Source organism: Nycticebus coucang, chromosome 16 (assembly GCF_027406575.1).
Source record: "Nycticebus coucang isolate mNycCou1 chromosome 16, mNycCou1.pri, whole genome shotgun sequence".
NCBI classification, from domain to species: Eukaryota; Metazoa; Chordata; class Mammalia; order Primates; family Lorisidae; genus Nycticebus; species Nycticebus coucang.
In genome coordinates, this window is record NC_069795.1 from 14,479,279 (window position 1) to 14,551,367 (window position 72,089).

Consider the following 72,089-nt stretch of genomic DNA (forward strand, 5'->3'; position numbering starts at 1 on the left):
ACACCTAGATAATAACACTTATAGTTTAAAACAGTGAAGAGTTTAGGATTAATTTAATATGAAAGTGAGGATAAAGATCTTAAATCCATCTCTGACAATATTCAGAAGACATCATCTTAAGTTTCAGTTTGTGATGTTATTTCAATGAAAATGTGTCAGGGACAATGACCACATCTTCAAGTCAGGAGTTGAAGAGAAAATGCCTTTGGGTTCTGTTAGAGAGGAAGCGAAACCTAACAACTTGGTATCAGTGTACAATCTTCACTTGATCACTGTATCAGAGCTAGCAGACACCTGGCTTTTCACTAACGTGGATTGGCAATGAACATTTACTTAATTTTGTAACTCCACAAAGCAATACTGCTTATGTTTTTTGCAGCAGATTTTCCTGTATTTCATTATGTTAATTTAAAATTAATACAAACATGTTAAGGATGAATAAATGAGCTAAAGTTATTATAAATGAGCTAAACCATTATTATTAAGATGGATATTTGTATTTAAATAAAATATGGTTACAGGACATCAGCAAGATGGTAGAATAAGAGTCTAATCCTCTAATTTCCAAGTCCCCACAGAAACATTAGATTTGACAATCATCCATAAACAGAAATTCATCTCTAGGAACCTAGGAGTTCAGTGGAGAGATTCCAGAAAAATCTAAGAATAGGTACATTGAACAGTTTCCCTCTATCCAGAGACATAGAGACCAATGAGGCAGAATAGAAGAGAGAACCCCCCAATAAGTCCATATACACAAAGTCAACTAATCTTCAACAAGAGTGCCAAGAGTATACAATGGGGAAAAGAATAGATAACAAATTGTCTTGGGACAACTGGATATCCACATGCAAATGATGAAATTAGATCCTTGTCTTGTATCATATACAAAAATCAGTTCAGAAAGGATTAAAGGCATAAACTGGACAACTTCCAAAGAACGTTAAGCTAAGTGAGATAAACTGGACACAGTAAGGCCAAGACTGTATGATCTCACTCATATGTGAAATCTAAAAGAGTCAAACTCATAAAAGCAGACAGTAAAAAAGTGGTTACAAAGGGTGAGGGCAGGAGATATTGGTTGAGGGGTACACAGTTTTAGTCATGTAAGATGAATAAGTTCTGGAGATCTAATGTTTAGTATCATGACTGTAAATAACAATATTATCCCATACACTTGCATTTTGCTGAGTTTGAGCTCCTAAGTCTTTTTAACCTCCCTTCCAAACCTCCCCAGTAAGTATATGAGGTAATGGATATGTTAATTAACTTTAACATGAAAATCCTAAAGACTTTCACATTATCTAGTTCCTCTCCACTCAGTTTCATTATTCTTATTACTATAAAATTGTTCTTTAACATATCTGCTTAGATCATCCCCCTGTTGCGAGTCTTCTGAAAGATCTCATTGCCTTATCATAGAAACAGGGTAACTATTGTGTATAAGGAAGTCCTGTTAATTCAGTAATTACAACAGAACTATAGAAAATGTCTCTGGCAAACCAGGAAGAATGGACACCATATGTGTAAATGTCAATGTTTTGTAAATATGACTTATCTTTCAAGCCTCATCTCGTGTAAAACTTTGCCATTCATCACGTCATGTCCACCCATGAATCATTCATTTAACAAAGAAGTGTTGGAAACCTACACTCTGCTATCAATAATTACCATTTTAGACAAAAATCACTGTAATTGTGGAATTTGCTCTTAGCATTGAGAGACTCAAATAAGTAAAAGGTATTATGTCAGATGGTGGAAAGGACTTTGAGAAAAAATAAAGGAAGTTAATGAGATAGAGAATACCAGGGAGAAGGCTGAAATTTTAAACATGATGGTCAGAGAAGTTCTCCTTTAGAAGACGTCCTTCAAGAAAATCTTGAAGGGGCGGCACCTGCGGCTCAAAGGAGTAGGATGCCGGCCCCATATACCGGAGGTGGTGGGTTCAAAACCGGCTCTGGCCCAAAACTGCAAAACAAAAAAAGAAAATCTTGAAGGAGTATAAAGGATGAATCTTGATTAGGGAAAAATTAGGGAAAAATATTAGAAGTGAAGGGAAAAGCAAGTGCGATGGCTGAGTTCTGCTTCGTGTACTGAGGAGGAAAGCTGCACTGCGTCTGGAGGGCAGAGAAGCTGGTCAGTGGGCATGTGGGAGATGAGGTCGCAGAACCTAAGTTAAGGTTTCTAGCTTTTATTCTAACATGGGATTTCATTGCAGGATTTAGAGCAGAGGAGTGACATAACCGAGTTATATTGTAACAGGATCTCTCTGACTAGCCTATTGATAATATTCTGCTAGAAAGTAGTAGAAGTGAGTGGAAGCAGGAAGACCAGTTAGAAGACCATTTGTGATTAGCTGCTGTGATGGCAACAGAAATGATGACATATTTCTAAGGTAGCATTTACTACTCTTGCTGAAGGATTGGATGTGATGTATAAATGTAAGTGAGTTATGAGGATGATTCCAAGGCTTAGGCTGAATGACAGGAAAGATAGGACAGTCCTTCACTGAAATAAAATAAACTGCAAGAGAAATCAGTCTGTGGGGACAAGATCAGGAGGTCAAATTCGGGCTTTTTATATTTGAGATGCTCATCAGGCATCCAAGTATAGACGTTGATAAGGCAGTTGGATATGAGTTTAGGGGGAAATCTGGATCAGAGTTCTGTACTTGGTAGCTGTCAGCAATATAGATGAGGATTTAAAATGGTGAAACTGGATAACATCACTAAGGAATGAAGGCCAGCAGAAGAGGGCAGAGGTCCAAAGACAGAATTCTGGGCACTCTGCATCAAAATACCTGTGACACCTTAGCTGTACCATGACTTCTCCTATTTTCTACCATTATGTAGTTTTTCTCTCTTCCTAGGTAGTTTTCTTGATTCTTCATCTTTTGAAGTCTTACTCACCCTCTTGGAACTTTCCAGAACCCTCTAGCTTGTCTTAGTACCCAATCTCTGCACTTTCCTTGTTATTGCACCTTGGAATTGACTCCTTATTTGTTAATTACACGTATGATTCTTGAGAACTGGGACCATGGTGCACTCCCAGGACTCAACACAGGGAAGACATTCAATTACAATTTATGGAACAAATGAATGTACGCATGAGCTCATGTAATGCATCTGCTTATCATACAGTCATAATGGAGAACCAGAACAGAGGTTTTGAATATATAATTCAGCATGTTGTTTCTATGCTATTAACTATTTGAAAGAATATCATCTCACGTGACCGTAGAATGAGCCCTATATTTAGAATGAGGAAATTTTAGTAGCAATTTGCCCCTCTATTTACCATTTCATCAACCATCTACAAGTGGTTTAATGTTTTTAGGCCTTGGTTTTCTTTTTCTATAAGACAGAATTCATAATTTTTTATTGCTGTACTAGATTATATACATGAAAACACTATAAATTGTAAAACACTATAAAATGTAAGATACTGTCATTGCCTGCCTGCAAAGACACACATTATGAACCCGCCTTTGCCCCAGGTGTTGGGGCTTAAGATAAGGTGTGTTTGGGAGAAGAGTGTGCTGTGTTCCAACATGCCACTTATGGCTGAGGCAGCATATGGCCATTGCGTTTCTATTATGGCAAATCTCCTTTCATTTCACGAACTGTAATGCTCTACCTGGATGCTATTACATTTTATAGGTTGTCAGTTATAGCTTCCAGAGCAAAGTATGGCAATGATGTCAGATGTAGATTAAAAGAAGGTAGTTTTGGCTCTGTATAAAAGAGGTCATGGTGTTCATGAGTCGGACTGAAACATGTTTTCCTCCCTTGTGGCTTACCAATACACATTGGGAGTGGGGGTGGTTTAGGCTGGCTTTGCCCTGGATCTCCTGTTAGCTCTTTCAGTATTTTACTTTATTCTTTCTGAAATAAAACAATGTATATTTAGTTAAAAATGCCTTATTCATATGAACAATAACTTATTTGTAAGTTACTTAGAGCACTTTGTGGAGCTGGGATGTAATTGGAGGACTGGCTTCTCTTTCATAGTTGACGTGCACTAAAACTTGACCTCAATTTTTCTCTTTATGTCTGGTCTGCCTACACTTAGAGTGGACACCTGCATTCAGTAATGAGAATGCCCATGACTTCCTGCTCTTTTTAAGGCTTGAATGCCTTGAATTCAGTTTAACTGGGATTCTTTTCATCTACTGCTCTTTGTTAATCTCATGGAGAAATACAATTTTATTTTTTTGTCCAAGTTTTTGCAGCTGTTATGCGAGGGAAGATCTTTCTTAATCTTCTATATGCTACCTGGATGTAGAAAGTCTTTGTCGATACTTTTTTCTTCACATTCTACCTGCAAATCAATTTAGGATTTTTTCAAATTTTCTGAACTTTCTAGTTTAATGGTTGTGACTATTTTCTATTTTGCTGTATTTTCTGGCATAATTGAATTTCCTGCTGGAGAGAATTCAGAATTTTAGAGACCGGGATATAAACAGCATCTGGTCCAATCAGTGATGCTTGTTTGTGGCTCTCTTAACAACATGGAGGTTGTTGGGTGTGATTCTTATTTGGGGGATGTGAGTGCCATGTATTCCATGACTATGGCTTGGCTTCAAATCCAGGTCAACCAGCTTTAATTGGCATGCTACCATTTCTAAAGGGTAGAAATCTGGATTAGGCATTTCAAATTGACCATTGCTTTTAGCAATAATTGCTTAAATACTTGTTCCACTGATAGCTTATTTCTGTTACATAATAGTAAGGAAAATTATGTGAATGTTAATAGAGCTAAATAAATCTTTCCAAAATATACCACATGATTTATTAAAAATAACCTTTTAATTCCCATATTTCTGATTCTAGAACCATTAGCGGTAGCATATTAAGCCGTTTTGTGAGTGAAACATTTTGGAAACTGAATTTACTTCCCACTTCCTACATTGGCTTTATTAATCTAGGGAAAATATCTTTCAGTATTCTACTTTATTCTTTCAAAAATACAATAATGTATAAAGAATTTAGTTAAAAGTAGCCTTATTCGTATAAAAGGTAACTTATTTATATCTGTTTCATCCTCTGAATTTTCTAAAGGCATCCTATTTGTATTCCATGATTGTTTAATTAAAACTAATATTTAAATCCGACTGTTAACATTTCAGTGCACTATTAGCATACATCTTGCCTCAGGTAATATATAGTAAAGCTAATGACTATTTCCTTCTGTAAGTTTCATAATCCCAAAGGTCCCTATTCATGTTCTCTGTCTTTAATGCTATTTGTAATAAAATAATACTTTCTTTGTTGTTCATTTTCTTCATATTTGCTTTACTTCTGAAATAAAACATAGGTAATAAGAGCATGTGGCTTTTCTCTCTCTTTCCCCTAATGTGTACTTGGTTTTAATATATGCAATAATAATGTTGCTTACATTTGATAATGTAATAATAATTGTTGTTCCCAATGTTTTCAGTGATTTACATATAGTAACTCATTTAGCCCTTAACACTTAGCTAATTTTAGTATCCTCAATAGCAAATGAGGAACCTGAGGGACAGAGAGGTACAAATTTCACAAATAATAAATGACAAAGCTGAGATTTGGTCCCAGGCAGGCCAGCCCTTGGGTCATTGACAACAGGACACTCATACAACTTATTACCCAAACGGGGATACCTTTTGGAATGAAGGATGGCAGCATGCTTCTACCTGTGACTACACTGTGATTATACTGCGTATAAGGGCAATAAGACTCATATTTATTTATTCATTCATTCAGATAAATATAGAGGGTACAAGTGTTTTTGGTTACTTGGATAAATTTGATAGTAGTGAAGTCCAGGTTTTTAGTGAACTTGTCACCTGAAGAAGGTGATTTTTGTTTGCTCACCCCTCTCTCAACCTCCCCCTTTCTTGGTATCCAGTGCTCATTATACCCCTTTGTATGACCGTGTATACCCATTGTTTAGTTTCTTCTGTAAGTGTAAACTTGAGGTATTTGTTTTCCATTTCTGAGATACTTCACTTAGTAGAAGGATCCCTAGATTCATGCAAGTTATTGCAAAAGATATTATTTCATTTTGTTTTAATGGTTGAGTAGTATTCTATCACTCGCATGCGCACACACACACACACACACACATTTTCTTTATCCACTCGTCATTTTATGGGCACATAGGGTGATTCCTTATTTTTGCAGTTGTGTATTGTGCTGCAGTAAACATTCAGGTGCAGAAGTCTTTTCAATATACTGACTGCTTTTATTTTGTTTAGATACTCAGTATTGGAGTTGCTAGATCGAATAGTGGTTCCACTTTTAGGTTTTTTGTACAATTCCCATATTATTTTCCATAGAGGTTGCACTAATTTTCCTTCCCAGAAACTGTATATAAGTGTTCTCTTTTCACTGTGTCCACACTAGCATCTATTGTTTTTTCAACTTCTTAAAAATGGCCATCCAGAAAAGAATAAGGAGTTATCAGTGGGAATTTAATTTGCATTTCTCAGATGATTAGTGATGTTGAGCATTTTAAAAATATTTTCTGGCCATTTGTCTATATCCTTTAAAAAAAATTGTTCATGTCTCAGGCCCACTTTTTAATAAGGTTGTTTGCAGATTCGTTTGAATTCCTTATAGATTCTGGATATTAGATCTTTGTCGGATGTATAGTTTGTATTTCTCCCATTATATAGATTGCCCATTTACTCTGTTCTTTATTTGCTTCACTATGCAGAAATGTTTTAGTCTAATTAAGTCTCATTTATTTATTTTTGATATTGCTGTATTTGCTTTTAGGGCCTTAGTCATAAATTCTTTGCCTCCGGCCAATGCCAGCTAAATTTTTTCTAGGCATTCTTCTAGAATTTTTATGGCTTCAGATATAACAGTTAGGTCCATCTTGAGATAATCTTTGCATATGGTGGGAGATAGGTATCTGATGTCCCTGTGCACATGGCTATCCAGTTTTCCCATTACCATTTATTGAACAGGGTATCCTACTCCAGCCTACAGTATTGTTCTCCTTGTTGAAGATCAGCTGGTTGTAGGTATATGGTTTTAATTTGGGCTCCTCTATTCTCTTCCCTTGATCTGTGTGTCTCTGTTTACACAAGTACCATGCTTTTTTGGTTGTTATAGCCATATACTATAATTTGAAGTTGGGTCATGTGATGACTTCAGATTTGTTTGTTTGTTTAGGAAGGATGCTTTGGCTATTTGGGCTCTTTTTGATTCCATAAAAAATTTAGGATTGTTTTTCTAATTCTGTGAAAAATGACACTGGCATTTTGACAGGAATTGCATTGAATCTGTAAATCACTTTTGGAACCCAAAGAAAATTAGTTGACTATTATTTTCACCACAACAGCACATTAAATCTGTAAATCCCTTTTAGAACCCAAAGAAAATACTAGTTGACTAGTTTTTCACCACAACAGCACATTAAAAAGATAATTCACCACAATAAAGTGGGTGGTTTCATCCCAGGTGTTTAAGAATAGTTCAATAAGCATGAGTCAATAAATGTGGTATACCACTTAAACACAATTAAAATACAAAACTACATTATCTCAATATATGCAGAAAAAGTACTAAATGAAATATAGCATCCATTCATGATAAAAAACCCTCAACCAACTAGGCATAGAGGGAACATAACTCAAAATAATAAAATCCATATGTAACAAACCCATAGCCAACATGATACTAAATGCGGTAGAGTTGCATTCACCTTAAGAAATCAAAGAAGACAAGGACGTACCCACTATCACCATGTGCATTTAACATTGCATCCCAAATCCTAGGCAAATTGGAAAAGAGGAGGTGAACCATCCTTGTTTGCCAATGATAGGATCTTTTATCTAGAAAACTCTAAATATTCCGAAAGACTCTAAGAATTGATGAATAAATTCAGCAAAGTCTCAGCACACTAAATGAATGTGCATAAATCAGCAACATTTCTATATACTAAGAACAGTCGAACTAAAAGTCAAATCAATAACACAATACCATTTACAATAGCTGCAAAAAACAAATAAATAAAATGTTAATACCTAGTAATAAACTTTTTAAAAGAATTGTTGGGGAATCACTGAGGGTACAAAGTACCAGGTTACACTGCTTGTATTTGTGAGATAAAGTTCCTCACCTAGAAATATACTTAACCAAGAAGGTGAAAGGTCTCTATAAGGAAAACTACAAAACACTAATGAAAGAAATCATAGAAGACCCAAACAAATGCAAAAACACCACATGCTCACGGATTGGAAGAATCAACATTGTCAAAATAATTCTTCCAAAGTGCATTATGTTTATGATGTATTATATTTCTTCATTTAGGTATGATGTTTGGCTTTAGAAAAAGAGCAAAAGAATGAAGGGTAGGTATTTTGAAAATACATTGCAAAGTGTGAAATATTTTCTCTTAGTTTTGAATCTTCAATGAAGTTTTAAAAAATATATATAAACAAAATCACATGAATGATGAGTAAATTATCAAAATATTACTAACAATTAACAAGGTAGGCCAGAAAAGTTACAAAGAGAAAAACTAATTTGCTTTTAAAACTTAAGTTTTGGGTCATGCATTGATAGCTTTTTTCATCAATTAATTCTATAGATTTGATGGGCTATACGGCCTAACTACCAACTGCGTGTTGTTTTGAACACAGGTAGACATAGACGTAATTCTGCCTCTGTGGCTTTATGTGTTAATGGGAATATAGCTTCCTAGCTCATATGATGTGTTGAATTGCAATGACGAAGAATTTGAGGTTATGGTCTTAGGTTAAACATCAGGATGGTAAAAGAGGCAAAAGGATTTAGTGTCTCTCACATGGACATGTGCTCACCTGAGTCTTTCACCTAAACAGTGGATGTCATGCACTGGCCATGCACAGTAAATTCTAAGGAGTATGTTTATTAAAAAAAAAAAAAAAAAGCAATAACAAAACACTTCTTACTTGAGACTGAAGATTTATTTGGGGAAAACTCAAGTTAGGAGATCAGTTGAAAACTTCTTTAACTGCTATGACAATCTTTCTTAAGAAGAAACCACAAAATAATGAGAGGTTGGTATAGAAACTGGTGCATGAGAGGGGGAGGCAGGCTGTGCATGACGCATGCCCCACCCCCTCCTGGCAGCTGAAGGCAGGCCTTGGAGCGCTGAATGGCAGTACACCTTGATTTACAGTGCATCTGAAACCTCACCAGCTGACACCGTGCATTCCAAGTATGACAAGGACGCTTAGGGAACTATGGATGTGTCCTTAGCTATGCTATTAGACAAGTGACAGGAGCCACCCAAGATGGGGAAGGAGTTAAGATTCTCACCACGGTGGTGACTGAGGGTCAAGCTGGGGCCATGGATGCATTTTTGGCTACTGTCTGTATGGATCATCTCCAAGACTGTCAGTCGTCTTGTTGCTGACTTGACTTTCAGTATTTTATGGCTTTTAGTAGTATCCTGTAAATAAATTTCAAGAAACCTGTGTTGATTTTCCTTCCATTTAGTCTCATTCCTTGTAGACAGTGGTTGACAACATGCCATTCCAGTTTATTCTTTGCCATTCCAGTTTCCAACAATTTGAGCCAGTCATTATTTAAGCATTTGCTTGTATGTTGTCAGTGGCTTTGCAATCTCTCTGCTTACATATTGTGGTTTATATAGCGTAGTTCCTAAATAATTGCATCTGAATTTACCTTTCAGGAGATTTTTTTTCTATTTGTATTCATCAGAAACTTTATGATCCACTTTACCATTTATAAACCACGCCACATTTAAGAGTTGTAATGGTCTAGTTGAGCACAGAAGCAAACAAGGCTTTATTACTGTGTTTATTAATGTTGATCACCTGATTCATCATGTTTACTGACAAATGTGTTAGGCGGTAGGTATGTATTTAGTGAGTTTCATATAAAACAAACTGTAGAGGCCTTCTTAATAATTTAGAAAGTCTATTTTTACCTTTTCTGTTGCTCACATACAGTGTTCACTTTTGAAATACAGCTATACTTCCAGGAGTTTACAATAGGAAACTATTGGGCATGTAGGGCCAGATTTTGGAAAATAATAAAAAATAAAATGTGAAATTCCGTATATGAATGAAGAAAATTGACTTACTAAAAGTAAAGTTCAAGGAGTTTTCTTAAGGTTTTCAAAAATATTAGCTTTAGGGTGGTACCCGTGGCTCAAAGGAGTAGGGCACCGGCCCCACGGGCTGAAAGTGGTGGGTTCAAGCCCAGCCCCGGCCAAAAACTGCCCCCCCCAAAAAAAATACATATATATATTAAAAATTTATATATTAGCTTTCAATAAGCAATAAATTTCACAGCAAAAGTTTGCCTGGTAACCAAAAGCTTGTACGTTAGATGACAAATATTGGGCTTTATTTATTTTCCATTTTTATCATTTGGTTCACTGTTTTATTATCTCTTTAGATACAGTCTCTATTGTAGGTTCAGGAGTAATTCTTATATGTGTAATATAAGTAAATTTGAAAAATAAAAAGGCACAAAGTCTAAATTTGTACTCAGCAAGATCCTGAAAGCCCTCTTTTAAGTGGAAGTTCTTTAAGGTGAGAGATTTCATCTTATTTCTTGTTAATCTCTATATCTTCAGCCCTAGGCCATTGACCAGCATGTATGAACTCAACATATTTTTGTGGAACAAATTAATGTATGTCTAGCTTTTTGTCATAATGAGGAAAATTTGTATTGCCTTTACTTTTCAGTATAAAATACTTCTGCAAAAAATATCCCATTCTATCTTGATAATCAGCTAATGAAGTGGGTGAGATTGGCCTTAATACCTCATTTTCAAAATGAGAAAACTGCATCTCAGTGAATTCATTTCATATAGGGAAGGCTGAAGTCTCAACACAAGTTTCCAATTTCTAAGTTCATGCTTATTTCACTAATTAATATCATATGATTAATTATCATATTTTTCTAGGACATTGTTTTAATATACTTTAAAAATATTAAAATGAGGGGGTCACAGTGTATGGCACACCTCTAGGCGGTGGGACACAATTATAAGAGGGATTTTATCTAACAAATGTGATCAGTATAATCTAATTTTTTGTATCCTCAATGAATCCAAAGCAATTAAAAAAAATTAAAATAAGTGGCACCTGTGGCTCAGTGAATAGGGCGCCAACCCCATATACCGAGGGTGGTAGGTTCAAACCTAGCCCCAGCCAAACTGCAACAAAAAATAGCCAGGCCTTGTGGTGGGCACCTGTAGTCCCAGCTACTCTGGAGGCTGAGACAAGAGAATTGCCTAAGCCCAAGAGCTCAAGGTTGCTGTGAGCTGTGACGCCATGGCACTCTGTCTCTAAAAAAAAATAATAATAATAAGATGGAAAATGGAAAAAAGTATCAAAATGATAATTTTTTATGTTTTAATTTTATAAAGAATTGCACATTTATCTTTAGTCCTCTGCACTAACCCCATAGTCATTGAATGAATATAAAAGAGTGAATAATTGAATGAATTAAAATCACAAAATATAAGACATATAATTCATATAAAATATATTTTCACATTTATAAGCTGAATATTTTGTGAATGCTAGTGCCAATATATCCTTTTTATAGTTACAAAAGCATATTCAAGTCAACAACTGGTGGTAGGAATACTGAATATCTACCCACAAAAGAATGAAGTTGGATCCCATATTCTTGTCATACACAAATATTAACTTTCAATAGTTATCCTAAATTTTAATATAGGAGCTAAACTGTGAAAGTCCTAGAAGAAAATATACTCATAAATCTTCCTGACCATTACACACAGACTTCTTATTTATAATAATAAAAGCATAAGTGATGAAAGAAAAAATAGATGATTTGGACATTATCAAATTCAATACCTTTTGTCTTCAGGGACGTTATTGGGACAACCCACAGAATGGCAGAAGCTATTTGTAAATTACACATCTTATAAAAGACTTTAGAATATACAAGGAATTCTTACAACTCAATAATACACGAAAAGTAATCCAATTCAAATATGTGTGTATCATCTGAATAGACATTTCTCCAAAGAAAATATACAATGGACATAGTAAACACATGAAAATAAGCTACACATCATCCTCAAAGAAATTCAAATCAAATTCCCAGTGAAATATTACTTCATGTCCCACTAGAATCAAAAACTCAGGTGATAACGAGTGTTGGTAAAGATGTAGAGAAACTGGTATCCTCATACACTGCTCTTGGGAATGTATAATGGTGCAGGTGCTTGAAAAAACAATCTGGAAATTTCTCAAAAGTTTAAGTACAAAGTTACTGTATGACCCAGAAATTCAACAACAATCTCTATATCCAAGAGAATGAAAACACGTGGGCCACTCAAAAAGTTGTGAATGAACACACATAGCACCTTCATTCCTATTAGCCAGAGGAGGCAGATGATGAAAGGACTAGACATTTAAAGAAGCCACAGGAGGACCCATGATGATTCTCTACACCATTTAAGACACTATGAATTAGCTCGTTTCTATTTTTATTTTACAGGAGTTAATTTTTCCTACATCCAGTGTTGGGGTGCTTCACATCGTTCTCGGTCCTTGGCTACTTTCCTTTTCTTTTGCTTATGTTCGCATGTTACTTGGCTCTCTGCAGTTTACCACAGAAGCTCCTATTTCTTGTGCCATTCCTGGGACACATACAGAGGAAATCAGGGAAGACTACTAAATAATATGGCTTTTCCAGAATTGCAAGGAGTGGAGACCTTGTTACAGGATTTACTTATCAACTTTGTTACTGGGTTCCAAAGGAGTTCAGTGGAAAGAACACTTGACTCAGCAGTGAAGGCCACTGGTTAAAACCCTGCACATTTGTAGGGTATTTTCCTTCTATTTATTCATCTTCTGCATGCCTATGTGCTTTAATGTCTCTGGCCCCATCAAGCTCCCTTTATCTGGTATGTACTGAATACCAGATGAAGTTTTCCCTCCTGAAAAAAGAAAAAAAAAAAAAAGATATAGAGATTTAATGCTTCTAGATTCCCTCCTCAGCATTAAGCGGGAGTTCTTAAATTGCCAATAAAATCAGGGAGTGCTTAATCAGATGTAATGGTCCAGTACTGGATTGATTGCATTAATCAATGGCCTGAGGGGCTCATCAGCAAAGGGGGGTGTTGTGGCTACTATATTACATCACATCTTCCAACTGATTATCTTTTTCATCATGGCAAACATTTGAAAACTAGAAAGTTTAGCAAATGTAGGAACTTATATTTAAGGACCAATGTTTAAATATTTGAAACAGGTGTTTATTTCAGAACTTTTTTTGATCAAAATGATCAATATGATCGTGAGGACAAAGTTTGAATATTTTCTTAGGTAAATAATGAAAAACTGAGACTTTTCTAGGAGCTGGATTATATGAGCTGCCAGACAGGTATAGTTTTGTATTTATTTCAATTAACCTTATATATAATAAAGAACTCATATTGTGATATTTATTGCCTGAAGTAATTAATAATTGAAATTTTTAAAACTAGGTGAAGGAGATAAAATCGTGTTAATGAGACCCAGGAGCAGTGGCTCATACCTATAATTCCAGCATTCTGGGAGGGCGAGGCAGGTGGATTGCTTGAGCTCATGAGTTTCAGACAAGCCTGAACAAGAGCAAGACCCCGTCTCTAAAAGTAGCCAGGCATTCTGGTGGGCACCTGTAGTCCCAGTTACTTGGCAGGCTGAGGCAAGAGGATCACTTGAGTCCAAGAGTTTGAGGTTGCTATGAGCTATGATTCCACAGCACTCTACCAAGGGTGACAAAGTGAGACTGTCTAAAAAAAAAACAAAAATAGATAAATAAAAAAAAGAAAATCTTGCTAGTGACATAGGGAAGGAAACAAAAATGTTATTCCTATTAAAAAGAATTCATCTGACAATGAATTCATTGTATCACTGTATCAATTCATTTACAGTAGAAATATTTCAGAGCAAGAGACGTGAAGAGGTAAAAGATAAGAAATAGTGTTATTTGCTTATTTCTCACTGAGTATAAGAGCGTAAAATTCAACAGTTAGGTCCTTAAATATGAAATGTCCAATTTCACATCAAAAATTTAGTTTATTATGTCTCAAAATTAATCAAAGTATGTACCTCAACTATTGACATGGTTTTTGCATCTCAGTGGTAGCTTATTTATCCCAGCAGCAAAGAAGCCTGGAGACTGAGTGGTGATGCAATCACAAAAGGCAGCTTCTATAGCTTGTCAAGAATTGATTATTTTTCCTTGCAGGAAGTGGTTTAAAGCCTGGAAGAAATGTAATCATTTGGTGCAAGGTCTGGTGAATGTGGTGGATGACAGAGAACTTCTAAGTATAGCCTCTGTAGTTTGAACAGCATTGTTTGTACAACATGTTGTCAAGCCTTGTCTTGCAAGAGGACTGGCCTGTCTGTTGACCATCTAGGTTGCTTCATCACAAACATTCTCATCATTTCATTCAATTGGTTGCAGTAGACATCTGCTGGAATTGATTGACCAGGTTTCATGATGCTATAGTGGATGATACCAGGGCTTGACCACCAGACTGACACCATTAGCATTTTTTTTTTTTTTTTGAGACAGAGCCTCAAGCTGTTGCCCTGGGTAGAATGCTGTGGTATCACAGCTCTCAGCAACCTCCAACTCCTGGGCTTAAGCAATTCTCTTGCCTCAGCCTCCCAAGTAGTTGGGACTACAGGCACCCACCACAACACCTGGCTATTTTTTGGTTGTAGTTGTCGTTGTTTGGCTGCCCTGGGCTGGATTTGAACCCACCAGCTCTGGTGTATGTGGCACCTTAGCCACTTGAGCTACAGGCGCTGAGCCAAGCATATTTTGATAAGTATTCAATTTTGGTCTGTGTTTTGGCCTCAAAGAGCTAAAAATAGGAACATTGTCTTTGTCCAACTGTTGTCACTAATGTTTGTAATTGTTGGAAAGAATTTATTTTTCATCACACATAGCAGTGCAGTGTAGAAATAGTTCACGGTTGTGTTGTGACAGCAAAGAAAGGAAGCTTTGAAATGATTTCTCCTCTGATCCTCATTTAATTCATGCAGAACCCATCTATCCAGCTTCTTTACCTTGCCAATTTGTTTCTAAAGGTCCAATATTAGACTTGCATATATTAAACCAGCCTTGCATCCCTGGGATAAAATCTACTTAATCATGATGTATGACTTTTTTGATGATTAGCTGTAATCTATTGGCTAGGATTTTGTTGAGAATTTTTGCATCTATATTCATTAGTGAAATTGGTCTGAAATTCTCCTTTTTAGTTGAGTCTTTTCCTAGTTTTGGTATCAGGGTGATGTTTGCTTCATAATATGTTGGGGAAGATTCCTTTCTCCTCAATTTTTTGGAATAATTTCTGCAGTATAGGAATAAGCTCTTCTTTGAAAGTTTTATAAAATTCTGATGTAAAGCCATCTGGACCAGGGAACTTTTTTGTTGGAAGATTTTTTATTGTTTCTTTGATCTCAGTGCTTGAAATTGGTCTGTTCAGGAGCTCTATTTCTTCCTGGCTGAGTCTAGGGAGAGGGTGTGATTCCAAATATTGATCCATTTCCTTCACATTGTCAAATTTCTGGGCATAAAGTTTCTGGTGGTATTCAGAGATAATCTTTTGCAACTCTGTGGCATTAGTTGTTACCTCCCCTTTGCCATTTCTGATTGAGGTTACTAGAGATTTTACTTTTTTATTTCAGTTAATAAAAAAGTGTAGCCAAAGGTTAGTTAGTGTAGCCAAAGGTTTATCTATTTTATTTATTTTTTCAAAAAACCAACTCCTTGTTTCATTGATTTTCTGAATGATTCCTTTGTTTTCTTTTCTTTTTTTTTATTGCATGTAGACATTTGTATTCTGCATTTAGTAGGTTTCGCCTGTACCCATTCTAAGATGCACCATAGGTGTGGCCCCACCCATTACCCTCCCTCCACCATAAACTCCCCCTTCTCTTCCCCTTCCTTGGCCCTTTCCCCATGGTCTTGTGCTATAGTTGGGTTATAGTCTTCATGTGAAAGCTATAATTTAGCTTCATAGTAGGGCTGAGTACATTGGCTACTTTTTCCTTCCATTCCTGAGATACTTTACTAAGAAGAATATGTTCCAGCTCCATCCATGTAAACATGAAAGAGGTAAAGTCTCCATCTTTCTTTAAGGCTGCATAATATTCCATGGTATACATGTACCACAATTTGCTAGTCCATTTGTGGGTGGATGGGCACTTGGGCTTCTTCCATGACTTAGCAATTATGAATTGGGCTGCAATAAACATTCTGGTACATGTGTCTTTTTGTTATATTGTGATTTTTGGTCTTCTGGGTATAAACCTAGTAAAGGAATTATAGGATTGGATGGCAGGTCTATTTTTAGGTCTCTAAGTATTCTCCAAACATCCTTCCAGAAGGAACGTATTAGTGTGCATGCCCACCAGCAGTGTGGGCTACTCTTACTGGGGTTAGGTGATATCTCAAAGTAGTTTTGATTTGCATTTCCCTGATGATTAAGGATGATGAGCTTTTATTCATGTGTCTGTAGATCGTGCGTCTGTCTTCTTTAGAGAAGTTTCTCTTCAAGTCCCTTGCCCACCCTGAGATGGGATCACGTGTTCTTTTCTTGCCAATACGTTTGAGTTCTCTGTGGATTCTGGTTATTAGACCTTTATCAGAGGTATAACCTGCAAATATTTTTTCCCATTCTGAGGGCTGTCTGCTTGCTTTCCTTACTATGTTCGTGGCTGTGCAGAAGCTTTTTAGTTTGATCAGGTCCCAGTAGTGTATTTTTGAAGCTGCTTCAATTGCCCGGGGAGGGGGTCCTCCTCATAAAATACTCTCCCAGACCAATTTATTCAAGGGTTTTCCCTGCACTCTCTTCTAGTATTTTTATAGTTTCATGTCTTAAGTTTAAATCTTTAATTCAGTGAGTCTATCTTAGTTAATGGTGAAAGGTGTGGGTCCGGTTTCAGTCTTCTACAGGTCGCCAGCCAGTTCACCCAGCACCATGTGTTAAAATGGGAATCTTTTCCCCACTGAATGTTTTTAATTGGCTTGTCAAAGATCAAATAAGGGTAAGAAGCTGGATTCATCTCTTGGTTCTCTATTTTGTTCCAGACATCTACTTCTCTGTTTTTGTGCCAGTACCATGCTGTTTTGATCACTATCGATTTATAGTACAGGCTCAGGTCTGGTAGCGTGATTCCTCCTGCTTTGTTTTTTTTTCTGAGTAATGTTTTGGCTATTCAAGGTTTTTTTTTGATTCCATATAAAACAAAGTATTATTTTTCCAAGATCTTTAAAATATGACAATGGAGCTTTAATAGGAATTGCATTAAAATTATATATTGCTTTGGGTAGTATAGACATTTTAACAATGTTAATTCTTCCCAGCCATGAGCATGGTATGTTTTTCCATTTGTTAACATCTTCAGCTATTTCTTTTCTTAAAGTTTCATAGTTCTCTTGTAGAGATCTTTCACGTCCTTTTTTATGTATACTCCCAAATATTTCATCTTCTTTGGCACTACTGTGAAAGGAATAGAGTCCTTGACTGTTTTTTTGGCTTGGTTATTGTTGGTATATATAAAGGCTACAGATTTATGGGTGTTTATTTTGTAGCCTGAGACATTGCTGTATTCATTGATCACTTCTAAAAGTTTTGTACTAGAATCCCTAGTGTTTTCCAGATATACGATCATATCATCTGTGAAGAGTGAAAGTTTGATCTCTTCTGACCCTATGTGGATATCCTTGATCGCCTTTTCTTCCCTAATTGCAATGGCTAAAACTTCCGTTACAATGTTAAAGAGCAATGGAGACAATGGGCAACCTTGCCTGGTTCCTGATCTAAGTGGAAATGATTTCAATTTAACTCCATTCAATATGATATTGGCTGTGGGTTTGCTGTAGATGGCCTCTAGTAGTTAAGAAATGTCCCTTCTATACCAATTTTCTTAAGTGTTCTAATCATGAAGGGATGCTGGATATTACCAAAAGCTTTTTCTGCATCAATTAAAAGAATTGTATGGTCTTTATTTTTTAGTTTGTTTATGTGCTGCATTACATTTATAGATTTACATATATTGAACCAGCCTTGAGACCCTGGGATAAATCCCACTTGGTCGTGGTGTATAAGTTTTTTGATGTGTTGTTGGATTCTGTTTGTTAGGATCTTATTGAGTATTTTAGCATCTATATTCATTAGTGATATTGATCTATAATTTTCTTTTCTTGTTGGGTCTTTCCCTGGTTTGGGGATCAAGGTGATGTTTGCTTCGTAGAATGTGTTGGGCAATATTCCTTCTTTTTCTATATTTTGGAAGAGGTTTAGTAATATAGGTACTAGTTCTTCGTTAAAGGTTTGGTAGAATTCTGACATAAAGCCATCTGGTCCTGGGCTTTTCTTTTTAGGGAGATTTTGTATAGTTGATGCTATTTCAAAACTTGATATAGGCCTGTTCAACATTTCAACTTCGTTCTGGCTAAGTCTTGGTAGGTGGTGTACTTCCAGGTATTGGTCAATTTCTTTAAGATTTTCATATTTCTGAGAGTAGAGTTTCTTGTAGTATTTGTTAAGGACTTTTGGAATTTCTGAGGGGTCTGTTGTTCTTTCATTGTTACCATTTCTGATTGATGAAATTAGAGATTTTACTCTTTTTTTCCTGGTTAGGTTGGCCAAAGGTTTATCTACTTTATTGATCTTTTAAAAAAAACAACTTTTAGATTTATCTATCTATTGTATAATTCTTTTGTTTTCAATTTCATTTAATTCTGCTCTGATTTTGGTTATTTCTTTTCTTCTGCTGGGTTTGGGGTTGGAGTGTTCTTCCTTCTCCAGTTGCTTGAGATGTCCCATTAAGTTGTTAACTTCCTCTCTTTCTGTTTTCTTGAGGAAGGCTTGCAGTGCTATAAATTTCCCTCTTAGGACTGCCTTTTCAGTATCCCAGAGGTTCTGATATTTCGTGTCTTGATTGTTGTTTTGTTCCAAAAATTTGGTGATTTCCTTCTTAATCTCATCTATAACCCATCTATCCTTCAGTATAAGGTTGTTTAGCTTCCATGTTTTTGTATGGGTATGCAGGTTCCTGTTGTTATTTGTTCAACTTTTATTCCATGATGGTCTGAGAAGATGCAAGGAATAATTTCTATTTTTTTAAATTTGCTGAGGTTAGATTTGTGGCCTAAGATGTGGTTGATTTTGGAGTATTTTCCGTGGGCTGATAAGAAGTTAACTGATGACTCCATACTGAATCTCAGAGTCAAAGCATTATATAATAGACATACTCATATTTGACAATGTGAATGTTACTTTCTTTGCATTATTGTTATTATTATTGCCTAATATTTTGATGCATCAATTCTCTGATTTCTTTTCTGAAAGTATTTATGTTCGTTCATTCTTTATGAGGTTATTGTTTCTAGTCCTTATCGTAAACATTGTTATTGTTATTAAATTTTAAGCTTCTTTAATTTTGTGAAGGCAAAAAATTGGAAACCTAACAAACCATGTATATGTAAAAATAAAAATAAAAATGAATAAAAAAGGTCCAATATTATTGAAATAGTAATGTCAAACCTTGCTGCTGATTCATGCATAGGTTGAGATGGATTCATGTCCATTAAAGCTTTCAGGTCATCGTATACACCTTGGCCTCAGGTTGCCCACAGGGCTCATTTTCAAGATTAAAATCTGCAGAATGGAACTTCTCAAATCATTGATGTACTGTGTGTTCACTTCACATCCTTCTAACACACTTTGTTGATATTTTGAGCTGTCTCTGCTGCATTTTGTCCATGACACACAGAATCATATTCAAGAATAACAATTTTTTTTAACTTATCCCTGAATTCACAAAAGTTACTCTAAAACAATTTGAAAGATAATCACAAGTTCAAACATGTGCTTAAAAGAATAAGGATCTACCTTCATACACAAAAACAAACAAATAAGAAACATCAAAGTGATATGTCAGAGATACCAACTGTGAAATCTAGTACTTAAGGAAATCAGACATTTCATGCTTAATAACTTATTCTTATATTCTTATAAATTTTCCTTTTGTAATCATTGATTGTATTTTCTGTAACATGGAAATAATTTAATTTGCTATTTATACATTTTTCTAAATTCTTGAAAATTTTTAGTCTGATGTTTGATTCCTCTTATTGTTAAAGTAATCTGACTATTCAAAAATAATAAAAAAACCCAAAAGAAATAAAAAAATTTAAAACAATTATCTAAACCTATCTGTGTCTCTTCTTTCTTGTATGCAGTAATTCTCTTGTTTTTTAACTTTTTATCTTCTTTCTAAAAGTATTTTTGGTGGATAGGCATTTGTTTAATAATAATATACTATTAATAATTGATATTAAGTTTTTAATAAGAAGGGCATCTTATAAATTGATTTACTTTTCTTTCAACATACAATTTTTAAGTAAAAAGGCAATCAACTTAATTCTCTTCAAGATGAAAATTTCAGAAGAACCACATTATATCCTATAAGTGTATCAAGTTGTAGCTTTGCAATTTCTTTGTAAGTTTTCTAAATTATGGGTCTTTCAAAAATAAAATTTGGGTTTGAATAAATTATTTTAATTTTCTGGTGAAAATATTAAAAATCTAAATCACGTAGTCTTTTGTCATTTTGGGGGCACCATATCTATCATCTGAACTATTCTATTTTGACCTAAAACCCCTTGGCCACTGTAATTAATCTAAATAGGAACCAATCATCTCCTGACCTGAGTGTTATTGTTGGAACTGTAGATAGTCATACAAACTCTGAGCCTATAATAACTTATATTCAATGAAAAATTGGACTAGTTCACCAAGAGCCATAAATAGTTTAGATAGAATAATCACAAATCCTTTAACTACCTGTTTTAGAGTCTGGTTCTGAGTCTTTTCAAGGATTTGTGTGTACATGTGCATGCAATGCTTTCTATGACTATAAGGGCACAATCATATCTTTGAGAAGGTTTCCTTCTTTCAAAATCACATACAGTATGTGACTATGGTTCTCATCTCTTGAAAAGGTCAGCTAAATTGTGTAATTGGTACAAAATATATCCTGACTGTCACATTTCACACATGGTTTGTCATTTGAGCCAAATCTTATAGTGTTGGGGGTTGCACACACAGTCTTAGTAGTTGTAAATAAGTATTGCTTGCTTTTCTACATCAGTATTGGCATGACTCAGGCCAACAGGCATGCCCTTCCTCAGGCTTCTGCTCTGCCCGAGTTAGGTGCATAGCCCAACACCAGTTTCCTTGGGATTCTTCTGTAATTTCAAAAAAAGTAACCATCAATTATCAATGGAGTTTATGTTCCCCCCAACATTTAACCAGTTACACACTTTTACTGATACAGAGCTTCTGAGAAAGAAATTGCCTGGTATAAAATTGATATGCTCACTCTTAATAGGAACATTTAGGCGGGCCTTCATTTAAACACGGTCATGATTACTCTGCTTGCTGTTACACTGGGGTGACAAAATACATGATATAGAGACTACAAACTGTGTTTATAATAAGGGATTGTTGTGGTTGCAACATTAGTCAAAGGTGTAAAGTTATTAACTAGATCATTGCTTTTATGAGCTTCTTGTGGGTGAGTTAACACCTAGCGGAGATGAATATCAGAGCTCTCATTACTCATTTTAATCACTGTTACTGCCAAATAATGTAAAGTGGGTCATTTTCTCACCATGTTTTTTGAGAATCTTTCCTTGATCCCACAGAACTTACCTGTAGAGAGTAGCATCATCTTAACTATAAAGAAAGGGAGATCAAAAGTATTAACATGACATCATTGCCAAGACACAAAGATCTGCAAATTTAACATCATCATCTGTTCCTCCATTTCTTTCACTACCAGAGCCAATCTCTTGTCAAATTCTGTTGTGTTCTTTATTTATTTTTTTTTTTTTTAATTTTTTTATGTTGTGTTCTTTATAACTACTTTCCCTTCTTTGGAGGTCCATTTCAATTGCTCTAGGCCAGAAATTCTTGGCCTTTTATCTGATGCAATAGCTTCATAAAGATTCTCTGTGAGTTCAGTCTTTCTTTCGTCAAATTTATCCTGGACATTACTGCAGGAATAAACTTTTTATATCCAACCTGATTCTATTCTATACTATTCTATTATTCTATTCTATTCTATTCTATTCTATTCTATTCTATTCTATTCTATTCTATTCTATTCTATTCTATTCCATTAAATTTAGGACATAATTAATGAAAGCCTACCAGTACTGGTTATTGCCTACAGATAGGTAATGTGACTGAACAAGAAAAAAAAATCATTGAATTCAAAGCAGACACAGACTTTATAAAAAAAAACAAACAAAAAGCAAAATGATTAAAACTGAAGCAAAGTTATGTCCAGCAAATTATTCTTTTGTTTTTAATTAAGATTTGTATTTGAATCTTTACTTTGCATATAAGATTTAAAATGAATATAAAAATAACAGGTAAAGTAATTGCTTTCTTAATTCATCTATTATTTACCTGTCAAACCATTGATAGAAAATCTCTTTTCTGTTGCCTTAAGAGGTCACATAATCATGGGGCTTGTATCCCACCACCTTCACCATATTCTACTGGTTAGAAGGATGTTACAAGTCCTGCTGTTTCTACTAAAGGTGAGGAGATTACACGAAAGCATGAACACCAGTGACTGGACTCCCAGGAGCCTTTTAAAAGTCCTGTTGATCATGGTATTCCATTTAATATATTATATCTGTTTAATAAGAGCTTGTTGCTTATTAAAAAAATTAATTAACCATCATAATTAAGTAAAATATTGACATTATAAAACTACTTGAGAGAGAAGAAATGTGATAAACAAATGTAGAACAATGCTTGGCTTCAGGAAGAATGATGGCTGGCTCATTTTTAAAGCATAAAAACTATTGAAATCTACCAAACATGATTTAATAATAAGAAATTTAAACTAATGGCTGAGAACGTGAGGCTTTGTGTTTAGCACAGGTATTATTGATATTTGGTATTTTCTTTACCACAAGGGAAAAAAATACTCCTGGAGTGATTCCCCCCTTTCTTTCTATATGTGTTCTACTGTAATTTAATGGACATAAGAAAACAGCAGTGGTAATGATATTCTGTACCTTGGAGAAGATACACAACAATTTTTGTGAGGCAATCACAGTGGTCTACTTGGGAAAAAAGCCATAATTAGATCCATAAAGGTAAAGTAACAGAAAAGGAAGATATTGGAAATTGAAGAAATGAAGTAAGTATTAAATTATCAGATATTAGCGTTTGAAAATGAAAGCACGGATAGTTTACTTACTAGAAAAAATGAAGTTTATTTTATAGTTTAAAAATTGGGGCAGAAATATTGTCGGTGGAGTTGTGTAGTGGAAGAATAACAGATGATCATATTTGATTTGCTTTGTCCAATTCAAGACACCATAATTAGAATGAATAAACAGAAGATTCAATGGATCAGACTTCTCAATGTAAGAAATTCTTCTAATAATTATTGCTCTCTGAAAAGTATGGATTGGAAGTATTTTGGACCACCCTGTCTTGAAGGTATTAATTTTTGTTTTGTTTTGTTTTGGTGCCATGACTTGGACTGAAGGTATTAATGAAAGCATGGTATGAGTTCCCAGTTCACGACATATTGTAAGTGCAATTCTGGTGCATGCAATTCCAAGAGAGGGGCAAAACTAACTGCCCCCTCAAGTTTTTTCTCATTGTAATCTCTGGGATTCTGTGAACAAAAAGTGCCTTTGAATACAGAGACTGGAGGAGAATGATGCTGCTGGATATATTAATAGGAAAGAGAATTTCTGTAATGGAGGCAGGAATCAAACAGTATTAGGTAGTTTTAGAAATCCGATCACACTGTAGAGAAAGATACTTCAGCATTGACTAAATTAGAGTTCCAAAATCAGAATCAGATAAAATGTGAGACTGAGTCTGTGTTTGTTCATGTACTAATGCTTTGAGAAAAGACAAAAATTCACTTTTTCTGGGCCACTCTCTATTTTAGATTCTGAGCTATCCACAGTCATTCATCAAAGATGCATAAAATATGACATGATGGGATTTACTGGGGATGGGGGATTTAATAGTATAAGGTAAAATTCTAGACTCCAAGGAGTTTAAACTCTTCTGTATGGGAGAGATGAGGAGATCACGTATTCCATTTTATGTTAAAAATAAAATCTCCTAAATAGCACTTACCATTGGCCAGATGCTATTTTGAGTGATTATAGACATTAACTCAAATTCTCTTCACAACCCTAAAAGGTAGGCACTATCATTATATTCATTTTAAGATGGAGAAACTGAGGCACAAAGATGCTAAGTAAATTTTCCAAGATGTTAGGGCTTGTAGTAGAATCAACATTTGAAGCCAGGACCCGTGTGTTTACATGCCATTCCAAGATGCCTCTCTTGCAGTGGTGTGGTACAGGCAGCTTGTCCTGGCTTGGGAGTGCTAATTGTGTATAGCTCTTCCCAATCTATAATTGGTATCATCATATTAGTAGCTTGAAATTGACTAAAATAGAAATATTTATTAATTTTTTCCCAGTGAGATAATGTACCAGTACCCTACTGGCAGCTTGTGATCAGATAACATACACAGGGTGTTTTGAAAAATATCAAGAGAAAGGTATCAAAATCAGAGTTGATGGGGATAATCAAGTTTATCCTTGAAGGATGAATGTAAGTAGACTTTCAGGTTATTGGAGAAATGACCTTATAGACCAGAGAAGGGAGAAGGAATCAATAAGACACCCCCTTATGGACAAAGGAGTCAGGTTAGAACAGGCAGTTCCAGGCTTCTCTTGCAAATAGTCACAGAGTCTGGGTGACTTGGAGACCTGGGTAGAAGAGGTAATATCAGCTCTTCTGCAACTATCAGCAAGACCTGCCATATCAGGGGACAACTGAGAACAGAAAAGACCATATTAGGTAAGAGTGTTGGATTAAAATTCACTAAAGTGCATATGAGCAGAACCCAGTAAAGACAATATTTCCACCAGGAAATGTGCCCTGTTGAATGCTGAGAAACTCTGGGGCATGTTGGGATTTCTTTAACACTTTGAATTATTTCTCAACAGAATGGATTTTGGGGGGAATTAGTTATCTTTTTGTTACAAGTCTTTGTTAAGTGGCTTGGAAGTCATCTTGTATGAAAGAAGTCAGGAGAGTGAGCTCTGGATCTCAACTTAGCAACGCGGGCATTTACTGGTGAGTTTCTCCAAGGGAAAAAGTATACTTAGTATAGTGTAATGCTACTCTCCAGATATGCTATATGTAATGATGATACTAGGTCAGAAGTATTTAAAAGCCAACACTTAACAAACTCCAAACTCTGCCATGATGCCAAGCCTACTGACATATTGTTGAGAATTTATTTTTGGTAATAAATTATTATACAAAATGCTCCAGGCAATATGTAGTAAAACTGAACAAGGGTTTGTTTATTATTTCAGCATTTGGTCATGTGTGTTTTATTTGTTATCAAAATATTAAGTAAGATATACTATTTATAATAAAATAATTAAACTTCAATATAGATCAATTTAAGAATATATTTAGGATGATATTTGAGAATATAGTGTAGTAAGGCAAGTAGAGTTGTAATTAAAAATATATATTTTTGATCTGTTGTATTTTGTGAGAAAAATCGTGAAGTAAATAATGAAAAATTAATAAGGAGACGAAGGTTTACATTGTGAAATTCTTCAGAGATGTTAAAAAATGCTAAAGTACGCAGTGGAGCCATCCTTGGTGACTTACTGAGGATGGCATTAGCAGTGTGGTGGAGATGGAAGGAGAATTGTAATCGGTTTGGAAATCAATGGATAAAAGAACAGCAACACTATGGACATAGCCTATTTACTGAATAAGTTTTGTTTTTATCATAGTCTGTTTGTCTTGTTACAAAGGAATATCTGAGACTGGGCAATTTATAAAGAAAAGAGGTTTAATTTGCTCACAATTCTCTAGGTTGTACAAAGAGCATGGGGCTAGTGTGTGCTTCTGGTGAGGACTTTAGGCTGCTTCCACTTATGACAGAGGGCCAAGTGGGGTTGGTGTGTGCAGAGATCACATGGCAAGAGTGGAGGCAGGAGTGGGGCTGTCCCAGGCTCTATTTAGCTACCAACTCTGGCGTCAACTCATTCATTACTAGGAAAACTGTACCAAGCCATTCACGAAGGATCCACCTCCATGACTCAAACACCTCAGACATTAGGTATCAAATTTCACTGTGAGATTTTCAAACAAACCAAACTATGGAAGTTATGAAGGGAAGCAGGGAGGCAGAGTAAGCTCTGGAAGGGGACAGAGGATCAAGGATCACTTCCTAAAGTATTCATGGGATGTTGAAAGTCTAAGAATGCATGTTATTGCTACTTGCATCCTCCCAATCCTTGGCATTCTGTCCAAAGCCAGCTACATAATTTGCAGGGTCCAGTGAAAACTGAAAATACAGAACTCCTTATTCAAAAAGCAGAAAGAAAGCTTCATCCTTCTTTCTGTGCTGGCTTGACCTGTCATGGTGCTCTGTGTTTTCTAGTCAACATCATATGTACTTAGTCATGGGAATGTCTGCTGAGTGAGACTAGTGCCTCTCAGTGGCTCAATCTCAGCTCTTCCACCCCTTTGCCCAGGCTCCTGCGGAGGGCAGAAGGTGGCAGTTCCAGGGGAGTGGGAAACCAAGGGTCCATTTCTGGGGAGGTGGCCAGATGAGACTGCATGTGAACTGAGCCCTGCCTTCCCCCAGCAGATGACCCATCATCCCAGCAGACTTTACTTACAAAAAGCATGGTGCTATACATTCAAAGATAAAGGTATTAAGGACATAAAGCTGGAAACTTCAGAGCATTAAACAACAACCCCAGTGTCCCTTTCTGAGCACTGACTTTGTGCAACCGCACTGGTTGCACACTAAACAATTGGCTCTGATTGTGCCTTATATAGAGGTGTATGACCTGCTCTTATTAGACACATTGGATTGATTTAGTGTTTAGTGACTGACTAGTGAAGAATCCAGTGAAATTTGTACAAGTAAATATGATTCTAAACTTGTCTGAGGAGAAGACAGGGAAAAATTTGCTATGTGGAAGAATTCATGAGATTTTAAAGGATGGCTATTTATTGTGGATTTTGTGGGGGAAGAGGAATGGGTACAGACAATAACGGAACTCTAAATCTAAGATGACTTTTGCTTTATGCCTTAATTTTATAAGATCATGAATAAATTTACTGTACTCTCACACATACTTAGACACAGAATTTAAACACATTTTTTTTTTAAAACATACTCATTCTCTATAGTTGTGTTTTATCTTTCATATGAAAGTGTGGGTGATTATATATTGGTTTCATAATAGTACTGAGTACATCAGGTAGTTTTTCTTCCATTCTTGACATATCTTTACTAAGAAGAATCCAGGATGAAGGAGGGAAGAGGAGGGGAAGGTGAGGGTGAGGTTGGGTGGAGGGAGGGTGATCAGTGGGCCCTCACCTATGGTGCATATTGCAAGGATACTTGTCAAATCTATTAAGAGTAGAGTACAAATGTCTTAAAATGATAAGTAAGTGAGGGGAAGGCTATGTTAACCAGTTTGATGTAAGCATTCCAAATTGTATATAAAATCAGCACATTGTACCCCATAAATGCATTAATGTACACTGTTATGATTTAATAAAAAATGAAGAGAAAAAAATAAAAATAAATAAAAATAAACATACTCATTTTCTCCTGGCCCTACTTTTACTTCATTCTTGCTTTAGGAATAAGAACAGTAAACAATTCTGACCTCAAGAGACAAAACCTACATGATTATGACTGGATGGGCAAGTGATAATGGTATTTTGCTCATTAAGGAAGACTCGGAACTCATAGAAGGCTGAGTTAAAAATTTGTGTTTCATTTGTACAAACCTACAAAGGTCCAAATGAAGTCTAAGGAATGACGTTAGGCAAAAAAAAAAAAAAAGTCATGGGTATTCACAATTTGTGAAATGCTAATATTGACATTTTGATGTTTTGGCAAAATCTGATCTATTGGACTGAGCCTTTCTTCTTGCGATCAGACACCAAGAATATACAATTAGGAGTGTGATGGCTAAGTTCTATTTCTGTCATTACACAGCTGTGATTCTGGTCAAGTCACTTTTTTATTTTAAATTTCAATACTGTTTTATGTGAAATGAGAATAATAATACTACCATTGTCCCTATTAGGTAAGACCAGTGTTATTATATATATACATACACATACATGTGCACACACACAACTTCATGACCACTGAATTTAATTAGAGTACAGAACCTATTTTGGTCTATCTAGGGTCATGAGTCACATGTGAGATATGTTCTTAGTAGAATAGGAGTGATGAGAAAGGAGGCAATTTTGTTCCAGCCTCATTATTAACTAGAGACAAACCCTGGGTTACAGGAAATTAAAATGAAACTTCCTAAGAAAATTGGAGTCTCTAGTAAAATGAGTTTCTTTGAAGCAAACTGGTATGTGACTGAACTGGCCAACTCAGGTGTCACACCCGTCGCTGATGATGTGGGAAGGTTTGGATTGTGGGGAACATTCAGGCTTTTCGAAGCACCTGCTTGGAACTTACTGATACTCACCTCCTAACACCATGAGTTGCTGTTTCTGGGGGAGCTTCCCACGGAGGTTATGGGGACAAATCTGACTCTGGTGTGGCAATGGGTCAAGCTAAGGCTGTGGCTGTGGTTCCAGTGCTGGCTATGGTTGCCATGGTTACCATCCATTTTGCTACAGGAGATGCTATTTCTCTTGCATTTAGAAAATCACTATCAGCTCATCATTTTCTGCTGAGGAAATACACATATTGCAAAAGAGTAGATATTGACAGCTGTAACTCTGTTTAAATTCCTTTTAACTATTTTTGCAATAAATGGACTTTGATGTTCATAGAAGAAAGATCATGTTTCAATTGTTTTCTGAAATTTAACTCTTATATCACACCGGTTTCTTTAATGCTGTGGCCTTGGCCACGTGAATTTGGGCTCTGCATTGGGGCAACTCAGCTTCCCAATAAAACACATTTTTGAATCTATCAAATCTATTTCATCTATTATTATTTTAAACAATCAGTTTTGTGATTTCCCTGTTTTATCATACTTTGTGTGTGTATGTGTGTGGTTCGCTCTGATTTCACCATTTCCCCCCCAAGTATTTTATCTTGAATCTTTTTCTTGGTGGTGGGGAGGGTACACGCTGGGTGCCCGTGGACCCTGGCAGGCCAAGAACCTTTGAAAGCTGGGCTGGGCCACTGCCTCTCCTCCTGCCACTGGTGCTACTGAGACCCTCAGTAGGGGACTGTCCAAGTAAAATAAATTTAATGGAAATGCACCTTCAAGATAGCTTGTGAAGAAAGATTGTAAGATAGTAGACCTGTGAGGAAAGACGTGGCATATGTAGTCAAAACACATTTAAAGGCTTATCATGGGGCAGGAGGATTGGATTTTCTCCCTGTGTCCCAGAGATTATAGTTGCAATCAATGCATGACAGCTGCAGGGAGCATGACTTCTAAACGTGAAACATCTTTCCGTAGCTGCAGTCCTGAGAGCTGAACTGGCCAGTCCACGGGAAGACAGGTGATGGAAGCTGCCCAGATCACAGGCTAGGTAGATAGATCACCACAGGGAGAGCTCTGGGATGGGTGGAGGCCTACTGTCCAGCCTGGCCCTGAAATCCTGTGACACATACATCAAGAACGACTCAGAAGTGTTGAGCCTGACCAGCAGAGAAAATGATGTTGGTACTGACAGAGGCAAGAAGTAAAGGAGGATTCTCTTCCTGTCTGATTTGGTGTCTCCTATATGTGTAGCAGGAGCAGACACAATGCAAGGTGTAAAATCTCAAATAAAATGAGGTCTTCTGGGTACTCAGGAGCGTGAAAGCAGTTGCTATTCAATCTGCGGCCAAGGCGAAGCTCGCGTCACAGATGTCGTGGATAGTTTCCTTCCTTCCTCCCTCCCTTCCTCCCTCTTTCTTCCTTCCCTTCCTTTCCTCCTTTTCTTGCTCTCTGTCTCTCTCGTTCTCTTCCTTTCTGTCCTGAGCTATCTACCTACCCGTCTACTTCGCTACAATCTATCCAAATGGACTTAGTCTTCAATGATTTAATAATCTTATTTATATTATATAATGAAATTAAAATTAGCATGAGGTAATTGTTTCTATAGGGATGTATATAGGAGTTATAAAACACAGAGGGATTATTTAGTGGGAAAATGTCGGGAAAGAGATACAAGAAGAAGGTGCACGTGGGATGAGTCCTGAAGCATGAGGAGGAACCTGGCCACTCAGGAGGACAGGGACTAGTAGCCATCTTTTTATGCATTCATGGCTACTGTTGGAGGGAATGAATTCACCGAACTGACCTGGAGAGAAAATTTCCAGTTTTTCTCTGTTCTAGTAAGAGTATCCAGAGAGCAGTGCACACCAGGATGAGCAGAATGGCCTGGCAAGAGGAGCACGCACTGGATGGTGCTCTGTGCTGTGTGACTTTGGGCCAGTGAATCAACCACTCTGGGCCTCAGCTGCTTTTCCCAAACATTAATTTGACAAGTACTTGCCTTATTTATTTCACCAGATTGTGAGAATGAATTGAGATGATGTGCATAAAGGTGCTTCATGAGCTATAATCTAGGTGGATTGGTTAGAGGAAATTTTTTTCATTGTTTAATAAGAGTTTAGACTGGAAAACTTTTAGAATTGGAAATTAGAAAAAAACATACTATGCTGTAAGGGGGAAATTTATGTCCATCTTCAATTATGGGAGTCTCTCAAACATATTGCATATGGGTATTGAGAATCCACTCTTTAACAATAAACCTCTAATCTTGACAAAAATCTCTTACTGTATGTTAGATGATTCTTAATGAAAATATGAAAATAGTCATTGTCCTAAAAACGTAATAATTTTCTACTATGGCTGATCTTTTGACTTTTTTGGAATTAAACAAATCACATGAGCTTTTTCAATGATCGGTACCTAAACATCTCCTCAAGTGATGTGTTTATAGAACACAACGTGAAGTCACCCTGTAATTGCTGAACTTAGAAATACGCATAATACAATTCCCAATGACATATGCTTGACATTGTATTTTTAGTAATCAATTACTATACACAATGGCTCAATAAGGGTGCACAAAGGCTAGTAAAAGGGTAATTTACTTTCTGAAGGGTTTTGCTTTTTCACCATAAAAAGTTTCTAATTAGACCACAGGTGTATGCCGTAGAACAACTCCCTTTGGACTGCAAAGTTATTAAGTTAAATTCTGACAAAAATCAGCACTTCACACAAATAAATATGAATATTTAAAAACTATTATTAGATGAGAATTTAAAACTAGGGTGTGAGAAACATGGAATCAAGGGAGTAATATGTATTCCATACAGTTCCTGCTCCAAAGGACCGCACAAAACATATTAAAGGATAATGTAAAAATGCTTAGATCACACTTTAGAAGGAAAAAACTGGTGTTTGGAGAATTTAAGCACATATTCAAATCTCTTACAGTTTATAAGCATATATCAACATAGGAACAAATGTTCAACTTATCTATTTTTTATTAGAAAAACATTAATTGAGTGTAAATTTTATGCCAGGTATATATTCAGAGGTTATTCAGTACAGAATAGAGATTATTTCTGGCTTTATGGACCAGTATGGGAATTAAAAGATATTATAGATAATGTAATCTAGACAGAAGACCTTTCTAGTCATCCAAGGGTATTATGTCCTGGAAGTAGGTGTTGGCAGTGGGACTGAAAAAGAAGGTGTCTATTCCAGGGAATTTGGGAAGTAAAATTTAGGGTTTTGAATTTCAAGGCTGATAGAAAAGGAAGAAAACTGAAGGAAAAGAAAAGAATTGTAATGGAGTTTTTTGGTATGCTTATTTTTAGTAATAAACATGGCAGAGTGATCAGATAAGACCAGTGACCAATATCAGAAAAAAATAGGACGCTTTCTCAACTGAAGGAAGAATGTCTGATAATAAAGATTATTGAAAAATGAAATTGGCAGCTTTGTGAAAATCCCTCTTGAAGGCTTTTAATAAAGTACTGGATCACCACTTGATCCTTCGTTGTCAAAATTCAAGTATCCAGTAGAAGAAATGATCTTCCTGAGTTTATATTCTCTTTCGACTTGTATGTCATGGCTGTTACAGAAACAAACAAACAAACAAAAAAAAAAACAATCATTCAAAAGTTTGTGGACTCTGAATCTGAAAATCATGAGTTGAATGAAACCTAGACAAGGAGGAAAAATAAAAACAAACAAATAAGAAACAAACTTTAAAAAAAGTCCTTTTTCAACTGCATGTTTGGTGATAGAAAGGTCAGATGTTGGGTATAAATTAAGAAAAAGGAGTTAGGTTGGATGGAAAACCTACAGACATAGATGCCTGGGTTGTGTGGATTAAATGCCTGCAGATATAGAAGCCTGTTTTCACAGCTATCATCAGTTACCAGATCTAAGCACTATTGACGTGTAGACCACGTGCCTTTTCGTGGTTGGGTCTGCCCTGTGCTTTGTAGGATTAGCAACATCCCTGGTTGCTACCACTATACACCTATAACATCCCATTTCCCTCAAGCTCTGACTACTGAAAAAGTGATTGGACCCTGGCAAGTACACATAGCTCCAAGATAGCAAAAACATCCATCACTGAGAACCACTGACATGAATGTGCCAACTGCTCCACTGTTTCTACCCTATTTGTAGTTTGAAAAGAAGATGAACCCTCAGGTACAGCTAGTAAGAAGGTGGGATAGGTCTGAAAGGATATCTCTGTCTCTTGGGGGAGCCACTTTACTTGTGCAGAAGCTTGATCTTGAGACAAGAACCACGCAAGGTCTATCTTTGCAAATTTCCAGTTCCCAGGGCCTCTTTCCTGCGATATGAACTCAAGTTAGTTTCTGTGAATTCACAGGGTTGTTCTAGGGCAGCCCAGCGCGTCAAGCAGCCAATAAAACCGTGTAACAGTATTACAATTTTAAAACTATATCTGGAAATCAGAAAAACCTAATGTAGAATAGTCACAGATTCTTTTTACGGGAGTGAGAATTAAACATATTTTAGTTAGAATAGAAGGAGAAAAACGAATTTGTGGTTCTGTTTGTTGTATTAGAACTCCGGGAGTAGAATTTAGGAATTCGGGGCTATTGGAACCCGAGAAGTGATGTTGATTAGGGAGACCAGGGCACGGGGCCCCTGACATGGTTTCTCTATCCCATTTATATCTAATTTCGCTTTAGCAATCACTCTTTTGTGTGTATATAACTATACTCTTAAATGAATGTTTATAGCGTTTAAGTTTCTCAATATGGTCATGTACTTGGAAGTGAAAAATAATCAATAGAGCAGATACTTGCTCATTTAATCGAATTTAACAGGACTTAATTGCACAAAGACTGTAACTGGCTGCTGTGTCCCCCAGGGAAGAACAGAGAAAGAGGGGAAAGCCAGGCAAGGGAAGCTGCTAGCCTCTGCACAGCACTTTGTTTCTGCTAAGTCTGGTGTCTTTCCTCACAGATCCACAACTTGGAGCACGTGCCTGTGTGCTCCTTTCTTACCCATCTCACCTCCCTGGATTATTGCAGAGAACACCAGTCAAGATAAAGTGTGAGAAATTATAATAAATGATGTTGAGCTCCTCTTTATCTGTATGAATGATGTATATATGTTTTTTAGTCCTTTATTGTTAGTAATTTGAAGTTACAGTTCATGGAAAAATATGTTTTCCCCATGAATTCTTTGCTTTTTCAAGTTACTTTTAATATAGTAAGAGGATATTCTGTGGCCTCTGAATAGAGAGCTAAGTTTCATTGCTTATATAATTTTGCAATTGAGGTACATAGTCATAGATGGTAAAATAAATAAGGTTGATAATTAAGTCTGGAAACTCATCTAAGAAAAAGGGCTACATACCTCACTGCAGTCACCTTGGAGGTACTCCCTTTGGGGAGCTATACACTGATGCCAGTGCCTCGGTCACCCTTCCATAGCCATAACCACAGCTTTGGCTATGGCTGTGAATATGGCTCTGGCTCTGGCTCCCATTATGGCTGTGGTCACTGATCTGCATATGGCTGTGGCTTTGGCTCTGGCTCTGGCTACTGTGGCTACCTGCCATTCTGCTACAGAAGATGCTATTTTGAAGCAATTTTGAAACTTTTTCTGCCTGTGATGCATCTTACAAGGGTACATGTGAAACTCAGTAAATGTAGAATATAAATGTCTTAATGCAATAAGTAAGAAAATGCCAGGAAGGCTATGCTAACCAGTGTGATGAAAATGTGTCAAACGGTCTATAAAACCAGTGTATGCTGAAAAAAAAAAAAAAAAGAAAAGAAACTTTTTCTGGAATGGCGATCAGAGCTGCTGTTGTATGAGGTTGAACAATTAAGTTTGCAAATTCATCCTAGAAAAAGTGCTTTGAAGGGTGGACTAGTTACAGTCATCAGTGCACAGCTTCCCAAGGGGAATAGCTCAAAGGTGACCACAGTGATATTCAGTAATGAGATATGGAACATTTTTTTCTAGGATGTGTTCGTGAGCTTAATTGTCTGACCTTGTATATGGTTATGTATATACATATATAAAACAGATATAACAAGTCCAAGGACTAAATATAAGTAACCTCTTGCACAATAAATGACCATGGCTCAGTTGGGAAAATATAGAGAAAATAGAGATGGAGCTATACATATACATGCTAGTTATTTTTGGAATATTGTAGAAATGTTTCCTGCAGGAAATTCCTATTTCCTGAATCCTGTCTATATTTTAAGCTTCAGTATAAAGAATACTCAGTGTGGCATCAATATAACTTACTGAAGTCACGTCTCTCAATGGTGGCTTCAACTGGGTCAGTTCTTTAACCCCCATGGACCCATAAGTTTCTGCTATATAAAATGTGGACCGAACATTAGCTCTTCCTAGAATGTCTAACGTGGAAGCTATAATCTCTTTCCTCAAGAATATCATAATTAATAAATAAGATAGAGTTCTAACAAAGCCTGGTCAGTCTATCATATGTTTTTGCCTGTACATAGGAGCAAACAGGAGACATCACATAATCCAGACAATGGCAGTGAAGAAAGCCATCCTAGGAAGTGATTCCAGATCTGAGTTTTGATATATAAGTAGTAGATTTTTTAGCGTAATGGCAGAAGAAATGACACTCATTTTCCACTTTTATATGCTGAACAGGTATGTGATAGCAAGGATTTTTGGGAAGAAAGAGAACAGACTGTATTTCAGAATAACAATGAACATTTTTGTAGAAGACTGACAACCTGTACTAATGGGTAATTTGGGGAACTTTGAATGAGTAGCGTGAAATACATATCTAAAAAGGAGCAGGCACCCATGTTTGTGCTACTTTGTGTCATGAAAGTATTAGGAGCTGAAGGTGGTCTTTTGCTGTCAGCATCCTAAGATCATCCATGAGCTTCTTAACTAAATGTACAAGGAGCAGCGGTGAAAGAAGAGAAGAAATGGTTTATTAAATTCTAGGAATGCACCCATATCTCATCATGCAAAACTGATAAAATCTTCATTGGAGAAAATACCTTAGTTTCTGGTCTAAGTGAGGTTTTTTTTTTTTTTGCTTATTCATCCAAATAAAGCTGGTTACAGTTTACAAGTGTCCTCAATGACAATTACATATGTAACTACAAAAAATGGGAGAAGGAAAAAGGGCAGCTCTGCTTTGCATGCTTTCAGCTTGCTCGGTTTATGGCAGGAAGGAGGAAATGTAAGGAGAAGCCCCAGACAGCGCACGCTCTGGTTTTGCATTAGCAGATGCGGATCTGTTTCCTGGGATTTAAGGGAGGTTGGAGCAGGTGAAAGTGCAGAGTAGGTGGGAGAAAGAAGCCTGGTGGGAAGTCTTGCCATGATTTCAGCAAGGAGACAGGAGGATTTCCCTCCTTATGGATAGAGGTAGACATTTAGGAAAGGGCGAGACAAAAAAGGACAAAATTTTCTTAGATTTCCTCAAAACCCTGTTATATAAGATATATACTTAGGAATAGGAGGTTTTGAAAATGGATACCAGTCTTATTTGTAGGCACATGACTTTGTTGAGACAATTATTTGACAAAGCAAATTGAAATGATGTCTTTTAAATAAAACTGGAGTCTTCAAAATAATTGGCTCATGTTTAAGTACACCATTATTGATGGTCAACAGTGACTGGCACATAATAGCTGTTCAAATATTTGCTAGCTGTGTCACAGAATGAATGGCATGTTCTGGCAATTACTGATGGTATATAAAGGTCCCAGGGAAGAAGGCGCCTACACTTCAGAAACATCGTCCTGCAACCCACCTGAACTCTCTCCTCCTGACAACATGTGTTGCAACTACTATGGCAACTCCTGTGGCTACGGCTGTGGATACGGCTCTGGCTACGGCTGTGGATACGGCTCTGGCTATGGCTGTGGATATGGCTCCGGCTGTGGCTGTGGATACAGCTCTGGCTATGGCTGTGGATACGGCTCCGGCTATGGCTGTGGCTATGGATGTGGCTATGGCTCTGGCTCTGGCTGTGGATATGGCTCCCGTTATGGCTGTGGCTATGGATCTGGCTATGGCTGTGGTTCTGGCTCTGGCTTTGGCTACTGTGGCTACCGGCCATTCTGCTACAGAAGATGCTATTCTTCTTGCTGCTGAACCATCCACTACCAGAGGACCGTTTGCTTCTGAAATGATACTTCTAAAGATAGTTCTGATTTAAGGATCCATGCCTCAAGATTTCTATATCCAAAAGGTTACATACTTGGTAAAATCTTGAACTTGTCTAATACCTTAGAGTGGAATCTCTGTAGCCCTGGGAGCCATGTATCATCTCATCATCTTTCCGAATGTTAGCTTTTACTCCCTTCATCTCTGATTCTCTGTATGACTGTGTTAAAGACTATACCATCTACATTTGGAGGAAGGTACTTATTTTCAATAAAAATGGATCTTTCCTTTTAACTAACCTTTGTGTACTTGCTTGTGAATTACTCCATTCTTGAAGTGTTTTGGACTCTTCAGGAACCTGGGCTAATAATATGTTCAGTGAGCCTTAGGTACTTCCTTGCTCTAATACAAATATTCCTTCTTATGCTTGCATCATAAATAATGTCTTCATTAATGCCTCTCAGACCCCCATGCTCCGCCCTCACAGAGTATTTCAGAACTGTGCTTTGGAAATGGCAGTGAGGGTCCCGAATGAAGCTGGAGGGGAAAAGAGAGGAGGAGTGACAGCTGCCTAGGAGATTGTGACAAAACACCCAGGGAAAGAAGAAATAGCCTGAGTGCTTAAAGAAGAAATGGAAAAGAAGAGATTGTCTTGGGGTTATTTAAAAATTAGGGTAAGACTTGGATGTTAGGCATGAGAAATAAATAATTAAGGAAAGGATGAGTTAAATGAAAAAGTACACTATCATGTCATGTGCATTTGATAGACATGCAAAGGTATTTATTTGTGTATATGGAGGTTGAGGAAAGTGATTTAATATTGAATTAAGTATCATTTTAGACACAGATGGCACAGTAGAAAAAAGTATAGACAAATTTCCTGCTCTGCATTGTTTGCATTCTACCAGATGAAGGTAAAAATATGAGTAAAAGTTAATTATAAATTCAGACGTAAATGCTACAGAAACAGCTGAAGGCAAGAAGGGTAAGGATTGCAGTATAGAGAGACAGCTCAGAGGGGTATTTTAAGTGGTGACATTTTAGCTGATAATAAAAAGTCACCAGTATCAAAAGAAGACGAGGAAGGATTGTGCCGAGTGCACACTAGGAAGAAAAGTTCATTAAGTTTTGGGTATGATCAGGTGGTGCCGCATTTTTCAATTGGAAATGAGCAAAGTCCCATATTTTAATGGAGTTTGCTTCGGATTGGGGCAGACATGAAAATGGGATTAAAAACCCTAGTCTAGATGGCTGGCTGACTTTCTAAAGTAGTTTACTACTTTTAGGGGGTCTGATGTTAGTGTCTTTTCCTCATCTGAGCATCCAGAACCCTATCATTTAAATCATGCAAAAGAAAAAGACTTTTAGATTCAGTAGCACCAATGTCTGAACCAGCAGTAATAGATGTGTCCCTGTCTTGTCCCCACCACGGGGGCCATTACACAAAATTTGACTCTCTGAGGCCCCTGGAGCTAGGAGATCCCACAAAATGTCCACCACCAAAGAAGATGGCTCTACAGCCAAAGTCAGCTATGTCCAGGATGGAATTTGTCTATCTGATGGAGAATCAGGTTCATGAGCAGGATGGTTTGTACTTCTGAAACACTTGTAAGTGAGATCCGAGGACAGGCTCTACAACTTTGAAGTTACTATGACAAACAGCAGAAAGGAATTTTAATAATTATAGCTCTTTGAAAATATTACTTTTGTTTCATTATTTTTTTTTGTCATTGAAGGCATTCTGAAACAAGGAAAGATATCATTGATTAAGCATGTATAAAATAATTTATACATCCCAGAAATATTCCTCACAAACATATCTTCTAAACATGAAATGCTGTGACTTCCTTATTCAAAGAAAATTTTGAGACTTTCAGCTGTGTGAAATGAAAAAAAAAATGGTGATAATGTTAATAGAGACACTGATGATAAAATTGGAAAAGGTTTGTGTGTGTGTGTATGTGTGTGTATATGTCCTTGTGTAGCATGAGTCCAGTGGAAGAAATGAATATTTGCCTGAATATATTAATCACATTCTGTAGGAAAGGGAAGACATTTAGTGGGTATTTTCTGCAGTCTGGAACTGATTTAAGCTTCAAATTTCCTTTATAAAGAAACATAAAATTCTTTCATTTGATGAGTTATTTCATCTTATAGAGGCTATAAATTGTAAAATCATTTATTTATTCTGTAGTCATTTAACAAACCTGAATATTCATGCTCCAGCTGTGTGTTTTGATTGGTCTGGGGAGACAGAGATAAAAAATGTGGTCCCTTCTTCTAAGAATTCAAAATCTTCAGTGGGACACAAAAATCATAAATCAGACATTCACATGAAAGCAGGTATGCTTGCAGGTATGATGGGGCTACCGAGAAGAACTCAAGGAAGAATCCTAAATCAGTCAGAATATGGAAAGGAAGGCTAGACAAGGCTCTGAAATTGCTTCCAAAAGAGAGTGATATATGAGCAGAGCCACAAAGGAAGATAGGATTGGTCAGTTACATAAGAGGGGAAAATAGAATTCCAGGAAGAGGAATTTAGGGAAAGGAGCAAATAAACAAATCTTACAGAGCTTTACATTTCAATTTTTTTCTTTAAAAGGAGTGAGTTGTGTAAGTATCAACCTTTCAATTCAATATTTAGAACTTCTTTGATCATTTCTTAGAAAGCCAGTCTAATAGTGACAAACTCCCTTAGTGTTTGCTTGTTGGGGAAAGACTTTATTTCTCCTTCATTTATGAAACTTAGTTTCGTAGGTACAAAATTATTGATTGACAGTTACTCTGTTTAAGAAGACAAAGAATAGTAGGACATCAATCTCCCTTCTGGTTGGTAAAGGTTTCTGCTGAGAAATCTGTTGTTAATCTGATAGGATTCCCCACCCCCCGACACCCCAAAAAAGGGGACAAAATTGGATGCATCTCATTACCTAAATTCAAGTTATACTACAAGTCTGTAGTAACCCAAACAGCATGGTGGGGCTCAAAACTGGACAAATAGATTAGTGGAACAGAGTAGAAAGCCCAGAAATAAAGAAATACCTACAACCAATTGATCTTCCACAAATCAGACAGAAGCATATATTGGGAAAAGGACATCTTATTCAATGAATGCTGGTGGGAAAATTGGTTAGCCACACGCAGAAGAATGACACTGGGTCTCTTTTTCTCATGATATACAAAACCCAACCCCAGATAGATTAAAAATTTAAATGTGAGACCTGAAAAAATAAAAATTCTAGACAAAATCCTAGGAAAAACTCTTCTGGATATTGGCTTTGGCAAAGAATTCATGACTGAGACTCCTAAAGTTAATTAAATAATGATAAAAATAAACGAAACTTATTTAAATTAAAAATCTTCTTTAGCAAAATATGCAAAATCTACAAGGAACTCACCAAGAAAAAAAAAAGCAACTGCATTAAAAAGCGAGAAATGACATGAACAGGCACTTTTTTTTCAAAAGAAGACATGCAAATGGCCAAGAAACAAGAAAAAATGCTCAATATTGCTCATGATCAGAGAAATGCAAATCAAAACTGCAATGAGATACTATCTTACTCCAATTAGAATAGATAAGGAAATACAAAGATTGCAGATACTTTAGTCTTTTTTGTATCAACAGAGCTTGATCCAAAGAAAATGCTAATTTTGTCTCCCTGAATAGTTTCTGTGTCCCAGAATAGTGCTTTAATGACATAGGTCTTCAAAAATTCTTGTAAAATCAAATAATACGGTTTAGTTACTCTCTAGAGAAACTATCAACAGATCCATGCAGATAAATATTGTCATGCTAAAACTACTTTGACAGGAAATCTGGTGACCTGTTAATGTGGAAAGGGGCCATGGAGTTTGGAGAAGTGGAGCCAATATTGAATACTGAGTTTTAGTGGAAAGAATTATAAGATTAGGACAATCATAATTAAAAGTCAAACCTACAATCTAAGGTTTTTATTTTGAAGTGCAAGTTTCTGATCTATAGTGCTTTCCCCCGTATTGACTAAAATTTAAGATGTCTAGAAAAGTTATCACCATTTCTACTCAAATGATATGTGCACTTCCACTTTCATTGTAGCACTATTCACAATAACCAAGACATGGAAAAAACCTAAGTGCATATTGATGAATGAATGAATAAAAGAAATTATGGTATATGTGTATATATACACAAGGTGTCCATAAAGTTCTTGTGCAATTTAAAATAGTCAACAATTTTATGGACACTCTTTGTATATGTGTATGTGTATGTATACATATACTGGAATATTATTAAGCCACTAAAGAAAGAAATCCTGCCATTTACAACTATGTGGATAAATCTGGAGAGCATTTTGCTAAGTGAAATAAGTCTCATTGAGGAGGGCACATACTATATGATCTTATATGTGGAACCTAGACAAGTCAAACTCATATGTAGAGAGAGGAAAATGGTGGTCATTTGGGGCTGCAGAGTAGGAGAAATGGGGAGATGGTCAAAAACTACAAACCTTCAGTTGTAAGGTGAGTAAGTTCTGGAGAAATAATATACTGTATGGTATCTATAGTTAACAATGCTTTATTGCATACTTGAAATTTGCTAATAGATTTTAATTGTTCTCACCACAAAACAAAAAACCAACAAAAGTGCTAATTAGGTAGAGTGATGATTATTTTAACTAACTTGATTGTGGGAATAATTTCACAATATATGTAGAATGTGTATATTGAATCATTGCATTTGTCTACCTTAAACATATACAATTTAACTTAATCAATAAAACAGCAAAAATAATAAAAACCACAACATCCTACTTTACATTATTTATGTTAAGACTCAAAAGAAGCCTACTTGTCCAATGTGTAGGCTACAGCTGTTTTCATATAATTCTCATGACTGGCTAGGACCAAATCCTGGACATAATTACCCGGAAAACTCGTCCTTAGAATGATAAGCTTGTTAACAAGCAAATTGCTGTGGTAATGAGCAACAGAGTCTGTGTTCTGTGCTCCGCCCATTTCTGGTGGTATATAAAGGTCTCAGGACAGGGGAAGACATTCAGATTTCAAATCCTCCACCTGAACTACCAAAAGCACAGCTCTAGACATCATGTGTTGCAACTACTATGGAAACTCATGTGGTAGCTGTGGCTACGGCTGCGGCTATGGTTCTGGCTATGGCTGCAGATATGGCTCCGGCTATGGCTGTGGCTATGGCTCAGGCTATGGCTGTAGATATGGCTGTGGATACGGCTCTGGCTATGGCTGTGGCTATGGTTCTGGCTATGGATGTGGATATGGCTCCGGGTATGGCTGTGGATATGGCTCTGGATACAGCTCTGGCTATGGCTGCTGTGGTTACCAGCCATTTTGCTATAGAAGATGTTATTCTTGCTGCTAGAACATAACTTCAGTGCATCTTTTCTTCTTAAAGGACCATTTCCAGGCTATTTCAGTTTCAATGTCTCACAATCCCATCAGATTCCCCTGAATAGAGTACTGTAAGACTGCAGAAACCAGCTGTCTCTCTGGCATCCTGCTTGGCATTGCAGGCAACTGAGTTACCCCATGAAGTTTCTGGAAGACAGAAGAGCTCATTTATCTCAGAATACAATTGTAAATCCAGTGCCTTGTTCTTTTCCATGTGTCTATATTGTGTCTGCTTCCAAATAAACATGGTTCATTGGTCCTAACAAGTTTTTGTAATTCTGTTTCCAGCATGCTATTTTGTCTTAATATTTCAATAACCTCCTCAGAGATTGGAGGGATTATACTTAGCTGCTCATATTCTATTGTATGTGTCTGGCTTCCATTCTGATTGGTCTCTGCCCATAACATATGATATGTTACATATCTTCAATATTATCTTGCAAAAAATTGCTTCTTACTGGCTGAGTCTTGTGTTTTAAATTCATTTTTACCTAAAGGTTTGCTCTTTTTTAATTTTTTAGAGACAGGGTCTCACTCTATCATCTAGGCTAGAGTGCAAGGGCACTATTATGGCTCACTGTAACCTTGAATTCCTGGGCTCAAGTGACTCTCCTGCTTCCACCTCTCAGGGAGTGGACTCTACAGGTACATGCCATATGCTTTGCTAATTTTTCAAATGTTTTGGAGATGAACTCTGGCTGTGTTGCCCGGACTGGTCTTGAACTCCTGGCTACAAGCAATCGTCCTGCCTCAGCCTTCAAGGTGCCATAGCCATCATCTCTCCTGGAGGAGGTGTAATCATTTACTGAGTTAAAGGAAAAAAATCATAGCTGTGGCTCTCTCTTCCTGTCTCTCTCGGTCTCTCCTCTCTCCCCATCTCCTTTTCCTCTCTCTCTCTCTTTTTACCCCCTCTCTCTCTCCTTTTCTTTCCTCCTTGGTGCTGCTCTGCAGCATCCCTCCCTCGCCAATAAAAACCTTTCATACAAGCAAAAAAAAAAAAAAAAAAAAAAATCATAGCTGTGGGTAGGCAAAATTCAAAGTTGACCCCAAATAAACCTCCCCTTACATGATTCCCTCTCTTTTATTGTGGAAAGAACCTGTAACTTGTCTTTCACTTTGGGAAAGATGATGGGATACAAAACTTCCCTGATTATGTTATGTTTAGGGTTGGCACAGAAAAACACAAGGTATAAACTTGAATTTCAGATAAATAACAGATAACTTTTTAGTATGCACATGTTTCATGCAACGTTAGGGGACATACTTACTAAATCTGGCAACTCTAATTAAGTGATATGGCAAAGAGATTTTTTTAGATGTCCTGGCTGACACCTTCACTGCAGTATTGTTAGACCTTGACCACAGATCCCAGCTGGCCTAAATTTATGGTTCTAATCCATGAATTGAGGCTGAGATAATGAGTGAGTGTTGTTTTAGTGACTATCTTGTACTAATTTGTTATGCAGTAATAGAAAAGCATTAAAATAGTCTTCCTCTTCTGTTTTCTACACTATCTGGTAAGACACGTGGTTGTCTTGGGCAACCAGGATAATATATCTGCACATAGCAGAGATTAGGAAGCCAGTCATAACAATGGGTTTCAAGGAAACACCATTCTGGAGACAGAATGAAAGAGCGAGAGCAACTATAAGCATACTTAATGGGAGTGGCTTGGGAACAAAATATTTAAATAGATTTTATCTAGGACCCTCAAGTGATATGGGAACAATGACAGATTGTAAGGCACCCGTGGGGTTTATAACAGAGTATTACATAGTGCAACAGATCATTATAAGGAACAATGAGGTTCCTGTTAACAGTAAGGGAGATTTTATGTAGCATAACAAAGAAGAAATACTTGAAGTTGGTAATATATAAGCTGCTTGACTTCAGTAAGTTTCTTAACCTCTTTTTGCACCTCAATTTATCATGTTACCTACCTATTTCATATTTTCACTGGGATCAAATAGATAAAAATGTCTGAAGGGATTTATAATTTATAAAACACTCAACAACTATTGAGTGAACTAAATGGACACCTACAAGTTGATAAAAATGTATTGAGGGATGGCCACAGGAGAGACGATAGTATCAGAACATTATATTCATGGGTATTTCGATTCATAGGAACTCTATAACATGAAATATTGAAGAGTTTCTGTATTTAGGGCAGCATTGGGCTCCTAATAAATCACTTATGAAATGTTAAGTAATTAACAAGCTAGCCAAATTAAGGCATGGCTGCTGTATCTACCAACCATTTTGCTACAGAAGATGCCTTCCTCTTGGTGCTAGAACATCATCCTAGAACAAGTTTCTAAAATCATATTTTAAGATTAATACTTCCTCCCAAAGGAAGCCTATATAAAGATTGTGTGTTATCTTGGTGTGCTTCAAAGAACTTGTTTGTTACTGAGAATATATAAGTGCTCCAGAAGATTTTATTCTTATTATATTCAAAATGAAAATTATTGGTTCTCTTTTTCTTCAGTTTTATATGAATCATAGGCATAAATACTCTGTAGTTAAAGAAAATGATACCTTTTCAATAAACAAATTTTGTTTTTTGCAATTGTTTGTGTTTTTTCCATCAGAATTTTCACTGACTTCAGTATCTGTGTCCTTGCTAGAAATCTGGGCAACTACCATGTTAGTGGAGCTAAGGTTGATTTACTCTTTCAACTGCTACTTACTATTCATTCTTTCATTAATACAAGGTGGTTTTGTTTACAGCGGGGTTGTAGTACATGTTGATGGTAGGTAGAGTGAAGCTTTCAACCTTGATTGCTTTTTCAAAATTATTGTGACTGTGGGTAAAAATTACAGTTAGATAGAATAAGTTTTGTGTTTTATTAGTCAGTAGGGTGACAATAGCAAATGACAATGTATTGCGATTTCAAGATGTCTACAAAAGAAAATTTTGAATGTTGTCACCACAAAGAAAATGTTTAAAGTAAGTAATTATTCAATACATATGTTGAAATATCACATTGTGCCCCATAAATATGTGTAATTAGTATGTGCAATGATGAATTAAAACAAAAAATATGTTGACTAATCCATCTAAATATTCAAATCAGCTTGTCAATATCTAAAAAAAAGAAAATTCCTGCTGAGATATTGATAGGGACTGAATTGAATCTATAGGTCAATTCTGAGGGGATTGATAATAATAACCTCATAATAATATTGAGTACAACCCATAAGTGTGGCTTATCTCTGCATGTATTTAAATCTTTGATTTTTTGTTGGGCTTTAATGCAACACTGGACAAGACTAACTGTATTTGTACCCACAGAAGACAGGTTCCAGTGGGGGAGACAGACAGAAGTTTAAACAACCAATTAGACACCCAAAAAACTAAATAAAAATAAATGAACAATGTTGTCAGTTGTTTTTTATAATCATTAATAAAATAAACAGTGGTATGCTGTAAGAAGTCAAAGGGTCATATTTCAAATGGGAAGATCAGGTGAGTGGCTTTCAAGAAGTGACATTTAAGCTGGGATTTGAAAATCTCAACTGAAGTAGGTGTCAGAACTGGGGAATGAATACAGGAGGGGGAACAAGTGAAAAGGGCTGGAGGTGGTGGGTGTTTACCAAGCTTGGGAACTGTAAAGAGATCCACCTGACTACACTCAGTGTATACGTAAGAGAACAGAAAGAAGCAGTGTAGAAGAGGGAGGTGGGAGATGGCCACGCAGGGCTTCATGCTGTAAGGAGTTCAGATGTGTTCGGATTTTATTTTATGGTATTGACTGGTTTATTCACCCATTTGTTTTTGTGTAATACTTGCAACTTTCAACTATCTTTTATGCTTATTTATTAAATGTTATGTAAACACACAAATTCAAATGTATGCTATTTATTACCATGTACAAATGTATAGTTGTACAAATGACAATATCGTTCATTTATGTCGACACTAACTCACACCTTCTCACAATTTCTATACCATTCCAAAGTGCATGAGTGGATCAGACTGCGGAGAGAAGACAGAAAGATGCCATGTTAGGATATGAGAATAGTTGAGACGATATGTGCTATGTTCTAGACTTGAAAATTTGCAAAGGAAGCTCGGAGAAGGAGGGGAAAGAAAGAGAAGGCTAGAAGAAAGAATCTTTAGAAGCTTGTACCTCATAGCAGTTTGCATTGAGGATTTTCTATACACATTCAAAGGTTGTTACGGGAAGGTAGGCTAACATTGGTCTCCTGGTTCCAGGAGCCAGAATTAGAACAACATGTTTGAATTATGAGAAAGTAGATTTTTTAATATGTGACCATTTCCAAAAATAAAAAAAAGGAATTTGGTGCAGAAGGGGATTACCAGCTTTAGTCTACCATACTATATTTATTCTTGGTTTTATGAGGAAATGAAATGATACAGGCACCAGATAAATCTCACTGCACCTTAACACCTCTTCCAAATTAGAATTTTAAAGAACGCTGATTTTACAATTGAAATGATGACTACCAGGGATAGATTCAGAGTCACTAAAGAAAGTGATAATGTTCTTAAAAGCAATCGGAAAGAAGGGAAAAGACACAACTTTTTTTTTTTTTTTTTCAGTTTTGGCCAGGGCTGGGTCTGAACCCGCCCCCTCTGGCACTTGGGGCCAGCGCCCTATTCCTTTGAGCCACAGGTGCTGCCCAAGACACAACTTTTTATAGGTATGGATGGTGGCCAGAGATGATGAGCATATTTTGAATATCTTCTCTTACAGGAGAGAAACAAGGCACAATAGTTGAGGAGAGGTCACAACAACCATATTAACAAAGTAAGGTAGGTCTCTGAGATTTGCTCGAGTATCCCAGAAGCTTAAATCTCAAAAGGAGGCAGGAGATAAAAATATTTCATATTAATAGTGAATACATGTGATGTGTGTTTTTCCAATCTTTGATACCTCATTTCAGATAATGCTCTCCAGTTTCATCCAAATTGTTGCAAAAGGGCTTACATTTCCCCTCTTCATGGTGGAGTTGTACTCTGTGCTGTATAATATTAAATTGGAACTAATCAGTGAGCACACCTGTGCACAGAGGGAAGTAAAAGTCAGGGCAAATTGAGCTGGGGGGATGGACAAAACCCTACCGAATGGGTACGATGAACACCATCCCGGTGATGGGCACACGTATAACCCTGGCTCAAGCATGATGACACTGATACTTGTCATCAAAAAGATTTGCAATCCTGTAATATTTTGAAATTTAAAAAACCTGAGGAAAAAACAAAATCTTAATAGTATTAAAAATATTTCATATTAACCAAAAGCTGCACTCAATACTTCATGGGAGATATGTTGGGTAGGAATCAGGAAAGAAATGTGCAACAAGGGTCTCAGGTTACATTAGGAACTCCGCATCAGTGATTGTGAGAGATTTAGGTTGTATAGAAACTATTAGCATAAAGAGATTTTCACAATATAATGAGATTGTTTAAGACAGCAAGTTGACAGTTTCCGTAAGCTGCAAACATTCAAAGAGAAGCTACTGATCCCTCTCTGGAGAAAATCATAGGCTGCACGTAGGATTCTAACTCCCCTGAGCATTGGCCTCCTCTTTAGTTAAAATGACATTCATAATTCACAATCTGGTAGTTTCACAGAATGATTTTAAGTCTCAAACACAGACATCTGAAGAGGAAACATTTCCAGGAGAAAAAGCATTTGTAAGTAGAGAAAACGGCCCATTGGTGTGTAGAATTGGATAAAATCACATTTTGACTGAGATTAAATTGATATGTAAGAAAGGGAGAGTACAGAGGGGAAAGGTGTATCTGTTAATATTACTCACATAGAACTTTTGAAGTATGATCTCATGAACCAGGAGGGCCCTTAAGTAGGGACACATTATTCACCTCCACAAACGTCTTCAACCGCGGTGTGGTCACTCTTCCAAACACAGACTGACTGACCTTTACCCAGCAATCCTGTGACAGCCTGGGAATGCAGAAATTTACCCTATTTAACACACCCTGTTTAAAACATAGGTATGTTTCAATTTGGGTATTGGTCATTTTAATAAATTTTCATGGTGACTGTGCTTCCAAATATGCTTTGAAGCCAAGCCCTGTGATGTGTTGCTTGATTCTGTATTTTTACAAAAGATTGCTATATGAAATGCTTCAGGCAAGGTGTACTGAGGTCAATTACACGGTAGTTCATTTTCCGAGGGTGTTTGTTCATTGTTGAAAATTTTCTTATGAAAAATATTAATTGATATATATGCATATATTTTCCCATGTACTTTAAAAATAGCAACATTAAAGTAAATCCTAAAATATTAGCATAATAAATAGATCAACCCAAGTACATAGAGAGATTTGAAGAACTGTTATTTGAGAACACTTGTATTTCAATAACGGAAAGTGGAGAAAGAAATAAATATATTGTGTCCAATGTATCAGGTATGTGGTACAAACTTTCTATTTACTATATATTTTCCATATGTCCCTTAAATATTTTTTAAATACATGTAATTATTTTTAATCTCATTTAATAATTGTAGAAACCAAGGTTCATATAGCCTGAGAACATTTTCAATGACCATAATATTATTAAGTGGCTCAGCCAGGATATTGATCAGTCTGTTGGCCAGAGAAAGTTAATTGTCCTACTGAGCCTCAGGAACTTGGAAAAGAAACCATACTGGTTATCACGTTATGGCCTGTCAGTCTCAAATGTATTCATTCAATGTATGTGCTTTGATAACAGATGGAATTCCTTTAAGCATTTCTTCTTTGACATGAGCACAACTTCAACTTTTCTCAGGAGAGGACGTTGCAGGGACATTGCAGGAGGAAGCAGCTTACCTGCATCCTATGGGTGGAGCACAGAAGGGAAGGAGAGGGTGTTGGCAGTGCAGGTCTGCTGAAACTCACCTCAGATTTGGGTCTGGAATATGCTGGATTCTCAGGGACATTGAGCTTCAGCAAGGTGATAATTTTTATTGGCCCCTTCTAGTAACTAGCACTTTAAAGATTTTTTGCCCATAATTCTCTGTAGGGCTCACAGATACCCAGGTTTCCTCCACAGGGTTCCCTCCAACCTCTTTCATAGTCTTCCTGTGACCCAGGGCATCCTGGGCCCTCTAATGTCCACACCACAAGGTGTGCACTGCTTGTTCACCAACTGGGCCCCAGAGGGTGCCTTTCGGTTGCTTAGTGACTGCAAAGCAAGTTTTATTTATTTATAAGCTTTAATGAAATAGAATTGATATAAACACACACACGCATTTAATGTATATAATTTCATGAGTTTGGACACATGCTTCCCTCCACGAAACCATATCCACAAACAGGTATGAACACATTCATCATCAGCAAAAGTTTCTTCTGCTCTTTTTTTGTTCATCCTCTAGAGGTAGGAACACATATCATGATACCTACCCTTTTTTTAAAAGTGTACAAGACAGTGTTTTCAATTTTTCTTTTTTTTTTTGTTTGGCCGGGGCTGGGTTTGAACCCGCCACCTCCGGCATATGGGACCGGCGCCCTACCCACTGAGCCACAGGCGCCACCCGTGTTTTCAATTTTTCAATCCATACATTCCTTGAGTGGAACATCACTCCTAAGTTTTTCTTTTCTTGAGTACTTTCCACAGCCTTAGGGTTCCATATAGTTTCTTCTTATCATATAGGTGGTCTTTTATTATAGTCTATAATTCGTGTATGAAACTTTCTCTTACTAACTGATTGTGTGATATTTTTGTTTCCTGATTGGATCTAGACTTGATGGAGAGAGCTTTAGTTCTAGGCGCCATCTGTGTCTATATGGTAGTGAAATCAATGGCAGCAGGCAAAATTGTCTAGTGTGTAAAATGAGAGGCAAAGAAGGACAGTGGAGTAGTCACAAGAACCCCAAAACTTAGGGCAAAATTAAGAAAGAGCTGTCGAGGGTGGGACAAAATTGTAAGAGGGACTTTACCTGACAAATGCGATCAATGTAACATGGTTCTTTGTACCCTCAATGATCCCCAACAATTAAAAAAAAAAAAAGAAAGAGTTGTCAATGAAGAGAGGTCATGGACCAGAAACCCATTTATCATGGATAATGAGAAGATGATATCAAGTCAAAGAAAGGGTGAAGAAGAAATGTCGTGGAAAGGCCATCTGTTATTAATGCTATAACATAAGGTATCTACCACAGTAGCATGAGTATCATCAACATTTTGCTTTGGAGAAGATAGGTGAGACTAAAATCAAGAAAATAACTGTGAACGGTTAAATCAAGCTAATTAACAAATCCATCAGCTTATATTCTTATGTTTTATGGTGAAAATATTTCAGATCTATCCTCTTAGAAATTTTAAAATATACACTTCATTATTGTTATTTATTACAGTCACCATTCTGTGCCATAGATTGCTGATGCTGATTCCTCCTGCCTTCTTGAAATTTCCTATCTTTTGATAAAGTTCTCCCCATTCCCCATCTATTCCATTTGTCTGAAAGAATTAAATATTGATTGGCTACGTTTTAATGGGGAGCAATAGTAGGAAGTACAAACACTGAGCACTGAGTAAGCCCACAGAGAAATCTGTGTTGAAGAGTCGTATTTAATAGCTGGAAACAAAGAAGCCAAGGAATTTCCCTCACTATATATTGAAACTCTTGGAAAAGTTTGTTGTTTATGTAATAAATAATCTATCTCCTCATATAACGGATCCAACAGAAGTTTAACAAATTTTTTTCCCTCCTTCCCTCAAGAAGGATGAAAATATCACAATCTGCCTGGAAAAAGAGGATGGACAAGCTTTATTTTTTTCAGAATAGATGGACAGTGTTCCAGGGTTGGGTGCAGCATGTTGAAAGACTCAATTCCCAAGCATTAGCCAGGTGAGGTGAACTGTAGCCCCATGTACTGGGGAGGCCAAAGAAGGGGGACCTCTTGAGCCCAGGAGTTTGAGGTTGCAGTGATGCAGTGAGCTATGATGGTGCCACTGAGCTGTACTCAGGAAAAAGGAGTGAGACACTGTCTCAAAAAAAAAAAAAAAAAAAGGAACTACATTCACTTCTATTTTGTGGTTTAGTGATTCTGCAATAAAGAATAATTGGAGGTGAGGTTTCTGAAACCTAAATAAGGAAAATCCAGCCAGGAAAGCAGAAAGAGATGATCATCAATTTTTCTATAGTGTTAGAACTAAGAACATAGTAGATTCAAAGTGAGCTCTGAGGCATCCTATATGCCTCAAAGAGAGCCAGTGTTTCTGGATTTCTGGGAATCTCTGAAGAAGATATGCCTTGGATCAGGGAGAAGAAAGACCAGCTCAGTAAAGCCTTTGTAGAAGAACTTGTAAGTGTGAACCTGGATTAGCACAATAATGAAGATGATGTATATAAGTAACTATCCCCTGTGGGATGTTAAGAGATTGAGATACGGTATAGTAATAGTTCAGTTGCTTTCAGAAACAACATCTCATTCCTGTAATTATTGACGAACAGGTGAGGTGATCATCATTTGCCTGGAGCAGGTGCTGAATGGCATATACCTTGCTACTCACTAGTTTTATTACTGTGGTCTAGTAATAAAATCATGCTTTAAAACTCAGTTTTCTTAGATACAACATGTGGAAAAAATATTTTTCCAATATTTCTGGGAGGTCTAAATTTAATAATATTTTCAAAGGTAATTTGTATAACATACATTTTTGTAAGAAACTCTCCTGAATTTATTTCCTTTCTGGGAGTTTGCAAAGGGAAAGCAATAATCAGAGCTTTAAGAGACTAGTTAATATGCAGTTTACGCACATGTGACTCTCTAAGACATGTTTCATGTAATTAGTGATAGATGTTTTATAACTAGCTTTTGTATTTGTTTAAATCTCCCAATGTAAGGTTTTAAATTTCAGAAAAAAAAAAAAGAAAATAGTTACCTCCACAGACATTATCACTTCTCTCTTCATGCTATTTTTTTTTTGTAACATCAAAATTTGAAATAAGGATCTCAATTGTTTTCCACTTATAACCATAGAGTGTTTTCAAGTCATATGTTTGGTGGTAGAAGATAAGTACTTCCCACAACTATGGAAGTGAATATATGTTACGATCCCAAGTCCCATGAATGGACATAATAGTTTCAGCAATAATTTATTGCACAAAATGCTTTAATCACATTGTGGTTAGTTTAATATTAAGGTAGTAAGTGTGTGCAGTTTATAAATGGTGGATCCAGGATCCTGACCCAGGACTATCTGGTTTCAAAAGATTTTCCATTTTATAAAGTTTGTGAATTAGTCTAGGAATGAGGAATGTGAACCAGCTTTTAAAGAGTCAAGAACTGGTGTCCATTAGAAACTTGATTACTGATGCATTTTATAAAGTAGCACGTGCTCCACAATGAGGAGTGGGAATCACACTTTACTCACTATATTTTTGTAAGAGAAGTAACCATCCTTAAGGGGATTATACAGATTTTATATTAACAAAAAATGCTATGAACAATCACAATAGATTTAGGTTTAATTTTGAATTAAAAATTTCCAGGAAAACATTAGATCCTGAAAATAGAAGGACCAATTTAGGAAAACTTATTTTTCTGATCTTGGGATGAGAGTGACTTCTTATTGGGAGATAATTGTAACTGAAGAGAAAAAAGAGCTCCAAAATTAAAAGAAAAAAAAAAGAGCTTCAAAATAAAAAAAAAAGAGTATTCTTTAAATATTGGCAATTTCTAATTGTGGCAAATGCTGACAAATGAGTATATAAAAATAAGTCAGAAAATTACTACTTGGGATATTTTGAAGACACGACAATCAGCACCTGCCGCGGACCGCCAGTCGAATGAGTCTCAGTCCGAGGGCTTTCAGGGCGAGAACGGCTCAGGTTGATTGAAAGGGCGACGCAGGAAAATGACAAACTGCCACACACCAAGGATGATGAAGAAAGCAGTTGTGCTTTACTGATTTTTAGGCATGGTATTTATACATTTTTGACAATGTCTTACAAACTACAAAAGATATTTTTATGACTTGCTGATGCTTACAAAGTTCTTATCGAGTTTTGTAGATGGGAGTAGTCAACTGTCTTTTCTTAGACAATGTTTCTGCCCGTAAGGGGGAACAAAGGACTGCTGCTTATCAGCAGTTACTCTTTTACTTCTCTTTATCTATGTTTAAACCTTCTTTCTTTGTAAAACTGCTTTGTTCACATTTTGTATTTTTATATTTTTATATTTGATTATGATTTTTATGTTGTTAGTGAATTGATAGTGAATTATGTATATGTTTTAAGTGTATAGTGACAAAATTATAGAGAAAGCAATTTCATAGAAAACTTATTTCAAAGAAACAGTTTCAAAGGGACATAAGGTAGAGATAAGAGACCGGAGGGAGCGGGTATCTGGTAGGAACATCTTAACTTATCATCCCTGCATTCTCTTGATACATTGTTTCAATTAACTGACCTTTATGGTGGGAACGTGTTCCCTTGGAGACATTTAGTCTCCATTGTATAGATGAAGTCATGGATTAGTAAGTCATTATGTTTATTCTTAGTTTCTGAGGACATTCAAGCAACAATTAACCATTCAACTCAACAAACAAGTTTCAAACAGGTTTCAGGGTAAAGGTTATTCAGGCCTTTATGCCGCACCTCATGAATACTTACGTTCACTAAAAGGCATGCTAGGCAACTTATGCGCTGCTGTTGCAGGCCAGGGGGACCGGGGGCAACGCTCCGGGGAGCACTCACCGCCTTACCACAGTTTTTACAACGCGGACAGAGCCATCCCGCCACGGCTTGATGCCGGGGGTGCGGCATTTCCCCCTTTTTTGTTAATGAAACGTAGCTCAAAGAGGTCTTGGCGAACAGCCTTTAAGGAGGAAAAGACACAACGAAGGAGACAAGGTAACAGTAAAACAACACAGAATATCAAGCATCCAATAATGACAATAAACACAATGTACTGAATCCAGGACACAGGATTTAAAGATTTAAGATTGTCAGAGAGGGATTGAGCCAGTGAATCAAGAGAAGTGCTAGGTAAATGAGCTTCACTGATGGCAGTGATATCTTTTTGAAGAGTATGTAAATCATGTGTAATATCATTGTCCTTCCAGACACCCTGTAGATGAGCTTTAGTTTTGTCCCAGGAAGTGGACATATTATAAGGTAAAGGAGTTACACAAATAGCAGGAAAGGCAGAATGACATCTGGTTTGAAGTTTATGTTGTATAAACTTTATATCTTGTCCTAAGGCTAAAACTACTTCTTCTAGGATGTTAAGTTTTGCTTCAAGTTTATTATCTATGCTGGCTTGAGTCATTAAAGCTAGAGTTATGTTGCTGCTGAGAGAATTAACAAAGTGAGCTGTGTGAACTTCTTGAACCAAAGCAGTAGTGGCTACAGCAAATGTTGTAACTATAGAAATTAAAGCTAAAATACCGAGAATCAAAGCAGCCACAAACCTCTTAGGTCGAATTAATTGATTAACAGTATGTAAAACTTGTAAAGCGGAATTATCATACCAAGGATCATCTTGTAAATCAACAGGTAATAGTACATAAGAGGGTCTTTTAACAATTAAAACAGAATTAAATAAGCGGTCATTGAATAAATCAGTAGAAGTAAGACAATTTGTAACTTTACAAGCGGTACAAGAAATATGATAAGAGTTTTTAGATTGTGTAATAGTTAAATACTTATTTGGAGCTAAAAGTAGAGCATATGGATATCCAACACAAGTTCTTACTGACATTGCATTTGGTTTTGGCATATTAGGTTTCTTTTCTAAAATTAAGTTGGATGCAGCAACAAGTCTAAATAAATCATAGTGTATTTGAGTTTTATTTTTGTCTTGAGCTACCCATATGGGCTCAACTAGACCAGGTGTGAACCATCGTCGTATTGGTTGGGGAGTACCAGACCACTGATACTGATGAAATTTATCTAATTGGTTCGAGAAATATTTATTATGATCAAAACAAGAAGTAGGAGAATAATCCCAGATGACTGTGTTTGAATTTATAGGAGAATGCTTGTTGGCAGCATTTGGGAATCCACAGGAAAGCCAAGTAGGTGTTTTAGTTAATGATGATTCCCAGAATTGATTTTTATTTCTATATTTTTCTTTACAGTTAGGGAGAGGTAATGAGTTAACAGATAAACAGGTTTCATTATAATTAGGACTTCCAATAGTTTGTAACTCATATTCCCAAACATAACGTCTATTTGCATCATGAGGATCTGGAGCATCAGTTAAAAATACCCTGTAGCTAGTAGGTAAACAAAAAGGAGGTGTGTTGCCTCTTAAAGTAAAGCAAATAGGCAAGGAGTCGGCTTTGCCAGTGAAATTAATTAAAGCCGCAGCATGATGTCTGGATTCTGAGTCAGTTAAACCTCCTAAGCGGATAGAATCATTAGAAAGAATTTTTATGGGGTCTGGATCTAGCCAGCCCACAGGGTGTAGCAGAGGAGGATTAGGCACATAAGACCAATAAGCTGCAGTTTCTACCTTAGGAGTAGAGATTAGTGATAGAAACGCAAGAAAGTACATTGTAGGAGTTAGAGGGTTTCCTTGAGATATGAGAAGTTGTTTAGCTTGTTTCACCAGGGCACGGATCTGTGTCCACGTGGTCTTGGAGGGTTTCGGTGAAATTTCCACAGTCGTCCTCATTTGTGCAGATAGGATCTTCATCCGCCGCAGGCGTTGTCTTTTGCGCCGGGGTCTCCGGAGGAGCCGGTTTGATGAGCCGGTCTGGAATCCAGACGGGAGAGTCGGCATCCTGTGGAAATATGCAAGCATAGCCTCGTCCGGAGGTTAACAATACATCAGGGCCTTTCCATTGGCCCGATAATAAATCTTTCCAAAGAACTTTAGGAAGGGTGGCAGCCGATTGTGGCTGCCAATGGGAGAGAGCAGGGGTTAAATTATTGGAGTTTACATTAAGGTGATTTAGGACGAATAAAGCATGGGTTAAAATATGATGAGGAGAGAAATATTTATGAGCTTTTTGTAGGCGTTCAATTTGTAATTTTAATATTTGATTAGTTCTTTCAACAATCGCTTGACCCTGAGGATTATAAGGGATCCCCGTAGAATGAGCAATTTTCCACTGTATACAAAATTGTTCAAATGCTCGAGAGGTATAAGCTGGAGCATTGTCTGTTTTTAATTGATGAGGAACACCTAGCTGCTGAAAGCAGTAAAATAGGTGTTGTACAACATCTTTGTAGGCCTCGCCAGGTCTTGCAGAGGCACAGATAAAATGAGAAAAAGTATCAACAGTAACATGTACATATTGTAATTTTCCAAAACTAGACACATGTGTTACATCCATTTGCCATAATACATTGGGGCGTAAACCCCGAGGATTAACACCAAATTTTAAAGGATGATGAGTAACAGGACAGGATTTACACTTTAAGACTATTTGTCTTGCCTGTTCTCTAGTAATTTGAAACATTTTTCTTAATGCGTTAGCATTTTGGTGATGTAAGGCGTGGCTTTCTTCAGCGTCGGCCACTGATGCCACTATAGTACGTGTTAATAAATCTGCAGTGGCATTTCCTTGGGCCAAAGGGCCAGGTAAGTTAGTATGTCCTCTTATGTGACCAATATAAAATTGATTATTCCTTTGCTGAATTAAAGTTTGTAGTTTCTTTAATAAAGGTAGAATAGTTGAGGTTCCTGTTAAAAGAGCAGTTTCAAGAGCTGGAAAAAGAGAAGCAATATATTTTGAATCTGTGTACAAGTTAAACCTTTGTTTGAAATTATTAAAGGCCGAGATTAGAGCCCATAATTCTGTTTGTTGGGCAGAGGCTTGTGTGACCTCTTTAATAAGAGGAGACAGGCCTGGGCTAAAAACTACAGCTCGACCTGTAGAGGAGCCATCTGTGAACAAGGTTATTGCGTCAGACAGAGGCTGTTTGGAACACATAAGAGGAAATATAAGTGAAATTGTTTTTGTAAATTCAATTAAAGGATGTTTAGGATAATGGTATAAGATTTGACCTGCATAGCCTTGTAAGGCCAATACCCAATCATCATTATTTTGAAATAGTTGTTCCACTTGAGTTTTATTATAAGCAGTTACAATTACATGAGGATCTTTACCAAATAATTCCCGTGATCTTTTTCTTCCTTTATCAATTAATAAAGACACCAGGTATGGATAATCAGCAACAATCTTTGTCTGAACATGTGGTAAATGAATCCATTCTAAAATACCTTCCTGCCATAGGCAAGCTGTAGGAGTATACTCAGTAGAAAAGATGAGTAAAGACCATGGGTTTTGATAATTAATTTGTTTAACCCTAGCTTGAGTTAAAGCCTGTTCAACAACTTGTAAAGCCTGCAAGGCTTCTGGAGTTAAATGTCTAGGGGAACGGGGATTAGAGTCTCCCTGTAAGATAGTAAACAAAGGACTAAGGGTTCCCGTAGTAATCTTCAGAAAAGGTCGAATCCAATTTATTTCTCCCAGTAATTTTTGATAATCATTAAGAGTTTGTAATTTATCTCTCCTTATTTGCACCTTTTGAGGTGCAATATAGTCAGAGTGAATCCATTGTCCCAGATAACTTAATGGTTTATCTCTTTGAATCTTCTCTGGGGCAATGACTAAGCCAAATTTAGTTAATTGTTCTATAGCCTTTTCTAGCATTAGCTGTACTTTTGGCAGCTCAGGATGAGCTAGCAAGATATCATCCATATAATGAATTATGTAAGCACTAGGAAATTGTTTTCTCAGTGCTGCTAATGCAGCCGCCACAAATTTTTGGCATAAGGTAGGGCTGTTTTTCATGCCCTGTGGTAAAGTTTTCCACTGATATCTTTTAAACGGTTCCTGTAAGTTTAGAGAAGGAACACTGAAAGCAAAACGAGGACAGTCCTCAGGATGTAAATTAATAGTAAAAAAGCAGTCTTGCAGATCTATAATTATAAGTGACCATTGTTCTGGTACTGCTACAGGAGACGGAAGCCCAGGTTGAAGGGAGCCCATGTCTTCCATAATGGCATTTACTGCTCTTAAATCCTGTAAAAGTCTCCATTTACCAGATTTTTTCTTGATAACAAACACAGGAGTATTCCACGGACTAGTGGATTCTTCTAAGTGACCTTTATCTAATTGTTCTTGTACTAAAATTTGTAATGCCTGTAACTTTTCTGTTGTTAGGGGCCACTGACTAACCCACACAGGAACATCTGTTAACCATTTTATCTTACAGGCATAGTTTTCTGCAGTGGCCCCTATGAAAAACACTGATCGTTCAGTTGATCCCCTGTGACTAGTTTCATGTCTAGGACATGTAAAAGATCTCGTCCCCATAAAGTATAGGGTAGAGAGGGTAACACATAAGGTTGAAAGTAAATTTTCTTGTCCTTATATTCACATAACAAATGAGATGTACTACGCATGACACCAGAAACAGAACCGAGACCAACTAAAGAAGACCCAGTTCGATGAACCGGCCAGGATCTCGGCCAGTCGGAGGCAGCAATGCAGGTTACATCAGCGCCTGTGTCCATCAGGCCCTTAATGGGCCTGCCTTCTATTTTCATTTTTAACATCGGTCTATCATATAAATCATGTATAAGAGCCACACAATCTTTATCAGTAAATCCAAACTGTCCCTCTCCCCTGGCATCATGTAAGTGATAAGTGGGGAGTGGTATATATGGCAACAATAGTAATTGAGCAATTCTTTGTCCCTTATGAATTTGTGTAGTTTCTACTAGAGACTTTACCATGACTTTAATTGTATTTTCAGTGTCAGAATCAATTACTCCTGGAACAACTTCAAAATGTTTGGTGTAATTGGAACTTCGTCCCAATATAACACCAACAGTACCTGGTAATAACTTTCCTTTTATTCCTGTGGGAACTAACACAACACCATCATGTTTGGATATGATTACATCTTTAGAACTGGCAAGGTCTAAGCCTGCACTGCCAGGAGTCCCACGTGGGAGATCATGAATTGTCCATTCAGGTGGTATACAATTAATAGTAGATGTGGGCTCTAACTTAGGTCGCACTGCGGTAGAAGCAGGAGACTCTCCCTTGGAGTCGGGGCTAGGAGAACGCCCCTTATCTAGTTTTTTGTCTGATTGGTATCAATAAAGTTAGCACCCTTGTCTGACAAGGGGGTTCCATCTTTATGAAATTTAGATTTACATTCATTTTTCCAGTGCCTGCCCTTCTTACAACGAGGGCATGGTCCCGGGGGTAATCCACGGGACTTATTATTATTATTATTAGCACCGGTGGATTTCTTACAATCCTTCTGTATATGACCTGGCTTCCCACAGTTATAACAAGTGGGCAAGTCATGTGGGGGATTACACCCAAAACATGTATTACTGGGGTCTCTATCAAAAGCACCTTTAACATATGAACTAAATTTTTGACCCCGCATAGCTGCAGTAAACGCCATTCTCTGGACAATTGCTGGTGAGGCATCCATGCATGCTTTAATATAATCTTGTAAGGTACCTGTTTTCCTGAGTGGACGTATTAAGTCCTGACACAGCGTATTTGCATTTTCCCAAGCCAATTGCTTGAGTAATAATTCTGTGCCCTCTGATGGTGGAAGCATTCTATTAATAGCTTCTTCCAGGCGAGAAATAAAGTCAGGATAGGACTCTTCCATACCCTGTTTTATGCCTGCTAAAGTTGTGCCCTTGGTTCCCGGAGGAGGTATTTTTCGCCAAGCGGAGACTGCATTATGGCTGACTATCTCTAAAAATTGTCGGGGTAGTTTAATTTGATTTTCAAAAGAAGCAAATTCATCTGTCCCTAGAAGCATGGACAGCGTGGGCTGTGCTTTTCTTCCTACATGTTGATTAATACTTTCTCTACATCTATCTTCATACTCTGTTCTCCATAAAATATAATCACCTGGGGAAAGCGTGGCTTTGGCCGTTTGCTGCCAATCATACGGGGTAAGCCATTGACTGCTAATTGATTCCACAATTTGTAAGGTATAAGGGGCAGAAGCTCCCGATGTACGGACAGCCTGTTGCAGTTCTTTAAGCGTCTTTAACGACAGAGGTTCCCAGGTGGGTGGTGCCCTATCCTCAGTGGGAAAGCGTACCGGGAAAGCAAATGTAAAATCTCCCTGCTGACGGGCTTCTCGCACCGCCGCTTGAAAGCCCGCGGGCGGCGGAGGGAGACAAGGAGGTACGCGGGGAAGCGGAGCTTGTGAGGTTGTCTTAGATGTGACTTTTGGGACACGAACAGCCGGGTAAGCTCGGCGGGGGTGAATAAAATCATTCATTCTGTCCCTCTCATCTGGTTTAGTAAATTCATCGACCACATCCCACTCGTCACTGTCTGAGGAATTATCGACCGGTGGGAGTGGTGGTAGAATGTCTTTGAGCGTTGGAGCCGAAGGGACAACGCTCTCAGTGTTTGGTACCGGTTCAGGATCTTTAAAAACCTCGGGGGGAACCTCATCAGGAATCGGTGCCCCTTTAGATTCAGGATCACCAACCTCCGAATCAGTTTCTCTTATAAATGCTTCTAAAAAGGTATTGTCAGCTAAAAGTTCTCTAACTTGTAACCATAAAGGAAAAGCCTGAGGGGGCAAGACCTTCTCCCCATGTTCTTGCATGTATTTCCGCATTTCGCGTCCCACTCTCTTCCAGTCGGAGAGAGAGAGAGAGCCTTCCTCCAGAAACCAAGGACTAACCAACTTTATGAAATGCATAAGCTCCTCCAACCGTTTGAGAGACACATGAAAACCATTTTTTTCTAACAAACGCTGTATCATGACACTGAGCATGTGTTCTTCCTTACCCAATGTATGCCCCATGTTGTCCTGCGGATTACTCACACTTAACCGGTCAGCCTTTACCGGCGGGACTGCAGCTCCCTGGTGAGAGTCGCCTTCAATCTGAAAAAGAGAGGAAAGAAAGAAAAAGAAAGATCACCTGTCCTTCAGGTCCCTGTCCGAGGCGCCAGCTGCCGCGGACCGCCAGTCGAATGAGTCTCAGTCCGAGGGCTTTCAGGGCGAGAACGGCTCAGGTTGATTGAAAGGGCGACGCAGGAAAATGACAAACTGCCACACACCAAGGATGATGAAGAAAGCAGTTGTGCTTTACTGATTTTTAGGCATGGTATTTATACATTTTTGACAATGTCTTACAAACTACAAAAGATATTTTTATGACTTGCTGATGCTTACAAAGTTCTTATCGAGTTTTGTAGATGGGAGTAGTCAACTGTCTTTTCTTAGACAATGTTTCTGCCCGTAAGGGGGAACAAAGGACTGCTGCTTATCAGCAGTTACTCTTTTACTTCTCTTTATCTATGTTTAAACCTTCTTTCTTTGTAAAACTGCTTTGTTCACATTTTGTATTTTTATATTTTTATATTTGATTATGATTTTTATGTTGTTAGTGAATTGATAGTGAATTATGTATATGTTTTAAGTGTATAGTGACAAAATTATAGAGAAAGCAATTTCATAGAAAACTTATTTCAAAGAAACAGTTTCAAAGGGACATAAGGTAGAGATAAGAGACCGGAGGGAGCGGGTATCTGGTAGGAACATCTTAACTTATCATCCCTGCATTCTCTTGATACATTGTTTCAATTAACTGACCTTTATGGTGGGAACGTGTTCCCTTGGAGACATTTAGTCTCCATTGTATAGATGAAGTCATGGATTAGTAAGTCATTATGTTTATTCTTAGTTTCTGAGGACATTCAAGCAACAATTAACCATTCAACTCAACAAACAAGTTTCAAACAGGTTTCAGGGTAAAGGTTATTCAGGCCTTTATGCCGCACCTCATGAATACTTACGTTCACTAAAAGGCATGCTAGGCAACTTATGCGCTGCTGTTGCAGGCCAGGGGGACCGGGGGCAACGCTCCGGGGAGCACTCACCGCCTTACCACAGTTTTTACAACGCGGACAGAGCCATCCCGCCACGGCTTGATGCCGGGGGTGCGGCAAGCACCAGTAATTAGAAAGTTAAATTTACTCTCAGATCAAGAGACATAAAAATGAGACAGGGATTTAACTCAATGTAATTAGATGTCAAAACACTGTTGCAAAATTTTTCATGAAAATTTGTCATTGAGGACATGTTTAGAGATGAGAATATTTCTGCTGTGGAAATGCATATGTTTTCTAATATTAATATTATGTGGGAAATAAAACTCATATATTCTCGATCAAAGTGAAAATCTTTGGAATAGCATTACTGCTTTCTGGAAATTGATCTGCTCCCATCCTTTCTCAAAATACAGATGATTGTAAATGGCATAGAAAGTTCAGATGTTGGCTCTTCTTATGTACTTAGACCAGAAAATGTCTTTGACAGAATTAAATAATTCTTATTTAAAAATATTTGAAATTAAATACAAACAGAATAAAAACTATTTAAGTATAGCATTTACTGAAATATAATAAAGTAATTGAGCACTAAAGCAAAGTATTTTATCTACATCAGCCAAATAAAAAATAATTTCAGTTAAGATTCAGAAATAGACAGGATTATCTTCTATCATCATCATCAAGTGTAGAGAGAAAAGACAAGAAAATAACAATCAAAAACATTGGGTACAGAAATAATATTTTTTATGATTATCCTTGTGTACAAAGAAAACTCAAGTAAAAAAGGGCTGAAGTTAATTAGAAAATTTGAAAGATATATAGACACAGAAAAAGGAAAGGAATTTTTGCTAACCAAGACATAGAAATGAAAATGATTTTTATAATGCAATATAATTATGAAATTTTCAGAGAAAATGAAATATGCAAAGGTCTATTTGAAGAACACCATAATAGAATATCTTATTAAAGTTTCTTTATTAAAGAAATAAAAATCTGAAGGAGTGGAAATGCAGATTTTATCTTGAATGAGAAGACCTATATAAAATATAAATTCCCCCAATTTATATGTAAATTAAGACATCTATTGGATTCTTTATTCAATAAGATATTTTAAGTGTGCATAAAATGCATTTTCAGGACTCACTAAGAAATATGAAAAAGAAGATAGTTTGGGCTTAAGAATAGAAAAATAGAAGAAAGAAATATAATTAAGAATATTATGCAGCCTTAAAGAAAGATGGAGACTTTACCTCTTTCATGTTTACATGGATGGAGCTGGAACATATTCTTCCTAGCAAAGTATCTCAGGCATGGAAGGAAAAGTATCCAATGTACTCAGCTCTACTATGAAGCTAAATTATAGCTTTCACATGAAGGCTATAACCCAACTATAGCACAAGACTATGGGGAAAGGGCCAAGGAAGGGGAAGGAAGGGGGGAGGTTATAGTGGAGGAAGGGTAATGGATGGGGCCACACCTACGGTGCATCTTAGAATGGGTACAGGTGAAACTTACTAAATGCAAAATACAAATGCCTACATACAGTAACTAAGAAAATGCCATGAAGGCTATGTTGAAACCAGCACATTGTACCCCTTGATTGCACTAATGTACACAGCTATGATTTAACAATGAAAATAAATAAATTAATAAAAAAAGAATTTTAAAATGCATCTGAGTACTTCTGAGCACGTAATATACAGCCATGTTTATAGTACAATGCAGTGCAAATTGAATAAGGGGGATGTTTTCTTCGTAGAACATGTGGGGAAAGATTCCTTCCTCCTCAATTCTTTGGAATAATTTCTGCAGTATGGGAATAAGCTCTTCCTTGAAGGTTTGATAGAATTCTGGTGTGAAGCCATCTGGACCAGGGCATTTTTTAGTAGGAAGATTTTTTATTGTTTCTTTGATCTCAGTGCTTGAAATTGGTCTGTTCAGGAGCTCTATTTCTTCCTGGACAAGTCTAGGGATAGGGTGCGATTCCAAATATTGATCCATTTCATTCACATTGTCAAATTTTGGGGCATAGAGTTTCTGGTAGTATTCAGAGATGATCTCTTGTATCTCTGTGGGTTCAATTGTTATTTCCCCTTTATCATTTCTGATTGAGGTTAATAGAGATTTTACTTTCCTATTTCTAGTTAGTCTGGCCAATGGTTTATCTATTTTATTTATTTTTTCAAAAAACCAACTCCTTGTTTCATTAAGTATCTGAATGATTCTTTTGTTTTCAATTTCATTAATCTCTGATTTAATTTTGGATATTTCTTTTCTTCTACTGGGTTTAGGTTTAGATTGCTCTTCTTTTTCCAATTTCATAAGATGTCTTGTGAGTTTGTTGATGTGCTCTCTTTCTGTTTTTTGAATGTAGGCATCTAAAGTGATAATTTTCCTCTCAAAACTGTTTTTGCAGTATCCCACAGGTTTTGGTAGTTTGTGTCATCATTTTTGTTATGCTCAAGGAAGTTAATGATTTCCTGTTTTATTTCTTCCTTCACCCAACTGTCATTCAACAGAAGGTTGTTTAATTTACATGTCTTTGTGTGAGGTTGAACGTTCTTGTTAGAGTTGAGTTCCACCTTTAATGCCTTATGGTCTGAGAAGATACAAGGTAAAATTTTAATTCTTTTGATTTTGTTGAGGTTTGTTTTGTGGCCTAGGATATGATCAATTTTGGAGAATGTTCCATGTGGCTATGAGAAGAATGTATATTCTTTAGTTTGGGATGGAGTGTTCTATTTGCGTCTATCAGCACAGTTGTTCTAGGGTCTCATTTAAATCTCTTACATCTTTGTGAAATTTCTGTTTAGAGGATCTTTCCAGCTCTGTAAGAGGGGGTGTTAAAGTCCCCTGTTATTATGGTGTTATCAGATATCATATTGTTCACACTGAATAAGGTCTGTTTCAATAATCTGGGAGCATTTAAATTGGGTGTATAAATATTTAGAATTGAAACGTCTTCTTGTGTTTTTTCCTTGACCAATATAAAGCGACCATCTTTGTCTTTTTTGACTTTAGTTGCTTTAAATCCACATGTATCTGAAAATAAGATTGCAACTCCTCTTTTCTTCTGAATTCCACTTACCTGAAAAATTATCTTCCAACCCTTAACTCTGAGTTTTAATTTGTCTTTTGAATCCAGGTGTGTTTCCTGCAGACAGAAAATAGATGGCTTGTGCTTTTTAATCCAGTCAGACAATCTATGCCTCTTTCAGTGGGGAATTCAAGCCATTAACATGTATTGAGATAATTGATAAGTATGGTAGTGTTCTATTCATCTTATTTTGTGAGAGTTTATTGCTTAGTTTTATCTTTTGCATCAGTGTGGAAGTTAGGTTCTTTCCTTTAATTGCTGAGTTCTTACTTTGCTGTTGATCCATTGTGATGGTCAGTGTGTAGAACAGGTTGACTTGTTTCCTGTAGAGCTGGTCTTGTTGTGGCAAATTTCCTCAATGTTTGTATATCAGGAAATGATTTGATTTCTCTGTCAATTTTAAAGCTTATCTTAGCAGGGTATAGAATTCTGGGCTGGAAATTGTTCTGTTTAAGTAGATTAAAGGTAGATGACCATTGTCTTCTTGCTTGGAAAGTTTCATTAGAGAAGTCTGCAGTCACCCTGATGAATTTGCCCCTATAGATCAACTGGCGCTTACTCCTGGCATCTTGCAGAATCTTTTCTTTTGTCTTGACTTTGGACAGGTTCATCACAATGTGTCATGGAGAGGCTCAGTTAGAGTTGAGGTGACCTGGGGTCTGATATCCCTGTGAAAGGAATGTGTCAGATTCTTTGGTGATATTGGGAAATTTTCATTTATAATATTCTCTAGTATGGCTTCCATCCCCCTGGGGCATTCTTCTTTCCCTTCTGGGAATCCTATAACTCGTATGTTGGAATGCTTCATAATGTCCCATAATTCTGTCAGTGAATGTTCTGCTTTCTCTCTCTTCTTTTCTGCCACTTTAACTATCTGAGTTATCACATGAACTTTGTCCTCTACCTCCAAAATTCTTTCTTCTGCATGGTCTAATCTGTTGTTGATACTTGCTATTGCATCTTTAAATTCCCTAATTGACTGCTTTAGTTCCTTCAGCTCCGCTATATCCTTTCTATATTGTTCATATCATTCATGTCTTATTTGATTCTGTTTTTGGATTTCCTTTTGGTTATTTCCCACTTTATCAGTAGTTTCCTTCATTGTTTCTATCATTTCCTTCATTGTTTTTGTCATGTGTATTCTAAATTCCCTTTCTGTCATTTCTATCATTTCTTTATAGATAGAATCCTCTGCAGTAGCTACCTCACGGTCCCTTGGAGGGGTTGCTCTGGACTGGTTCTTCATGTTTCCAGGAGTTTTCTGCTGATTCTTCCTCATGAGTGATTTCTTTTATATGTTTCCTTGCCCTAATTTTCCTTTCACTTCCTCTTGCTCTTTAAGTTCCTGTGCCTCTGGACTAGGGTTTCAATGAGTCCTTTTGTTAAAGGACTAGAAGGATGAGAAGGGTGAAGAGCAAGAAGGGATAAAAGAAAGAAAGTAAGAAAGAAAAAAAAGAGAGAGAGAAAGGAGAGGGGGTGGGTAAAAGGGAATATTGACAAAAAAGAAGAGAGGCCTAGAAAGAGGGAGACACAGCAATATAGGTGTACATTAGGATACTTTGACCCAACCTTAAAAAACCCTCATCCTCTGGGGTGCTGGGGTGGGTGGTTCCCATGAGGTCAGCAGCTCAGACATAATACCCCACCTCCACCAAGTAGAGAGGAAAGACAAAAATGCTATAAATCAAACCAAAACAAGCAAACAGAAAAGTTTATAGGATAAAATTGGGGGAAATAACCAAATAATAGGGTGGAAACACTAGAAAAAATGAAGTTCTAATTGTTGAAAAAGGCAACCAATGGGAAATTGTATTTAAACTAGAAAAATGGAGAAAGAAAAGAAAGGAAAAAAAAAGAAAAATCTATAGGGAAAACGTTGAAATTAAAAAACAAAATAACAACAACAACAGCATTAAAAAAACAAAAACAAAAACAAAAACAAAGCAGTATATATATCTTGCTGAATATTGTCTGGGCAATAGGTGATCTTCTGGGGTATGCAATGTTAATCACAATGCTGATATGACTGGAGGCCTCTGCTGATTACTCAAACGATTTCTCAAACCCCGCAGGGTAGAGACCCTAAATCTCTCCTCAGCCCTCTAAAAAGGCACTTTAAACTTCTAACCTTGGCTAAGTAGAAGCTTTCCCAGGAAAATGTTTGTCACTGGGATCACTGCTGAAGTGGCTATCCACTTACCCAGTGTGCCAAAACCTGTCTCACTCTGCCCCTGAGGGCTAAGGCTGTATGGCCGCTCAGTTCCTGCCATTAGGCTACTCAGTCACTAGATTACGAGCTCCCACCTGATGCTTGCTCTGTGATCCTGAGAGTGGAGCTTACCGGGGTAGTTCTCTCACAATGGCTCTGCTCAGCCCACGGCCAAACAATATTAGCTCCATCCGGCTCAGCAGCTCAGTCTGGGGCCCCGGACAATGCCCAAAGTTCTCTGAACACCTGCCCAATTTCTCTCAAGGCTGTTCAACTGAGTACCAAGTCCAAAAACACCAAAACAGCTCACAGGCAAGGCCTTCCAGCTTGCAATCTCACTGTTGCTGTACTTACAGTTGCCGGCGGGATTAGACTGAACGAACATAGGCAACCACTTGCCAGTTTTCCACTGCTTTTGTCCTCCTCTTGGTGTCCATAAGTCTCTCACTGACTCCCTGTGTCCTCAAAGGGATGATTATAGGCAGATACCACCAGCCAGAGATGCCTGGAGTCTTGTCTCCCCAGACTCACTGTGCCCAGTTGCAAGGAAGCTGTTACTCGGCCACCATTGTGCTCCCCCCCACCCATTTATTTATTTTTTAAGAGAGAGTTTCTGTCACTCTGAGTAGAGTGCCGTGGCATCACCATAGCTCAAGGAACCTCAGTCTCTTGGGCTCAAGTGATCTACTTGCCTCAGCCACTGGAGTAGCTAGGACTATAGGTGCCCACAACAATACTTGGCTAATCCTTCTATTTTTAGTAAGGATGGGGTCTTCCTCTCATTCAGGCTGATCTAGAACTTGTGAACTTAAGAGATACTCCTGCCTCAGTGTCCCAGAGTGCTAAGATTACAGGTGTGAGCCACCACACCTGGCCAGAACAAATAATTTATAAATAGGAGAGTTTTTATTCCAAAGGATAGTGATGAACATTAAAACCATTTAAACACAAATTTAAGGGTAGATATTTGACATATGTCTAAAACCTAAAGAAATACATCGCATTCTCAGAGTAAACATATTTAGAAAACCAGGGAAATGTTTCATAAAATATAAAAATAAAAACAAGAGCAATTTTAAAAGATTGAATATAAAAGAAACATAAAAGGCTACAAAGAAAAAATAGCAAAGATAGAAGCACCAAAAAAGAAGAATGTATAACAAAATATAATATTAGGGGACAGAAGTAATATTAAAATGTACACGGCATCTTTAGCTATTAAAATAAAAACCTAAAATGAGTGTAGACAAAAGGAAACTATAAATGCAATTATGTAATGTCTATTAGAGAGACACACACAAATAAATCAGAAGTTAAAAATCAAAAGGAAGGAAAAGGTTGGTCATCAAAAGGGCGCAAATATTAAAATGCCTACAAAAATTTGAATAAGTAGAACATGTTAGTTACATAAAAGGTTTATATTTTGCTGAAACAAATCTTAGCGAATGGCAATGAAACAAATCTTAGAAAGTGAAAGGTATTGAAACAGAGTCAAAAACAAACAAATACTGTATGTAGAGAAGTTGACAGAAAGTCAGTACTAGTGTGAAACAAATTTCTCTCTAAGTTCTTGAAAGATAATCTTGAACGCAAATAGATATTTGGAAGATTAAAAAGATTTCAAAGATATATAATTAATTGCTACATAAAATTACCTTTCTAAGCACCTAAAAAGTTTTTAAAAATGTTCATGGCTGGGAAGAATAAACGTTGTTAAAATGTCTATACTACCCAAATCAGTATATAATTTTAATGCAATTCCTATTAAATCTCCATTGTTATATTTTAAAGATCTTGAAAAAATAATACTTCGTTTTATATGGAATCAGAAAAAAACCTTGAATAGCCAAAACATTACTCAGCAATAAAAACAAAGCAGGAGGAATTACACTACCAGACCTGAGACTGAACTATAAATCGATAGTGATCAAAACAGCATGGTACTGGCACAAAAACAGAGAAGTAGATGTCTGGAAAAGAATAGAGAACCAAGAGATGAATCCAGCTACTTACCGTTATTTGATCTTTGACAAGCCAATTAAAACATTCAGTGGGGAAAAGATTCCCTATTTAACAAATGGTGCTGGGTGAACTGGCTGGCGATCTGTAAGACTGAAACTGGACCCACACCTTTCACCATTAACTAAGATTCTCACTGGATAAAAGATTTAAACTTAAGACATGAAACTATAAAAATACTTGAATAAAGTGCAGGGAAAACTCTTGAAGGAATCAGCCTGGGTGAATATTTTATGAGGAGTAACCCCCAGGCAATTGAAGCAGTATCAAAAATACACTACTGGGACCTGATCAAACTAAAAAGCTTCCTTACAAATATTTATTCCTTAAGGTTCAATGTAGCACCTTCTATAGGTCAGATACCGTAGCAGGAGTACAAACTGGATTTAATGAGAGAGAGAATTTAGAGGAAGAAGGAAGAAAGTCAAGAATTGAGTCTTGGAAGAACCATGTAGTGAAAGTTTAGATAAAGGCAGAGGAATGAATGACAAACGCATGGGACAGGTAAAATGATAAAAAGAGGATGAAATGGTGTTGGAAGAAGAAGAGGTGATAAATTGTGCAGCAGAGATCAAGGAAAACAGCAATGGGCTTGGTGAAGAGAAATACGAAAATATCTCTTAGAAAGCATAGCCATGACAAAAGAGAAGAAGTAAAGAGACTTCTGAAGAAAGCCAGAGAGAAACAAAAGCAGAAACAAATTATTAATAGAATGCCACACAGGTGGAGAGCTAATGAATAGAGGAAAAAAACCCTACCTCAGCCTCTGAGATAGCAGGGGACATATGTTTGTTTCACTTTCAATACAATCGTCTTTTTTTTCCAAAATTAACATACTTTATCAAGTGTGTCTATCACTAAATATTTCTAAATATTTCTTGTATCTAATACAATCTACTATTATAAATTATATGTGTGTTTGAATGTACACATTAACTGAACACCAAACAGAATGGATTCCATTAGTAATAGAGTATTGAATTCTCACATGGATGGTTTATAGAATGAGATAAATTAAATCTAATAAATGTAAATTATAATGTACCTAATATGATAATAAATTGCTTATTTTTTACTTTCTATTTTAAACATTTTTGTAGGTAATTAAACATTCAGACTTCTTTTCCTCTGGGTTAGTAAAATCTTTATGGAGGGTGGAGACTGTAGGAGTTACACAATTTTCAGTGACAGAAACAAATAATTTCAGATTTGATGATGTTCCAGGCATAGAATAAAAAACAACAACAACAACAACAACAAAACATGGATTCAAGAAAGAAAAATTGGCTTAAAAGTTCAATAGTGTATTTAATAAGAAGTAGGAACCATCCAGGAAAAGAATATGAAGCTTACTTTTATTATCATATGTTTTGAACATTTACTGGTGCCATTGTGAAGAGGTCAAAGACATTAGCATATATTTTGCAAATTAAGGCTGGGGGTATGAAAGTTCTGGATTTCATATAGAGTCACCCAGGGTCCCCAGTGCTGATTAACATGAGACTACAGTGCAAAAATGGGTGGGAGAAGATGGAAAGATGAACAAATTTTCAGTAAATTTTGCATTTTGCTGAACGTAGTGAATTTTAATTGTTGAAAATTTCAAAATAATTATATAACATCAATATTTGGGAAATGAAGCAGAAACAAATTTCCAGAACACTAAAATGAATTCTTATATGGTTGGGAAATACTTTCCAGAGCAACTCAGCATGGTTGGGCTAAGGGAAAAATGGTAACCACAATGCCTTATAGTCAGAAGAGAGTCCTAAATCTCAGAGGGAAAAGATACTTAACATGAATGAAATGACGGAACAAAATAGTTGCACCAAAATTACACACTGCTGATCTAGTCCCCCTGCACAAGGCAAGATGGTTGCAGGAGGATGGACTGCACAGAGCAAAATCAAACAAAAGATAAAAAATAATAATAAGGCTCTCATATTTGAAGGGCTTAAATATATCAAAAGCAAATAACATTGACACTTGCAAACAGACATAAAGACACAGTATGTCCAAATACAGATTATTTGCAGCAAGAGATCGTTCCAATCAAGTCCCACATTTTCGAAGTTCTCTTCAGCTTGTCTAACTTTGAAACTCAGCCTTACTGAGCATCTTAAGGATTTTCAATTCTCCACTTGATCTTAGCCAAAAGGCCGAGAAGCGATTAGGATTTTCAGTTCTCATAGTCAAGCAATACCATATTTAGGTTGAGTTGGGCTAATTGGGTGGAAAATTAATTTAGCTTTATCAAATGTTTATTGTGAAAATGTACTGTTTAACCCAGGAAAAACTGCCTACCCAATGGTCACCTTAATAAAAGACCTGTTTGACTTCAGATGGCCTATTCTCGTAAAGTCTGCAGAAATCCCAGTAGTTTTCTTTATTATTTAGAAGCTTGTATAACTCATAAGATTTTCATATTCTATGCCTTAAAGTAATGCCTTTAGAAAAAGCTTAAAAAGTTACCTCTCAACTTAAAAAGTTATTTTAATACACAAATATGTGAGTTTATTGCACAATGTTAGACTGATTATTTTGCTATGATGGTCCTCCTGAGAACCAATTAAATGCTCCCATGACATTCCAGTTTGCCCTGTTGTTACCACACCTGGCATATAGAAGCAAGTGAAACTCAAAGAATAAATGGAAACTGTGAATGCCTGGAAAGGGATTTTATTTTACTGTGTTTGATAGCATATTTTTCATATTGGAAATTCTAATTCTTGGAATATATTTTCATATCTCCCAGTCCCAGTGTTCCTGGAAATATCATTGGCGAATAAAATGCTATAAATTCAAAGCAACCAGGACTAATATACTCAAGGAAAGATCTTTGCTCAAGAGAGTAATTTAGCAAATAA

The 72,089-nt window shown here is 36.8% G+C and overlaps 2 protein-coding genes across 2 annotated transcripts; both read left to right on the forward strand.

Moving 5' to 3' along the window:
- Positions 1–36,374: 36,374 nt before the first annotated feature.
- On the forward strand, positions 36,375–36,695 carry LOC128567371 (keratin-associated protein 21-1-like). The gene has a single exon (XM_053564597.1). It carries the CDS (start codon positions 36,375–36,377, stop codon positions 36,693–36,695), a length of 321 nt encoding a protein of 106 aa, XP_053420572.1.
- A 5,098-nt stretch (positions 36,696–41,793) lies between these two features.
- Positions 41,794–42,084, forward strand: LOC128568160 (keratin-associated protein 21-1-like). Its single transcript, XM_053565857.1, has 2 exons — positions 41,794–41,990; positions 42,021–42,084. Exons 1-2 carry the CDS (start codon positions 41,794–41,796, stop codon positions 42,082–42,084), a joined length of 261 nt encoding a protein of 86 aa, XP_053421832.1.
- The last annotated feature ends 30,005 nt before the right edge of the window (positions 42,085–72,089 follow it).

Excerpts from the sequence above, each read along its gene's own strand:
- LOC128568160 (XM_053565857.1), top strand. The coding sequence starts at position 41,794 with ATGTGTTGCAACTACTATGGAAACTCATGTGGTAGCTGTGGCTACGGC. Across the intron at positions 41,991-42,020 it reads GGATGTGGATATGGCTCCGG|CTCTGGCTATGGCTGCTGTG; the intron begins GTATGGCTGTGG and ends CTCTGGATACAG.
- LOC128567371 (XM_053564597.1), top strand. The coding sequence starts at position 36,375 with ATGTGTTGCAACTACTATGGCAACTCCTGTGGCTACGGCTGTGGATAC.